The sequence below is a fragment of the Garra rufa genome, chromosome 6, assembly GCF_049309525.1.
Source record: "Garra rufa chromosome 6, GarRuf1.0, whole genome shotgun sequence".
Classification (NCBI taxonomy): domain Eukaryota; kingdom Metazoa; phylum Chordata; class Actinopteri; order Cypriniformes; family Cyprinidae; genus Garra; species Garra rufa.
Genome location: NC_133366.1, coordinates 46,581,935 through 46,654,023, shown reverse-complemented (window position 1 = coordinate 46,654,023; position 72,089 = coordinate 46,581,935). Strand labels below are relative to the sequence as shown.

At 35.7% G+C, this 72,089-nt stretch overlaps 2 protein-coding genes across 4 annotated transcripts; one reads left to right on the top strand and one right to left on the bottom strand.

The window, feature by feature from the left end:
• Positions 1-42,560: 42,560 nt before the first annotated feature.
• uncx4.1 (Unc4.1 homeobox (C. elegans)) lies at positions 42,561-46,742 on the bottom strand. The gene is made up of 3 exons (XM_073843150.1): positions 45,964-46,742; positions 45,112-45,287; positions 42,561-43,771 (listed from the first exon to the last, which is right to left on the bottom strand). The coding sequence occupies exons 1-3, from the start codon at positions 46,223-46,225 to the stop codon at positions 42,845-42,847; spliced, it is 1,365 nt and encodes a 454-aa protein (XP_073699251.1). The 5' UTR covers positions 46,226-46,742; the 3' UTR covers positions 42,561-42,844.
• An 8,475-nt stretch (positions 46,743-55,217) lies between these two features.
• ubn1 (ubinuclein 1) lies at positions 55,218-68,166 on the top strand. Of its 3 annotated transcripts, none has more exons than XM_073842801.1 (18): positions 55,218-55,605; positions 56,761-56,929; positions 57,834-57,935; positions 58,144-58,242; positions 59,122-59,262; positions 59,389-59,486; positions 59,603-60,026; positions 60,107-60,177; positions 60,283-60,412; positions 61,062-61,180; positions 61,292-61,405; positions 61,542-61,685; positions 62,055-62,105; positions 62,270-62,309; positions 62,428-62,856; positions 64,358-64,595; positions 66,518-66,616; positions 68,071-68,166. In XM_073842801.1, exons 1-18 carry the CDS (start codon positions 55,424-55,426, stop codon positions 68,121-68,123), a joined length of 2,703 nt encoding a protein of 900 aa, XP_073698902.1. In that variant the 5' UTR covers positions 55,218-55,423; the 3' UTR covers positions 68,124-68,166. The 3 variants fall into 3 exon arrangements, with proteins under 3 accessions (XP_073698902.1, XP_073698903.1, XP_073698904.1); XM_073842803.1 differs by having other exon boundaries at positions 55,470-55,605; positions 56,626-56,929; XM_073842802.1 differs by lacking the exon at positions 66,518-66,616.
• The last annotated feature ends 3,923 nt before the right edge of the window (positions 68,167-72,089 follow it).

Sequence of the window (72,089 nt, the reverse complement as noted above, 5' to 3'; positions counted from 1 at the left end):
GGTAAATTAATCTCTTATGCTCACCAAGGCTGTATATATTTGATCAGAAATACAGTAAAAAAAAAAAAATTAAAATGCAAAGCTGAATTTTTAGCATCAGTCTTCAGTCACATGATCCTCTAGAAATCATTCTAATATGCTGGTCAAGAAACTTATTTTGATAATCCTACTGATATATATATATACAACTTATTTTTTGTACGCTGTGTACATTTTGGGCTTTTTTTTTTAAAACAAAAAAGGTTCTACCTGTAGAAGTCTATGGTACCCAAAAACTTTGAAGCTTTAGGCCCCGATCACACCGAACGCGTTTTTGCAGTGAGAGGCGCCTTTTTTGAATGGTTTTCTGTTGGCAGTGAGCGTTCTGCGCGCTGCTTATGCGCCCCGGGCGCCTCGCGTTTTCGCTGCCTGCTGCACCTCGCGTTTTTGCAGAAGCGCTCTGAGCGCCTGAAGTTGAAAAAAAAAGCAACTCTGACGTCATTCGCGTTTTTTCCATTGTCCAATCGAATGAATGGAGAGGCGGGCCTTCTGTTGTGGTGACGAAAGTTTACCGTTGCTTAAAAAGTCCGGAGACTGCAAGAAATGGAGGAGAAACTTTTGGTGTCTGTCGTGGGTAAACCGGAGCTGTTTTTTTTGGGGGTTTCTGCTAATTTTACAGTTTAATTAACAGCAAAAACCAAAGATTTTAGAGCGCCCGCGCTATAATCCTTTGATTTGACTGACAGGACAGCTGTTTTGGTCGTTGCCTAGCAACATAAAAAACCGCAGCACACTGCTCTTTTTTAAAAGTCACCAAAAAAATAGGTAGTGCAATGCGCCTCGCGTTCGGTGTGATCGAGGCCTAATATATCATGATATATAATATATCATATACGTTTATTGATTACAGTGTTGATTATATTGGTTTGCCACTAGATGGCGACGAGTGACAGTTAAAAATGTATTGTCATTGAATCATTCATTCAAGAGATTAATCTAAAAATCCTGATTCATTCAGTAATGAAACAAGTGAAGTATTTATGAGTAAGTCATTGAATTATTCATTCAAACAATTCAAATTTTTTAACTTCAAAAGAGTTAAAAAAAATTCAGCAATTAATCTTTTAGTAGCCTAAATTACATGGTATTCGAAACTAAGTCATTCGCTATCTTCTAGTCTTTCTTACCTCTCTCTTGTCAGTCAGGTCGACTCACTCTCCTCACATGATAAATGTGTTTAAAACCTATAAAGCCATTTTTGTTTTATTTGTGTCTTTCTCTATTGTATTTATTTGTGCTGTTGCTTGTTAGTTAGATTTTTTTTTGTTCTTTTTTTTTTCTTTTTATTTGACAGTAGATTTAGAGTATATATGTGACCCTGGACCACAAAACCAGTCATAAGGTTAAATTTTACAAAACTGAGATGTATACATCACATGCAAGCTCAATAAATAAGCTTTCTATTGATATATGGTTTGTTAGGATAGAACAATATACTGAGAAAATCACCTTTAAAGTTGTCCAAATTAAGTTCTTAACAATGCATATTACTAATCAAAAATTACATTTTGATATATTTATAGTAGGAATTTTACAAAAAATCTTCATGGAACATGATCTTTACTTAATTTCCTAATGATTTTTGGCATAAAAGAAAAATCAATAATTTTGACCCATACCATGTATTTTTGGCTATTGTTACAAATGTACCCCAGCGACTTAAGACTGGTTTTGTGGTCCAGGGTCACATATATCACATAAATGAATGAATGTTAATTGTTAGTTTTCCCTTGTCAGAATTATTTACGCCTTTTATGATCACTGACTGTACTGGTTGTCTTTGTTAGGGTGATTGTTTTGAACATGCTTTAGCATGATCTCATGAGTATTTGCGTGTGTGCCAATATAAGAGATTATCGGTGTATGTGTTCATGTACATGCCAGTGCACTTTAAAGCCCAGCCAAGTTCCAGCATATGAGCAGAAAAATTAATTAGACAGCTTAAACACTTCTGATAATGCAGATATGCGCCTGTGTGTGTGTTCATGTCTGAGCTAGTGTGCATCCAAGCGGCTGTTTGTTAGTTTTCTCTGACCTCCACTTCAGGATTAATATTTAATTAGTTTGCTCAGGCTAGGGAGAGGCACTTATTAACCCAATATGTCAATCTGACAGAGGCAGTGAAGGGAGCCTGAGAGAGGAGAGGAGAATGAGAAGACGACTGTGCTGCTGGAATATCACAAGGTGTAGTTGTTTACATGATCCACATAAACACCTCGCAAATATCATTTAATCTTTCCACAAAGTGGAAGTATGTTTTCAAACCGGTTCCACGTGAAGTCTGCACTGTTTTGGCAGGTAGATTCTGGAGGAGTCTGAGAAGAAGTCTAAATAGCATTGTGTTCAGTGACTTTCATCCTAATAGCTTTGGAAGAATCTTGTTTTGCCACTCTTACAGGCTCATTATAGGTGATTTTGGAATAAGAAGAAGAAACAATTATGAAAATATTATCACTCAAGTCCCTCTTACCATAGTTCTTAGCTATGTATCTACTTTGTCTAATAAAAAATTGTCAGTTGTTGGCATATAGCACGAGCATAGAGACATAAAAAAAGTACAGTGCAGGTAATTTGGTTTTGGGAAAATATTGACTTCTGATTTTTTTTTTAATGCAGACTTATCTTGACATTTACTTAGCTCTTAGTCTCAGGACAATATTCTCAGAAATAGAGGTACACGAATAATCATTAAGAGATCAAAATCTAGATTCAGCGTTCTTATTCTTAGCGGCTAATAAACCGGAAGTCTCACCCTTACGCTTGAAGAATAAGGTGGATAGAATTTCAAATCAGTTTTCTTGCTGAGCAGTTATCATGTTTAGGTATAAAACAGCTTCACTTTTTTTTTTCAAACACACAGTATTTGTGTCTTACAATCATTCATTTTATACAAAAAATACTGGGATAAAAGTTTATAGTTAGGAGCAAATCATTTAATAGTAATTTTCTATTCAATTTGGCACTTCAAATAATGTTGATTACAATTTTGATTATATTGGTTTGCTACTAGGTGGCGACGAGTGACTGTTAAAAATATATTGCCATTGAATCATTCATTCAAGAGATTCATTCAAAAACGCTGATTCGTTCAGTAATGAAACAAGTGAAGTATTTATGAGTCACTGAATCATTAATTCAAACTATTTGTTTTAAAATAATTCATTTAAATGAATTAAAGTGGTCATCGGATGCAAAACATACATGTTGTTTGAACATTAACGTGTGTTGGCAGTTTGTGTACACAACCACCCTACAAAGAAAAAAATCTACCCAGTGGTATTTTTAATCTTTAAAAGTAATATCCCCTTTTTAAAATCAGGTCATTCTCAGCTTCTTGTCAGTGTGACGGCACACAGACAGAGGCCCCTCCCATGATAGTTGATTGACATGAGCGCCTTATCTTAGACCTGCCCTCACCGAGCTGAAACAGTCCAACTCCAATTGCCATTGTGTCGACAAGAATGTCTCTGACTGAGCGATTGAGGTGTTCTGTTGTTGGATGTAATAATGAACATAGCAGTCGTCATTTATTCCCATCATTTGAGCCACTGAAGACGCATAGGATTAACATTACTGTTGCTTATGAAAGGAAAGCGCCGATCATGATCTACATATGCGTCTATGTTCGTGCAAATCATTCGTGATGCAGCTTCACCCACAGCAGGAGTGAGTATACAGGATTTTAATGCATCTTTGCAAATGGCCTTTCTTAATAATGTGCTAATTAGCCAGTTTTGCAGCTAATTAGCAAGTTTTGCAGCTAAACTCGGCTAAAGTAAACATTACAGCTCGTCATCCCACGGCAGAGAGGGGCAGGGCGAGCAGAGCTCATTAGCATTTAAAGGAACATGCAACAGAATAGCTCGCTCTAAAAAGGGCTGATTTTGACAAGGTAAAAAGAGTGTTTTTTTACACCGCCATTGAAAATTTTTAACTAAAGTATTTTATAGACTTCTCATTAAAACCCTAAAGAATAATATCAACTTGTTGAAAATGGGCATCCGATGACCCCTTTAAACATTTTTTGCAGCATTTTAGTAGCCTAAATTACATGGTATTTTGCTTCAGAATTGTAGAAGAATCGTCATCTATTAAAAAAAATTTTGATTCTTCATTTATCCCAAATTTTGCAGCTCTACTGAGCAACGAGCAAAGTTAAATCTTCATTTGATCTCTATTTAATCACATTTCTTTCTAAGATAAACAACGTAGATGTAAAAGATATTTGAGAACTATTCAAAAGATTATGCCATTAATACTTGAAAGGTTTCAGATTTTACCATTTCATTCAAAGTGGTTACAGTCTAACCAAAAATGTATTCAGACACTTTGAACATAACTCACATTATCACAGTTTATTTGCTATAGTTTAGAAAATGGTAATAAAATATGACAGGAACTCAAGAGTTAAGTGTCAAAACTAATTTATCTTGATAATGTCAGATAACTTTGATAGAAAAGGTATGTAAAAAAAAAAACATGGTCAGGTCACAGTGTCAAATCAAATTTTTGGTCCCAATGTTTAATAAATTTTACAGGTAGTCCACTGTATGAAGAATCTTTGGGTATAATATGTCACAGTTTACTTTATTTTGCTTTCCTCACTTACATAAATAAACTATAGTGTCCTGTACCCACTAGTAAAAAAAATGTCAAAAATTAAATCTGGTGTCTGAATAATTTTTGATTTGACTCTATATTTCTGTATTTCTACTTTAAAATAAGTCATACATTATAATCGAAAAATAAAAAATAAAATTACAGCCCACTACGTTATAATGTCAAAACATCTTTTGTGACAAGTCACATTCTAAGATGGTCTTGGACAGAAATATTACAAGGTTGAATGTCAGATCTATTAGAACTGCTAATTTTAACTTTAATTAGCAAAAATCATTGCCCCCACACTTATTTACAGGTTTTTTTGATAGTGTCAAGAACAACATTTGGTGTCAAGAATATTTCCCCCATACCAGAGTTAAACAACCGTCTTGACAAGACCAGTGTAAGTGTTAATATTAAATACTATGGAATTAAATTAAATATAGCCCACCAACAAAGACAGCTAAATATAAATGAGCTAAATTAGCGAAATATATATCTGTTTGAACCATATATATTTTAAAAAGCTGATAAACTGGAAACATCCACTTATTTTTTTTTTTTGAAGTATAGGAAAATGCAACATGGTTGAACAGAACGGCAGAAGCTAAGACTCATTCTGCATTTTTCCTCACATCCAGAAATTCTTTGTGCATCTAATTTTGTACACCACAATATTTCTTTGAATATATGTGCTTTGTTGACAAGAAGTAGTCATTTCTACAAATATGTAAACACAACATGACCCACATTGGCCACATATCACTTACAGATACACAGATAAAGGTGTTTTATAGATCCCTGAGGGCAAATTCAGAAGCATCCTATCTGACATTCAGGAGTATCTGGTATCATAGTAAAACCATGTCTTTGTCCATGTGTGTGCATGCTTGTGTGTGCAGAGACTTATAATGGACTAAACAGATATGGCTGTATTAAAGCTGTTCAGTATATCCAGCATTCTGACATTGACATAATCTGACTTCTCATAATCTGTAACCGCCATCACACTGTTTCCAGATTTTTTGCTTTTACCATCCGCAAACATGTGCACTTGTGTGCTGCAACCGTTTCTAGGGTATAATTTAAGGATGTCACTCTTCTGTCATATTTGACAGTATAAGATGTCTAAATGTTTGACATCTGTAGTGAGATTTACATGCAAAATTCAGTCTGTGTGATCCTCACTTTGCAAAAAAATAGCACGTTAAGAAAACATCTCGAATGCTTACAGTCTTTACCACCTTATGTGACAAAGCTATTAAAAGTTTATTTAAAACATCTATCTTAAAGGCAATTATGCTAAAAAAATGCTTTCCATTTTTCTTCTAAGCTCACAGCATATGGTGATAGGTCTTGATGCTAATCTTGCTTTACGAGTACATTTCATTTTATGTTTTCTCTAGTGGAGAAAAGCTTGACCTTATGGGAAATGCAGTAAACAGTCAGATTTACTCAGAGGGCAAGATACAGTCATACAATTATAATTCATTAGTGGTGTTTACTAAAGCTTTTCTAAGTGATCAGGCTTTTTTATTGCTTTATGGACAATGAAAAAAAAAAAGTTTGCAATATGTAGGTCCTGAGCCAGTAGGCAACCACCTTAGCATAGTGGAAACAAGATTTGCATGGCGACTACCATTTATAATTTTCTTCAAAAATGTAAATATATAATTTACGCATGTTTTATTTCTTATAAAGTTAAATAATAGAGTGTTAATGGATATTTAAATAACATTAAATATGCATGGCATATTTTGGTGTGAGTTCATGTGCAGGGGTGCTTGAGTGTGTGTGTGTGTGTGTGTGTGTGTGTGTGTGAGTACACATCAGATAGCATTAGCTGATGATTACTCTCCGATGTTATGAGATTGATGACTGTTAATTATACACACAATTAGTCTCCTAATTAAACATTTATCACACAGTTCAGAGCGAGAGGGGGAGAGAGAGCTTGAGTTTATGATGGCTTTCATGCGACATCAAGTATGTATGTGTGTGTGTGTGTGTGTGTGTGTGTGTGTGTACATCTGTTTTTGTGTGTGTCTATGTGTGTTTGGGGTTAAATTGCTGCTCTATCCCCCCCGGTTGGATTTCTTTTTTCCTTCCTGCAGGTTTCCAGTTTTGCTTTTCTTCTGTGGTGTTTTTGTTTTTCAGGGATGAAACGACCCATCGGATGAATGCATGTCAGAGAAGTGTGACCCTCTCTCTTTCTTTCTCCTCTTTCCCTTTTTCTCACTCTCACTCGGTATCCGGAGTTTGCAGGCCTTTCTTTGTGATCCGTGGTGGATAATGGTCATTCCTGCTGCTCTAGCAAACAGTGGATCAGGAGAGCATTTCCAGGTGACCAGAAAGAGACCACGGGCGAGAGCCAGGGAGGGAAAGTGGTCGCTGTGGTGAAATTATGGAAATACATGGTAAACGTTTACTTTATTCAGTGCTCTCAGGATAATACTTTCCCCAACACAAGAAATTCAGTATTTTTTTGTGCTGATGAACAACTAATTATTATTTAAAGGGATAGTTCACTCAAAAAAGAAAATTCTGTCATTAATTACTCACCCTCATGTCATTCCAAACCGTAAGACCTTTGTTCATCTTTTGAACACAAACTAGGATATTTTTGATGAAGAAGCTTTCTGAGAGCTTTCTGGCCCTGGATAGACAGTAATGCAAATATCACATTCAAGGCCCAGAAAAGGTAGTAAGGACATCATTAAAATAGTCCATGTGACATCTGTGATTCAAAAGAATACTTTTTGTGTGCAAAGAAAACAAAAATAACAACTTTAATTGTGAGATATAAACACAGAATTCTAATTGTAGTTCTAGTTTATATCTCACAATTCTGACCTTTTTTCTCTCAATTTTTTTTCCACCACAGATTAAAAAAGTTAATTGTGACCCATATATCTCACAATTGTAAAAAAAAAAAAAAAAAAAAGTTGTTTTACCTTTTTATTTTTTTTATTACAATTGTATGTTTTGCAGGCATATTTGTAAGTATTTGAAGGGATAGGTCACCCAAAAATGAAAATTCTGTCATTAATTACTCACCCTTATGTCGTTCCAAACCCGTAAGACCTTTGTTTATCTTCAGAACACAAGTTAAGATATTTTTGATGAAATCCGAGAGCTTTCTGATCCTGCATAGACAGCAACGCAGCTACCACATTCAAGGCCCAGAAAGGTAGTAAGGACATCATTAATAATAAGGGGAGTGTTAAGCTGGTCATGTGATCTTAGGGCTGTGTCATGCGCAAGCGGCTGCAAAAGCCATGAGATGCAAACGCAGTGGTCGAAAACATTTGTCTATCGTGTTTACATAAATAACTATACCCTAAGCCTAACTCTATAGTGTTAACTGCTTAGTAAGTACACTGGAACAGGGACACCTTAAAATAAAGTGTAACCATTTTTAAATGGTTAAATCAAAATGTTGCACTTTGCTCTTGTGATATGCTGCTTGCGAGACCGCACTACAGTCCATTTTAAACCACATTCAGATCTGCCTCCTTTTCCAGTATGCAGCAGCTCTTATTTTTCACAGTCCAATCAACATCCGATGGATAAATTTAAGTCTCGCTCTATGCTTTTTTTCTTGTTCGATAGCCATTTTGTAACCTCGGTCACAGGTTCTGTTTCATGACGACTGAGTTAGCTGACTAAGTCTGGTGGATCATTTTCAGCCACCAGCTGTGTGCAGAAAATTCAGAGAATTCAAGTGTCTCTAAAAAATGTAGGTACCACCAGTTGTTATATCCTGTAAAATCCAACATCTGAACATTTACAGCTGTATCTGTTTACTAATTAAACATATTGCCAGTATGTACTGAAATCCTTTAAAAAATGAAGACGTTGCCTTTTAAATACTGACATGGACAAGGTTGAAGAACCATTTTAACGGAAATAAATTTAAATCTTTTGAATTAGACTATATTTTCTTGTTCCCACAAAAAGAGAGTGGTATCATGTATCCTTGGGTGGTATACAAAATATAGCTTCAGTCTCTCCAGCAGACCACCTTCTGCACCACCTGGCAGATTTAAAGTGTGAGAATAGAGAGATGGCCTTACAAAAAGTATTAATACCATTGCACTGTGCTGCTATATCCCTCCATATGTACATATGTGACCATGGACCACAAAACCAGTCTTAAGTAGCATGGGTATACTTGTAGCAATAACCAAAATACATTGTATGGGTCAAAATGATAAATTTTTCTTTTATGCCAAAAATCAGTAGGATGTTAAGTAACGGTCATGTTTCATGAAAATATTTTGTAAATTTCGTACTGTAAATATATCAAAACTTAATTTTTGATTAGTAATATGCATAAGAACTTCATTTGGACAACTTTAAAGGCGATTTTCTCAATATTTAGATTTTTTTTGCACCCTCAGATTCCAGATTTTCAAATAGTTGTATATCTGCCAAATATTGTCCAAATATTGTGCAATATTACGAGCTTTTCTTTGAAGCTTTGTATACTTTTCTAGTTGTCGTCAGCTGTTTTTATGAAAGTCTTGAAAGGAAAAGTGTGTTTACACCAGGAAAAGACAGGGTGAATGTATATGTGGTGTGTGTGTTCGTATCACTGACAGCCGAGCGAGGTTATGAAAACAGTCATTCTTCCCGTCATCGCTCCATAGCCGGTGATTTAGCGGCGAGCCGCCCCGGTGCAGCAGTAAAACGGCAGGCAGAGATTTACAGTGCACTCTGGGATATCACTCAGCCCAGGGGCCACCTTGCCACATCGTCCCAGCTCACCTGCTACTGTGTTTTACCAGCCAAGCCTGAACACCCCCTAAACCCCCCAGACCTCACACACCCCGAACCCACTAGTCTGCATTCAGAGGGGTTAAGCTTCTGATTCATCAGCAGAATCACCAATCAGACCTGATTAATAACTTATATATGAGAGTGTTTTCCCACAGCTGAAATGTTTTGAAACCATTTAAAAGTTAATTGTACTTCTTTAAACTGGCATTATATTCACCTAAATGCAGATACGAGTGGGAGTGAGGAAAGTTATGAGATGGAAAAACAATTTAAGTATGTTTTTATACACTTTTTTTAATACACATAGAAATTCAATCACAAAAAATAGCCAAAGAACTGTCATATGTGAGCATCTGTAATCTAGTTTATACTTAACAAAACTGCTGTTTTTATACAAAATTCAGGTTCGAATTTTAATGTGGTTTTCAGCTCTAATGAGGTTATCGCGGTCCATATGAATGTTGTGATTTATATTTCAACAATGCATAATCAACATTATTAATCTCTTGAAAACGACTGCTTTCATTTCAGTTTGATTCATCTGTCAGATTCTGGAGTCTATGTAATTTGTACATTCCCATTTGTTGCTGTCATGAACTGCTTATGTAAGTTGCATAGCGTGACTAAAGAATCGCTGCAAATGTCTCATGCATGACAAATATCATTCCTCGTGATCTTTTTTATATCTGCTATTTCTATGCTAACAATAATTGATTATGTCATGCCTCAATGCATTGTCTGTCACATTTTCTTCAGGGGCAGCATAATTGGTTTGGCATGCTCTCTCTCCTCATGGTCTGAATGCTTACTAGATGACATTACTGGTGTTACTTTATCCGCTGGTATCTCTGAATGTATTCTTTTGAGACGGCAGTTGCTTTTCATGTGTGCAATGAAAGGGTCCCGTAAAGATAACAGCACACGTATGAAAGCACAGCACAAAATTGATCTGTATGTTTGTAGATTTGCAGTCCAACATGTAGCCGATATAAGATCAGAAATTCTGCTGTAGACATTTTTGCATTTGGCAGACACTTTAATTCAATGTGTGAGGATTTGAATACACTGAAATTAATAGTTCAACTAAAAAAAATTGCTGAAAATGTATTTACCCTTGGGCCATCCAAGGTGTAAATGAGTTTGTTTGTTTTTCAGAACAGATTTGGAGAAATTTTGCATTACATCACTTGCTCACCAATGGATCCTCTGCAGTGAATGGGTGTCGTTGGAATGAGAGTCCAAACAGCTGATACAAACATCACAATAATCCACAAGTAATCCACATGACTCCAGTACATCAATTAACATCAGATGAAGAAACAAACTGATCTACATTTTGGATGGCCTTAAAGGGGTCATCGGATGCAAAACTCACTTTTACATGTTGTTTGAACATTAATGTTGGCTGTTTGTGTACACAACCATCCTACAATGATAAAAATCCACCCAGTGGTATTTTTTTAATCTTTAAAAGTAATATCTTTATTACTCCTGACATCTGAGCCGCTGAAGAGGCAGAGGATAATGTTACTTTCATTTTAAAAGGAAAGCGCCGATTCAGATCTACATATGCATCTATGTTCGTGTGAATCATTCCTGATGCAGCTTTACCCACAGCAGAAGTGAATATAAGGGTTTTTTATGCATCTTTGCAAATGGCCTTTCTTAATCATGTGCTTGTTGGCAAGTTTCGCTGATAAACGCAGCTAAATGCGGCTAAATGCGGCTAAAGTAAACATTACAGCTCGTAATCCCTCAGCAGAGACGGGCGGGGCGAGCAGAGCTCATTTGCATTTAAAGGGCCCATGCGATAAAATGAGCTGATATTTTGCAGAGTTGATTTTGACAACGTAAAAGGGTGTTTTTTTTACACTACTATTGAGAATTTTTAACCAAAGTTTATTAGAGACTTTTCATTAAGACCCTAAAGAATCATATGACAAGAATCATATATACTTGTGGAAAATGGGCATCCAATGTCTTCTTTAAGGTGAGTATATTTTCAGTATGTTTTCATTTTTGGGTGAACATTTTCTTTAATATTCTGTGTGATATACAGTCAAACCAAACTGTTAATATGGCAATGTTTACACAACTATCAATACATTGTTGACCAATTATCAAGCAATGCTTAATTTTGTATTGCTTAAATTCTGTAAAAACAAACTCAGAATAGGTGCACAAGTATTTAAAAACTGCATTTATAACATTTCATTATGCAGTTTTCAGAGGAATAACCATTTTTATATGTTGGAGTTTCAAAATTTGTGGACAAGTCATCAAATATCAAACATACCAAAAGTAATACATGCGTTTAGTCCTGAAATCAATCTCAAATAGTGCTCTGTATACTTTATTTGTGTTTCTGAAGGCAGTGGTGATGCTGATTTGCTGTGCTGTCCTGCTCTGACTGGCTGCAGTTGTTTTTTTATGGTTGTTGTTGGAAAGCGCATGTGTTTACTTTCGTCACCATGTGTTTACCTCAAACTACAGGCCCACTCGTAAATCTCAACATGAGGCATGGGAGAGAGAGAGAGAGAGAGAGAGAGAGAGAGAGAGTGTGTGTGTGTGTGTGTGTGTAAAAGTGATCCTCACTAGTAGGGTGTGAACAGGAGTGGAGACATAACCCTTGATACCACCTGTTTCCTGTTTTCAGGTGATCAGGGCTAGATTTGTTGGACAGGGCCGAAGATCAATTGGTCACAGATACCCCCTATCTTCCCTCAGTGTAGAGCGTGGGAAAGTCGGATTAGGTGAGTGGGCTTGTGCTACAACGCTGCTTTTCCATGCAGATAAACAGATGAAATGCATATAGTCTACCCTTAACAGGCCTTCTGTCAAGTGAATTATTATCATATGAATATTTATATTGTTTATGATTAGCACTGACCAAACGTGTGGAGAAACACCACACACTCTTTTCCCCGTCATTTTTTGTTCATCTCTCAAAGTCTTTAGTAATTAAAATAATGAAAGCTTTTTAAAAAATGAATAAAAAAATACTGTGTGTATATAATATTATAATGGTATATACAGTATAATATAATATAAAGGCCCATTAAATATATGTGACCCTAGACCACAAAACCAGTCATAAGGCTCCATTTTTTTACATTTTGAAGTAGAATAAATAAGCTTTCCATTGATGTATGATTTGTTATGATAGTATTTGTCAGATATATAATAGCTATTTAAAAATCTAGAATCTGAGGGTGCAAAATATCTAAATATTGAGAAAATCGCCTTTAAATTGTCCAAATTAAGTTCTTGGCAATGCATATTAATAATCAAAAATTAAGTTTTGCATATTAAAAAATATATTTATGATAGGAAATATACAAAATATCTTCATGGAACATAATCTTTACTTAACCTAATGATTTTTGGCATTAAAAAAAAAATCGATAATTTTGACCCATACAATGTATATTTAGCTATTGCTACAAATATACCCATGCTACTTAAGACTGGTTTTGTGGATCAGGGTCTCATATATTGTATTAAAAAGTATTCAGACCATTCAAATGTTTATGATCGGTCCAATTTTGTTGTTGTCTTTATTAGTAGTATGAAATATTATAATTTAAAGAAACCTTTCTTTTTAAATGTAAATGTTTCTGTGATTCAGATTAATATTAAGTTGAAAAGAAAAGCATTTATTTGAAATAGATTTTGGTAACCATGTTAAAATATTAACGTATCCTTGCTGATTTTAAGAAAATGCTACTTTCTACGAGAAAAAAGAAATCTTACCGATCCCAAACCTTTAACTGTTAGTGTGTATATGCATTTTGGCAAATCTTGAATATGAATATGTATGTATGTTGAATACATATCTGCCACTGTGCTGCCCTGCAACATAATTTGTAATGGTTTTATTGTAAAACTAGTTTTTATCACCATTGATCTGTGTTTGTGTGTATATATAGGTCTATAGTTGTCTAAATATAATGCAGTTTCTTTAGTCTTCACAGGTCAAGAACTCCTTGTCTTGTCCTTGTCCTACTTTTTATCTCTATTCCTAATATTTCTATTAATGTGACCCATTGCTACAAACCACATTTTCTGATAAAATAACTAATTTATTCTCTTTTTAGCTTTATAAAGAGACAATTATGTGGGATGTGTGCTCCTCATTCAAAGATGTTGTACCAATACAGAGACGTTAATGGAAGTTATGATGTCATGCATTTTAACCTGTAGAACATGCCCAGACTTGTTCATTTTGTCTTTTCTTCTCCTATAATTACCTTTGGTTCAACTCAATTTCAAGCTGAACACTCAATTTACTGAAGCCAAATTCATTAGTTTTGAAGAATACATGCAGCACTTCAAGAATGAAGTGCGTTTCTAATAATGTCTATATCTTAGTATAGATTATACTGCTCATAAATTGGACAAAATGATAGATGGATGGATCAAAGGATAAACCCTCTGGTCATAAGACAAGAACGGGTTTTCTTTTTGGTTTTAGGACAAATTCGATGAAAGCTTTTGATCCACTTCAAATGTTGACTATTGTATACTATTAATGGCTACAATATTTATATACCATAGTCCTCTAAGAATCCAAAAAACATTATCATGGTAATCATTATATATTCTAATACCATGACTTAAGAGAGATGTTATATCTGAGTACGTTGAGAAGCAGAAAGAAACTCTGAGAATGAGATCTTTAATAAATTACATTACTGAAAACACTACGTGTCAGTTTGGCAGCTGAGATTTAGTTTAAGTCGAGTGAATTGTCAGTATTTTGAGATGAATTTCTTATATTCCACACCAAACACACACACACCCAGCAGGGTGACCATTTCTCTCGGGTCAAGGAGGTACATGGGAATTATCTCTTTTGGAGACTCTCACCTGTTTTCTTTGTGACCATACAAATCTCTGTGTCCCACGTCCAGCATGTGAAACTGCTGTCTATGTGTGGACTCAGACATATGTCTTTCAGATGGTGTCTGTCACAGTGATTTAATGTTCAGGAGTGTGTGAATCCACTGAACGAATATATCAGGATTTCAGACCGCAACTGAGATTGGAAAATGTATTTGTTGTTGGACAGCTCAGTATCATGGTTATAAAGGTCATCATCAGTACATTACTTCTAATATCTGAATATTCATAAAGTTGTTAAAAGATTAGTTCACTTCCAGAATAAAAATGTCCGATAATTTACTCACCCCATGTCATCCAAGATGTTCATGTCTGTCTTTCTTCAGTCTAAAAGAAATGTTTTTGAGGTAAACATTCCAAGATTTTTCTCCAAATAGTGGACTTCAATGGGTATCAATGGGTTGAAGGTTCAATTTGCGGTTTCAATGCAGCTTCAAAGGGCTCTACATGATCCCAGCCAAGGAATGAGGATCTTATAGCAAAACGATTAGTCATTTTCTAAAAAAATTTTTTAATTTATATACTTTTTAACCACAAATGCTTGTCTTGCACTAGCTCAACTTCATGCATTACGTAATCACTTTGGAAAGGTCACGCTGTAGGCAGAAGGACCAACCCAGTGTTCACAAAGCGAACATGCAAAGAAAGTCAAACGCCATTTTTACAAAAAAAAGGTAAAACCACAATGTCTGACAATTGTAAAGTTGGAAATGAGTTGAGAGTTTTTCACCCTAGCCTACCTTTTTGAAAGCACACAGATGAACTAACTGTACGTTACCTTTCCAACGTGATTACATTTTTTTTTTTTTTTTGTTTTTTTTTTAGAAAATGACCAATCCTTTCGCTGGATAAGACCCTTCTTCTTCGGCTGGGATTGTGTAGAGCCCTTTGAAACTGCATTGAAACTGCAATTTGGAGCTTCAACCCATTGATCTCCACTGAACTCCACTATATGGAGAAAAATCCTGGAATTTTTTTCTCAAAAACCTTAATTTCTTTTAACTGAAGAAAGAATGACATGAACATCTTGGATAACATGTGAATGAGTAAATTATCAGGAAATTTTTATTCTGGAAATTAATTAATCCTCTAAAGAGAATGTTCTAAATTACATGATATTTGTTATAAATCCTGTTGTCTTCGGTAGCTGTTTAATGATTGAGCAACATTGACAGTTATTGAATGGAATTGAGTTCTCTTTAGAACTGTTTTATAGCTCAATAGATGTTTTGTAATTGATGACACTGCCATTGAACTGAATCGAATTCATAAACTGACTTGACCTAGATAATATTTTTGAAATTGAAATTATTTTATACTACTATTTTTCATGTTTAATTCTGCAAAACTGCTTTGAAACTATCTGTATTATATAAAGCACTATATAAATTAAGGTGACTTGAGATAAAGTAAACATATGATTAGATTGCCTTGGTTCACAGCATGCTCTCATCTCACACCTATTTCCAACATACTGTGATGCAACAGATGGGAAGTTATCATTAGAGAGCATTAATTTCTTTTGCATTATCGTCTATAATTATATATGACAAAGAAAACAGCACAAAGTCATTCAGTTGCTCAGTAGAGCATGCGATTACTGCATATCTGAAGAGGTTTCTCTTCCTCATCTGTTCAATGAATTTTTGTTTGGGTTTTTTACACTGTCAATCCCTTTTTAGTTGTAAAATTTGGCCTTTTGTACCATCCTGCCTTATCCATTGTGAAGTGCCAAAATCCTTATATCTAATAATGTGTTCCCATCATCTTAAAAATTGCTTGTAAGGCTCTCATTATGCAATATCACCAAATCTTAGATTCAATCTTTTAATCAACTTTTTTTCACACAGGTTTTGTATTTCTTTCTGAGCTAATGCACCTCAGTCTTTGAGTGAACATTGCCACAATTATCATTTTTCATTCAAAAACTGAATCCAGTATTTGGTAATAATATAACATAAGAAATTTATAAGCAATTTAATAAGGCTGGTAATTTTTGACCAGGGAAAATCAAGTGTAAGTGTAACTTTTTTGGGAAAGTTGTTATACCCTGTGTGAGCAAAGTTGGTAAGTTTTAATTCAATCCAATAACATAAACTAGCAATTTTGGGGAAAAGAAAATCCTCTCTGGGTCAAAATGACTGGAGATTTAAGTTTTTTTTTTTTTTTTTTTTTTTTTTTCAAATTGAGGGTTTCTCAAATCTTTTGATACAGGGATTTAATGCCTGAGTGTTCTTTATATTATAAACAAAAAAATGAGAATTTGGATATTCTGTATATTGGCAATGACTGGGTACAGTCAATTTTTATTTTTTAATTAATTATTATTAATTAATTATTATATATATTATATATTATTTTATATATATATATATATATATATATATATATATAATTATTAATTAATTATATATATAAAGATCTATGCAATGTAATTAATAGTAAAAATCCATCAAATTTAATTGAACAATCCTTATGTATTTTAATTGAATTATTGAACAATCTTTAATTATTCAGTTAAAATATGTAAGAGGTATTCAATTTGATTGAATTTTACTATTAATTAAATTGTGTAAATCTTAAAAAAGGCTTTTTTCCGAGTGTATTTTGACTGATTGTTTTAGCTTCAGAATGAAAAACTGAAAGTTAAGAGGACCAGGCAGAAGTGGGGTGAATTAATTGCACTATTGATTAATTATTTGCTTATTTGCATGCACTATTTTATAACCAAAATTATACAAATTAGAAAATGATGGAAATGTAGGAAAATTTCATTTTGCACAGTGCAATTCCTGATCTTGCATATCACTTCTGAGCACTTCCATTCTGCAAAAAGCAGGCGGTAAAACCATAACGTTAATTGCAATCTATAATGAGCCCAATTTGCATAAAAAGGAGGGCGTGTTTGCACATTTACCGCCTGGTTAAACTGGAATGCGGGTGGTTAGCGAATAAAACAAAGGTTTCAGCGTTGAAATAAACCATGCAACCACTCACCGAATTCCCCACTTTATGTCTTACCATTCCTTTTTTATCTCTTTATTTACTCACCCTCTCTTTTTTATATAAATGTCAGTTGTACATTGTGCGAGTAATGATCTAAAAGCTTATAGAGAGAGAAAGGTCAGTCGTGATGGTTAATTGATTTTATAGCAACATTGGAGGAGAGTGGAAGGAAATTGCTGTCTCTTATGAGTCCCATTTTACCCAGGGCTAACATGACACTGTGACAGTATTATTTGGCTCAGCAGTCAGGGAAAGGCGGCTATCATATTGCTATTATATCGCCCATCCACAATCATTTAGATTACACACACAATTCTCTCACATCAATTACGTTATTATACCCAAAGACATTCACAGACAAACTGAGAATTGTAATGCAAAGCATATAGCAGGAGCGACACACGCTCGCACTAACATATCCACTGTTTAGGGGGAGATTGGGGTTTTATTGGCCGAGCCGCTGGAGCGGGACTGCAGGATAATGGGTAGTTATCCAGGCCGCCGTTTCGGCTTGCCAGCGCGCCGAGTCTTTGCGAATAAAACGCAAGAATCGCTGTAATCGGAAGCTAAACAGGAATTTTTCCGAGGGCGCAGGGGTGTTTAGCCCCCTGCTGATTGACCTGGATACCAGGGGCCCTGGCAATCTCTTTCCACTTTACAGAGAGAGAGCACTGTCAAGGTCAGCTGAATGTAAAGTCAGATGGAAAGGGAGATTGCAGGGAGATGCTGTTAGATTCACTATATCTTTCTGTTCTCTTTCCATTACAGTGACTCATATTCAGTCTGACACTAGACTTTAAACCCGGGGACGGCGGATAACGCGGGAACGGGGAAAGCTCACAGCTGTCACTCATCATGATGGATTGGCAGGGGCAAGTATGATGGATCACTAGAGCTCATTTGATCTGAAGCGTCCCAGTTGTGTGTTTATGAGTGCGTGTTTGTGCATAAATCAATACAAAGGAAATTGCTTTAGACATTATACACAAAAAAGATTTTACATTTTAAACATTTAACATTTCCTAGTAATTAATTGTGAAATTTTCTTGCAATTTCTGAGAATTGTATCATACTTTAGACAAGATACCCAAAAATGTTTAAATAGTAATGAGTTCATGTTAAAAGAATATAAAGTCGATTACCTTTATGTTTATATGTTAATAAATATGATTCCGTGCAAAAGTGTATCTTTAAACAAAGATAAGGAAGCCTCGTAACCGGCTAGCAATATCTGCAGTATTGTTATATCTGATCTTAAATGTGTTTTATGATTGAGATCACAATGAGTTCACCTCCTGAGCTCTGAAATCAATAGCTGCCACTGTCTATCAGTACAAGATATATGAGCTACTCAAAGCCACACACACAACCACATTTAATCACATGCAATGGCATTGCAGATTTCACAAAGCAAAATGAGAATGTTAATTAAATTCAAGCCCTAATAGTTTATGTATGCTACCAGTCAAAAGTTTATTTGATCCAAAATACAGCAAAATCAGTAATATTGTGAAATGCTTTTACTATAATTAAAAATAATGGATTTCTATTTGAATATATTTTAAAATGTAATTTATTTCTGTGATCAAGCTTCACTTTCAGCATTATTACTCCAGCTCTATATATATATTTTTTGAAAGAAATTATAGAAATGAATACTTTAATTTAGCAAGGATACTTTAAATTGATACTTTAAATTTATAATGTTACAAAAGATTTCTATTTCAAAGAAAAAATTCTACTCAACATAATTTTAAATTCAACATTATAATAAATGTTTAAGAACAGCAAATATTAGAACATTTCTGAAGGATTATCTGACTGGAGTAATGATGTTACAATTCAGCTTTGAAATCCGAGGAATAAATGACATTTTAAAATATAATAAAATAGAAAACTATTTTCTAACCTAAATAGTAAAAATATTTTAAAATTGTACTGTTTTTGCTATACTTTAGATCGAATAAATGTAGGCTTGGTGAGCAGAAGAGACTTCTTTAAAAATCATTAAAAACCTTACTGTCCAAAAACTTTTGACTGGTAGTGTATGTACATTAATGCATATTGTTAGGTTTGAAAATAATATAAAATTGTCATAAAATTCAAAGACTAATAAAATGTAATATAATATGGTACATTACCTTTTCTTTAATTAATAAAAAACATTTATTTAGCAAGGGTTCAACTTTTTTCAAACAAAACATTTTTCATGTAAAAATTCAGCTTTGCCATTTAGGGGAAAAAACTATTTGAAAAAAGATTGCAATAAAGATCAGTTATTTACATTACTAATATATAATTTACATTCATTTAACAATATTAGTAGTATTAGTAGTATATAAATGTGTGTATGTGGAAAAATATAAAAAAAAAATATATTTTGATCTATGCTCAGATCTTGCATGCATTAAATTACATTAATGACATTTTTTAAATGTCTTAGTTGTCATTACTTTCTACATTTCCACTGCAAAGATGACTGTTTTCATTGTTAAAAGCAATGATTAACAAAAATGCATATTTTAATGCCATTAAGGCATCACGACAACTCTAATATATGTTATGCATCAAGATCCCAAATGATAATTGCGATACCTCAAATGGCAGTAAATTTGAGGCATTTGCATTTTAAACACCATTAGTCTATCCAATTTGTTCTTGAAAGAGATAGGAGGTCTGTTATGTTAATGGATATACCATTTAGTATTATTGCAACTGTATGTAATTGACCTAATATGTGTTTCAGGATCTGTTTAATTTATCAGCAATGGGCACAATGAAGGATTTTGAATCAAATCAGGGCAGCATCCAGTCAATGGTGAGTAGACTATGCCAAAACAATAATAACTGTTTTGAATGCACTTTTAAATCATTGCTATAGCAACATAATTTATCTCACAATATAGAGGAAACTGGTGACCGAAACAATCCAACTTGAATTACACTAAATGAAGGCTGCAATGCTTATCTCCGCCTTTGTTCTTCATTTCTGACCAATGCCAATTTAGCCGGAGTTTGCATTTGGATTTCAGATACAAGGCAGTCGAATTAAAGCTTGTTGGAAAGCCAAGTACCTACTTTGATTCTGAGGGAATTAACATTACCAAATGTGTTTCATAAATTAAACGGCGGATTAATTGATTCATTGATAAACGTAATGACGTTCTTTTCAGCAGCGACATCTCTGTGGCGGAGTCTGCGTAGTCTATTCATCTACAGGGATGCGAGAACTGACAGTAATTACTGCAGATGAGGCGACTGACAAGCTTATCAAACGGGATTCAAAAACCAGCAGCTACATCAAAGAGGTGCAATTTATACACATCAAAAAACAGCTTTAGCCCCCAGTGCTTCACTTACACACTTACAGCGCATCAAACAACTTAAGTGCCTGTGCTTCATTCTAACAATGCTGTCTCTCTCTCTCATGGCCATCACTCGAAGTAACAAAAATACCTTGTGGGATATATATCAAATAGTTGTTTTTAGAAAAAACTGTCAAACCATAACATGAACCATGCTGGTACACATTTTATAAAGTGGTATGTGATTTTTAACTTTAGCAGCATACAGTTGAAGTTTGCATACAGCTTGCAGACTCTGAAAAATGTTAATTATTTTACCAAAATAAAAAGGGTCATAAAAAATGTTTTTCAGCATTTTTTTTTTTTTTTTTGTATTTTAACCCTTTCTAACAATGACTGTATGAGATCCATCTTTTCACACTGAGGACAACTGAGGGACTCATATGCAACTATTACAGAAGGTTCAAATGCTCACTGATGCTCCAGAAGAAAACACAATACTTTAAGGGAGGGAAAACTTTTAGAATTTGAAGATCAGGGTAAATATAACTTATTTTGTCTTCTGGGAAACATGTGAGTATCTCATGCGATATTTAAAATATGATATTTAAGCAAAATAAGAAAAAATTACACATCTTCATTCTGTTCAAAAATTTTCACCCCACGGCTTATTGCGTCATGTTTCCTTCTGAAGCATCAGTGAGCATTTGAACCTTCTGTAATAGTGGCATATGAGTCCCTCAGTTGTCCTCAGTGTGAAAAGATGGACCTCAAAATCATACAGTCATTGTTGGAAAGGGTTCAAATACACATAAATGCTGAAAAACCAAAGAATTTGTAGGATCTAGAGGATTTTTCTAAAGAACAGCAGGCGGTTTAACTGTTCATGACAAACAAGGGACTCATGAACAACTTTTACTGTGGATCATTCAAGTAGCAACTCAGTATTAAGAATCAAGTGTATGTAAACTTTTGAACAGGGTCATTTTTTTATAAATTCAACTATTATTTTCTTTTGTGGACTATATGTAAATGTATTTTATGTGGAATATCTTATTCAGGTCAGTAATAAATAAAAAATAATATGCATTTTGTTTGATCCCTCTTATTTTGGTAAAATAATGAACATGCAGATTCTACAAGGTGTATGTAAACTTTAGACTTCAACTGTATTTAGAATTTTAGTAACAAATCAATAATCAATAAGGTGTGGCAGATTTTAATTATTATCGAGCTTCCAGTTAATACTAAGTTAACACGCAATCAGATTATAAATGACTAAAACCACTGTTTTGATTTGCTCAGTGGTTTAAATATGGGTAGATTGGACATTTTTTTACCTAATTAACATTTTTAATGAGACAGATGTAGCTTTGAATTGGCTTTAGTTTAAGGGACCCCACTGAAACTATCTATGTGCAGTTGCATCTCTGTCCAAGACAGTATATTGTATATATAGATGACCTTTTTTAAGGTTAGTTTAACATTGTCACCACCCAGAAATGAACCATTCCTTTAGGAAATTTAGTGTCGGGCATATATATACTGCTTTTTTAAATGTTTTTGAAAGAAGTCTCTCATGCACACCAAGGCTGCATTTAATTAAATAAAAAATACAATAATTGGTAATATTGTGAAATATTATTACAGTTTAAAATAACAGTTTTCTATTTTAATCTACAATAATCAACATTTGAAGTGGATCAAAAAAGTCCTAAGTCCTAAGACAAGAATGGGTATTGTTTTGGTTTTAGAACAACTTTGATGATAGGTTTTGATCCACTTCAAATGTTGAATTACTCGTCTTTGTTTTGTTTTTTAGTTTTTTTGTATTTTTGATCAAATAAATGCAGCATTAGACACTTCTTTCAAAAACATTAAAATATTCTTCATTTCAAACCTTTGGTTGCCAATGCAACTTTTAAGTTCATCTTGTTTTAATTTTTAAACATACTGAAGCTTTATAACAATTAGTCTGCGATACAGTAAATGAACATGAACGTACTTATTGCTCTTTTCTCTTTCAGCTCCTGCTTTGATTCTTCCTCTGCTTCAGTCTTTCTTTTCTTCTCTCACACTCATGTGGAGTTAAGAGCAGATTTAGAGTAATCTAATCTGGCAGTCTGTTTCAGTGGACAATAACAAGTAAGAGCGAAAGAAAGGCAGCTCTAATGTCTCAATCATTTACTGCTCATTGGATTCTACCTGATCTACTCATGGGGCCACCGCTTAATGGAGGAAATGCATGAGTGTAACCATCCGGATCAACTCATTCATGCATTTGAACACACACACGTGCACGTACATGATTGACATTGTAAGTCTTCTTTTAATTTTACGCCAAGCCGATTTCCTTTGCGCTACCCAGGAACCATATCTACACACGGCTGTCTTTTGAGAGACTAGTTGCGTCCAAATTTACATACTATCCAGCTATGTGCCAGATGAGAATTAGCGCATCCCGAATCATATGAAAATCAAATGCGTGTTTAAATAGCATGCCTATAAAAGTGCATAGATTGCATGACCTACAATTTCTGATGGATTTTTAAAGCGTGTATCCATACTCTTAAAAAGGATGTGTTAAAAACAACACACCTTTGTGTCTAGTTAAGGACAACACATTTTGTGTTAGTTTTAACTCAACCAGCTAACACAGAAAATGTGTTGTTTTTTTCTACACACTATTGTGTTATAAATACACAATTTGTGTCAAGTATGTGTTATTTTTTAACAAATTTTGTATGCAATAAAGACACTGCAAACTAATGTATAGTTTAAGCACAATTTATTAAACCTGCTACTAACAATTACATAAAAAGGTTCAAAAAAGAGAGGTAAACAATCAAAATACAGTCATTTCAACATTTTAATTGTTCCTTGAGTGAAAAGTTGTTAATGGTTTATAAAGTTTGTACTTCAAATTTTTTAAAAAAAATGTGGTATTTGACAACCTCTTAAGTATTAATCGTTTTATTTACATATTTTCATCAGCATACAAGTGATGTGAGGGTCGGTGAGATGAAGTCTCTCGTTTGTCTCCTGTCTCGTCAGTAACTGCCACAAGTGCTTCGTGAGTGTCTTCCATTCAAAGCTGCAAGAGTAAAATAAAGACACTTTTGTTATTTATAGGCTACACATAGCGAATATTGTAAAATAGCGATAGCTAAAAAGGCAAGAAAAGCTTAACCATCAGAGATTATGTTAGGGTTAGGGCAATTAGCACAATACATGGCACCACGAAGCTGTTCATTTTCAAAGAGAAAGACGCGACGAACGAATGCATTTCCTCATGTGAAGCACTACAACGTGTCAATGATTAATTAAAAGCGATTCTTTTCACAATTATTCTAACAAAAGAAACTATAGCTTGTTAAAATAAGCTCCCACCGTCGAGATGTGCAGCAGGCTCGGGCGCAGCTCGCATCGCCATTCGTGAGGCAGTTTTCCGGCTACCATGTATATGTGCCAAATGCCCCAAAGGCCGTCTCCAAACAATCACAAAAGACATTTTAAAAACGTATAATGGCAAATACAATCATTTCTTATCCTTCACACATCAAAGTTATGTCCTGACGATGAAAACTTGAAGCACAAGGAAATTTGCTTGTCTCAGTAGAATAACAGCTCATGAAATGAGGCAAGCAGCAATGTGATTGGCTGATATTTAACACTTATTGTGTTGGACACACTGTGTTGGATATTTTCCTTTTTCTTTTTCGTTTTTAACACACATTTAACACAAAGTAACACAAAATGTGCTAAAATAGACATAACACAAACAATGTGTTAAAAATTAACACATCCTTTTTCTCACAGCACCCAGCACAAAAGAAGGATTTATGATGTTTTTGAGTAAGAAATAGCAAGGAATGTGACCTCAGTGTGTCACAGTGTATTTTTATTTGTAAACTATTGAAGTTTACCCAAAAATTAAATTCTGTCATTAATTACTCACCCTAATGTAATTCCAAACCTGTAAGACCTTCATCTTTGGAACACAAATTAAGATATTTGTTTGATGAAATCCAAAAGCTTTCTGTTTCTGCATAGACAGGAACACAACTACAAAAACAAAAAGTCTCTTCCGTGCCAGTCTTTACTGTTACTTAAAGACCAAAACAGATTCATTTGGTAGGGAGAACAGTATATGCAAACAAAACTTTTGTATATCCTGGTTATTCAAAAGTGACTTAAAGGAGTAGTTCACTTTCAGAACAGAAATTTACAGATAGTGTACTCACCCCCTTGTCATCCAAGATGTTCATGTCTTTCTTTCTTCAGTCGTAATGAAATGATGTTTTTTGTGGAAAACATTTCAGGATTTCTCTCCATATAATGGACTTCTATGGTGCCCCCGAGTTTGAACTTCCAAAATGCAGCTTCAAAAGGCTCTAAACGATCACAGCAGAGGAAAAAGGGTCTTATCTAAAAAAAAAAAGATCGGTTATTTTCTATTTATATACTTATATGCTTTTTAATCTCTACACAGAGTCCACACAGAGCTAGACAAGACAAGTATTTGAGGTTAAAAAGTACATAAATTGAATTTTTTTTAGAAAATAACTGATCGTTTTGCTAGATAAGACCCTTCTTTCCTCGGCTGTGATCGTTTAGAGCCCTTTGAAGCTGCATTTTGGAAGTTCAAACTCGGGGGCACCATAGAAGTCCATTATATGGAGAGAAATCCTAAAATGTTTTCCTCAAAAAACATAATTTCCTTACGACTGAAGAAAGAAAGACATGAATATCTTGGATGACAAGGTGAGTACATTATTTGTGCATTTTTGTTCTGAAAGTGAACTGCTCCTTTAAATATCACCTCGCATTCAACTATAGTTTCAATGTAATCTAGTTTCTGAAAGTGACCAACTACAAGACACAGAGAGCACTTCTTTTCAGCCCCCCTCTTTCTATGTTTTGTGTCCATCTCACCCTCTTTTCTTTTTTCACTCTCTGATAGCTGTTAGGTGGTAGATAAAGAGATTGGAGTGTTTTATTGATCTGAGCGTCCAGACTACAGCAAGACCAATGACCTCCAATCAACACCTGCCAAGACAGTTTAGAGCTCATGTTCTGAGAACGCTCACGAGAGCACACACCTATACGTAAACGCCCCCATCAGTTGCTTTCCGCATCGACAAGCGCTCAGTGAGCTAATCAGGGTTAACGAGGAAGTATGTACATTCAGAAATGAATCTGAAGCGCCAATTGAAATTGAATACAGCATTACCACTGGTTGCACTACTGAAACATACTGTCCTACATTACGCTCCTCTCGGTTTCATCCCCTCCTCCCTCTTTACACATTAGTTAGCCAATTACTGAGTGAGACTGGGGAAGAGGTCATATTCTCCAGAGGAGAGGGAAGTGTCAGACACCGCTAGACTTATATGCGCACACACACCTTAGAGTATATGTGCCTATACATACATTACAAGTGCATATTTATATATAGCATATTCATTACATTTTAGACTCTGTCTTACCTAAATAATACCATACATAATATACATGTAGTATATTTATATTATATTTAATAATACAATATAAGATAATAATTACCAGTGTATATTATACTATATATTGTAATGATGCATACTAAAATAGGCTAGAAAAACACCACAGAATTTGTTGTACAGAAAAGTACCATAAAACATACACTACCATTAAAAAGTTTTTGAACATAACATCTTTGAAATATGTTTACTATTTAGAATAACTGTTTTCTATTTAAATATATTTTTAAAATATAATTTATTCCTGTGATTTCAAAGCTGAATTTTTTGCATCAATACTTCAGTCATGATCCTTTACAAATCATTGTAATATTCTGATTTGCTGCTCAGAAGATTATTATTATGTTGAAAAAAGCTGAGTAGAATTTTTTTTCAGGTTTCTTTGATGAATAGAAAGTTCAGAAGAACAGCATTTATCTGAAATAGAAATCTTTTGTAACATTATGTAACATCTTTATCATCACTTTTGATCAAAAGTATTGATTTCAAAAGCTTGTTAAAAATTGTTACAAAAGATTTTATTTCAGATAAATACTGATCTTTGGATCTTTCTATTCTTAAAAGAATCCTGAAAAATAAAATTAAATATTGGTAATAAAAAATAATAAAAAATGTTTCTTAATAAACAAACCAGAGTGATTATTAAAGGTTTATGTGACACTGAAGACTGGAGTAATGCTAAAAATTTAGCTTTGATCACAGAAATAAATTACATTTTTAAAAATATATTCAAATAGAAAGCAATTATTTCAAATAATGTTTAACAATTAAACTCCTTTTGCTGTATTTTGGATCAAAAAATGCAGGCTTGGTGAGCAGAAGAATAAAAAAAAAACATTAAAAATCTTGCTGTTTAAAACCTTTATATTATATTTATTATATAATATAATATAAGAAACATACCCTGGTAATTACTATTATATTGTATTATAATATATTATATTAAAATGTTGCATGCTTACATAGGCTCTAAACATAATAAAACATATATAAAAATAAAATATATAATATAATAGCTGATAGTAGCTGATTATTATATTATATTATATTATATTATATTATATTATATTATATTATATTATATTATATTATATTATATTACGTTATATTATGTTGTTCAGGTAAGAAAAAAATGCCTAAAAAGTAATAAATGTACAAAACAAAATATGCACTCAATATATGTACAGGCACATGTCTATCTGAAATTATAAGTTGCTTTTCTATTCCTCAGTCACAGCTCTTCTCACATAAAATAAACTCATTTTATATTCATATTTACAGCATATATTTGTAGCCTTGCAATAAGGTAATGCTCATTATAATGTAGAGTTGATAATGTCCAGTCAGTTTATTATTTTCACAAAGTAAATATATTTTATAAATATATTTTATGCTACTTCATGTTGTTTACAATAACAACACAACAAATTTTGTGGTGTTTAATGCCTATTTTAGCATGCAACATTATAATATAATATAATATAATCAGCCACCTACCCTTGTAATTATATTATATTACATTATATTTATTATATAATACTATATTAAACTTCTCTGTTGATGTTTATGATGATAATCAACTGACTGTAAATTATCTACTTTTACATTAGACTACTTGCAATAGATACATACTATAAATATGAACGTGAAGTGAGGAGTTTATTTTAATTATGTGAGAAGAGAACTGTGGAGTAAAACTAGAAACTAAAAACTGTATAACGAACTTATAGAAAACAATGCTTCGATTGACCAATGAAAATTAAACATTTCAGAATAAATATACCTAAATATAACAGTGTATCTTTGTGTACAGATAGTTAGCTTAGTTATGTACATTTATCATTTTTTCTCTGTTACTATGTGTCACTTTTGAAAAAACGTTTCCTCTTCTTTCTATTTTACAATGCTTATTTTGCTCAGCTCCAAAATGCTAATTGTTCCATCAGGCCAGAGTTGGTCTTTTCTTGTATGTTGTAGTATTGTGTGTGTGTGTGTGTGTGTGTGTGTGTGTGTGTGTGTGTGTGTGTGTGTGTGTGTGTGTGTGTGTGTGTGTGTGTGTGTGTGTGTGTGTGTGTGTGTGTGTGTGTGTGTGTGTGTGTGTGTGTGTGTGTGTGTGTGTGTGTGTGTGTGTGTGTGTGTGTGTGTGTGTCTTATTAGACAATCAGTTTCTCTGCCTTGCCAGTCCACTACCCACAATTCCAGTGCTGCACTGGGACTTTCCTGATGAAAGAATGTGAGTATGTGGTTGTCTATTAAGATATGTAAATTTCTAATCTCTCAAAGCCCGCTTTCACACCATCCTCTCCCTCTTTCTCTCTCCCACACTTCCCTCGCTTCTTTTTCTCTGCCTCTCATGTCAACAGCAGTATTATAGTGATTTGTGTAGTGTATTTCAGAACTGTCTTTTGAGAGCACAGCTCATTGCTAATTAGAATCATAGAGGATGAACAAAGCTGGATGTCAGACTTTAATTAGTACACGCACAAACGTATATTTCAGCGCACACGCTCTCTAGGCAGGTATTCGCAAACACTTTATGCACATCAACACTTAAAACGCAATTATACTTCTGCCAATCACACCTCGCTGTCGTCACCGTCTGCAATAGCTGCACCGGTGACACTGTAATAGCCGTTCCTGCCCCTTCCTTCTGCTGAACGTTCATGGCGTCTGACTGGACATCACAGAGTCTGTGAGCCCAGAACGTTCCCTAAGGCACATCCTCTCACAGATAGTTCTGGGAAAAATTAAATAAGATCTAAGGGAAGACAAATGAGATTAAAAGGACATCATCAAAAATCAATGATGAATGTAAGCCAAATATAGGGTTTACGTTATGTCAGAAAGTGATGTAAATTCATTGATTTTAATGCAGATGGTGCTTTGCAAGGGTGTAGATGGAATATATATGTGACCCTGGACCACAAAACCAGTCTTATGTAGCACGGGTATATTTGTAGCAATAGCCAAAAATACATTGTATGGGTCAAAATGATAAATTTTTATTTTATGCCAAAAATCATTAGGATATTAAGTAAAGATAATGTTCCATGAAGATATTTTGTAAATTGCCTACTGTAAATATATCAAAACTTAATTTTTGATTAGTAATATGCATTGCTAAGAACTTCATTTGGACACATTTAAGACGATTTTCTCAATATTTAGATTTTATTGCACCCTCAGATTCCAGATTTTCAAACAGTTTTATCTCGGCCAAATATTGTCCTAACCATCTATTTAGCTTTCAGATAATGTATAAATCTCAATTTAAAAAAAAAAAATGACCCTGAATTTGTGGTCCAGGGTCACGTTCTTAAATGTTTTTAAAAGTCTTTTTTATTCACCAAAGCTGTATTTATTTGATCAAAAATACAGTAAAAAAATTGTGAAATATTATTATGATTTAAAATAAATCTTTGTTTTATTATTTTAAAATGCAAAACTGAATTTTCAGCATCATTACTCCACTCTTTAGTGTCACATGATTTTCAGAAATCATTCTTATATGCTGATTTGCTTCTCATAAAACATTTTACAGTATATTATTATTATTTATATTCATCACAATTGAAAACGGCAGTGCTGCGTAATATTTTTATAGAAACCTTATGCATTTTTAGGATTCTGTGAAGAATACAAAGTTCTAAAGAACAGCATTTATTTGAAATAGAAACCTTTTGTAACATTATCAGTCTTTACTTTCACTTTTGATCAATTTATTGCATATGTGCTGAATTAAACTATTTATTTGTTTCAAAAATAAAATCTTACTGACTAAAGTCAGACTTTTGAATGGTGGTTTATATATAACTTGCTTGTTAATAGAATATCAACCAATTAAAAACCTTTGACAGATATATTGGTCTATTAGGGAATGACAAAGTTCTACTATTATAATGCAACACTCAGACAATAAAAGATAATGTAGCTAATAAAACTGGGGAGAAGAAAATGTAACTCAGTGTGTAGAGCATTTTAACCAGATAAAGAGTTTGATCCAATATACGGATAATGTACAAGCTGCTCAGGGAGACATAATGCAAAATTCGATGATGTAACTTGTTCAATAAAACGACATTGTAATCCAAGGCTGTGAAAACAGAATGGTAGAGGAGACCGGGGCTAGTTGTCACACTCGGGGAATTGTCACAAGGCTTATATTTCAGTAACTCATGAGGATTTGGAGGCCAGTTGTTCAAAATATGTGACCCTGGACCACAAAACCAGTCTTTAGTAACACAGGTATAATGGTAGCATAGCCAAAAATACATTGTGGGGCAAAATTATGGATTTTTCTTTTATGCCAAAAATCTTTGGATTTTAAATAAAGATTATGTTGCATGAAGATAACAAACCATAACAAACCATGGTCCTAACAAACCATACATCAATAGTGGAAAGCTTATTTATTTAAAAAAAAATGACACTTATGGCTCGTTTTGTGGTCCAGGGTCACATATTTCAGTAACTTATAAGGTTTTGAATGGCAATTACTCAAAATGTGTTTTTTCCAGCACTGGTTTGCTCTTGGTTTCAAAACTTTCTTGAATTACATTTTGTGATTTTTGTGTGTGTAAATTGTTGTTTTATTGTCATTTTAAGTTTTTTATAACTTGTTTTATGTTTAGAATCTATATGTAAACATTTAAATTTATATTAATTTATGTAAAAAATGACTTTCAAAAATAAACCCACCATATTCACTAGAGCAAAAAGTGTAACAACTAGCCTAGGTCTACCCTATATGTAAAAAAAAGTATTATTACTAAATGAAAACACCTTTCTATATATTTTTCATAAATATATTTGATACATTTTTTCTCATTAACCATTAACATTTTATTGCAATTTTGAAGCCATATCAAATCTCCATTTCTCTTCCATTTTTTCGCTCTCTCATGCTCTGCCTCAGGTCTTATAGGTGCTAGACGGGGAGACATTTAATCGGCCGAATCGAGCTTTCATATCTATTACAAAAATCAAATAATGCACCATGATTTACTCCCCCTAGCAACCAAGGCGCAGAGCCATAGCAACTGGCATAGCCCGAGGTGCTAGGTTTAATCAGGTTGAAAATATTTCAATTATTGTGTTGGTTTTGAGTGTGTGCGTGCCTGCGCATGTGTGTGTGTGTGTGACCTAACTCGGGATCATTTTGATTTTAACAGGTAGGAGAAATAGTGCGGTAAGAGGAAATGGAATCACAAGCATTTTACCTTCAATATCTGTTTTGTGTTGGAGTGTGTGTGTGTGTTGGATCGGTGACATTTGATTCTTGACTTTCCTGACAGAATCTGTGGACAAAACTGATTTTAAATGAGGCTCCTCACTCTCTTTGTCTCTCCTTCTCTCACTCGCTCTGCTGTTTAGTGTTAAATATTCACGCAGCTCGTTCACAGTCCCTGGAAGATGCATCAGCTCCCATTTAGCACTCGGGTGTTTAGGGAAATACCATCCGAAACCTGGAAACCTTTAGGGACTAAATACAACTGGCAAAGATAACGCATATGAAATGTGTGAGTGCACGTGTCTGTGTATGCGAAGAAGTGTAACTGTGTGCGCTAACTCGATGTCCTTGGTAGGTTGCGCACTAAATGAGCTATGGCTGTTATTACTGTGTCTGCTCACCCTAGCGGCCTGAGCAGAGTTCAACCTGACATTAGTCACGCCTAATACTGCGAACCGCTGGAGTGCTTTGCCTAGTAGTCCAAAAGTACTGCTGCTGTTATATAGCTATTAGCATACAGGATGGGTGATAATTAAAGGTAAAAAAATGAAACGTTCCAAGACAATAACCATGTAAACATTGTTTAGATAGCTGTTAAAATGACAAGGAGGCGTTATTAGGTGCCTAGTCTGCCGAGTGCTTTTTTTTTTTTGTAGCTGATTAATGCGCACAATCCTATTGGTTGATCAGTGCGTCTGTCACAGCAGATGACCAATAACTGTGTCAGTTCACAACATTATTATCTCAACTGCTTAGTGAGTGACTGTTTAGTGATAGTTGTTCATGATTCCTTTGTTTGTCCTGAACCGCTGTTCTTCAGAAACATCCTTCAGGTCTCACAGATTCTTTGGTTTTTCAGCATTTTTGTTTATTTGAGCCCTTTCCAACAATGACTATGATTTTGAGATTTATCTTTTCACACTGAGGACAACTGAGAGACTCATATGGAACCATTACAGAAGGTTCAAGCACTCACTGATGCTCTAGAAGAACAATTCATTAAGAGCTGGGGGGTGAAACTTTTGAATGGAATGAGGATGTGTGCATTTTTCTTATTTTGCCTCAATATCATATTTTTTCATTTAGTACTGCCCTTTAGAAGCTATAGAAGATACTTACGTGTTCCCCAGAAGACAAAATAAGTTAAATTTACCCTGATCTTCAAATTCAAAAAGTTTTCACCCCCAGCTTATAATGCATTGTGTTTTCTTCTGGAGCATCAGTGAGTATTTGAACCTTTTGTAATAGTTGCATATGAGTCCCTCAGTGTCCTCAGTTTGAAAAGATTGATCTCAAAATCATACAGTCATTGTTGGAAAGGGTTCAAATACACAAAAATGCTGAAAAACCAAAGAATTTGTGGGACCTAAAGAATTTTTCTGAAGAACAGCAGGCAGTTTAACTGTTCAGGACAAACAAGGAGCTCAAGAACACCTATCACTAAACAAAAAAACAGCTGTGGATCATTCAGGTAACAACACAGTATTAAGAAGCAAGTGTATGTAAACTTTTGAATGAGGTCATTTTTATAAATTAAACTATTATTTTCTCTTGTGGACTATATGTAAACATCTTTTATGTGAAATATCTTATTCAGGTCAGTACTAAATATAGAATAACCTGCATTTTGTATGATCCCTCTTATTTTGGTAAAATAATTAACATTTTGCAAGATGTATGTAAACCTTTGATTTTAACTGTATGTGTGTGTGTGTGTGTGTGTGTGTGTGTGTAATGAATCATTTACATATTTTTTATTAACCACATAGTTTGCTTATAGGTTAATTATTTTTGCTTAGCTGATTAATAGCAGTGACTTAATTATAATAGTAGTCTGTATTTAATACAGTAGATCATTATTTTTTAATGTACTTAGTATGATTTAAACAGCAGTCTGTGAACCCATCTTATGTCTTCCTTATTTGTTTTCCCAAGAATACAGGAATACCCCTCATGCATTTGGGAGCCAATTGTCATTTACTCAGAGCGATGCCATTTTTAGCAGATGCAACAATTGAATCTGTGTATCACAGTTCATCATAACTCCAAACAATCACTGCTTGTAAACAGCATTATTGAAATCGAGCTTAACTGTTTTTCTTTTCTGGCTCTTATAAGTTTAAGAGAGAGGGAATAAGGGGTAGGAGGGAATGAGAGAGAGAGAGAGAGAGAGAGAGAGAGAGAGAGAGAGAGAGAGAGAGAGAGAGCTCACATCAAACCCTTTTTAATTGCAGGAAGACTATGCCCACTGGCCCGCACCAAAGCAAATGGAAACTGAAATAAGATTTGTCAAATGAAACATTGGAAACAATGGACACTATTTAATTTAGCATATGAGTTATGCCAGCTTAAAACCCATTATATCTCATGGACTTGAGCCAAAGTGTGCATGCATGTGTGTGTGTGTGTGTGTGTGTGTGTGTGTGTGTGTGTGTGTGTGTTTGTCTGTTCTTTTTATATTTTTTGCTTAAATGGATTACAAGAAATATAATTGTTTACAAATGCAATACCAGTGAATGTTTGCTTCATTTTTCCCTTCAAAAGAATTTTATATTACTTATTATATTATATTTACTTATTATATTATATTAGTTTGAGAAAATTTCTCTCAACATCACAAATTTTTGGTATATAGCAAGTAAAAAATGATGAGCAATTTGAGCAATAAACTAATCATTCAGATGCTGTCAGAATAAATTCTTTGTTGCATTTAAATCTAGATTACTAATAATTAATTATATGCACTCATAAAAAAATAAAAAACATATTTTTTGGCATTGATGGTTTGATTAGAAACCTTTAACATCATTTGAAACATTCCATTGCACAAAACGTTCTTTATAGTGAAAAACAGTTCTTCACAACTATGCAACTATTACAACAGGTTTAAACGCTCACTGATGCTCCAAAAGGAAACACAATTCATTAAGAGCTGGGGGGTGAAAACTTTTGAACGGAATTAGAATGTGTGCATTTTTCTTATTTTGCCTAAATATCATATTATTTCCATTTAGTACTGCCCTTCAGAAGCTATAGAAGATACTTACATGTTCCCCAGAAGACAAAATAAGTTAAATTTACCCTAATCTTCAATTTAAAAAGTTTTCACCCCCGGCTTATGACGCATTGTTTTTCTTTCAGTGAGAATTTGAACCTCTTGTAATAGTGGCATATGAGTCCTTCAGTTGTCCTCAGTGTGAAAAGATTGATCTCGAAATCATACAGTCATTGTTGAAAAGGGTTCAATTACACAAAAATGCAAAAAAAAATGTTTGTGGGACCTGAAGGATTTTTCTGAAGAACGGTTTAACTGTTCAGAACAAACAAGGAACTCATGAAGAACTATCACTAAAAAAAAACAGCTGTGGATCATTCAGGTAACAACACAGTATGAATGTTCTTTAAACTACAAAAAAAAGACTAGTTTACTGAAAGGTAAAATGGCTATTCTATGGCATCGCAGCATTGCATCGATATCACTCCATCTTTATTTCTTTTCTGAAGGAAAACTATTTGAAGGCTGTGAAATAGTTTGTTTTCCATGTTCAACTTTTGCAACTTCTTTAGCATTCAGGATTGAATATGATCATGTTAACACCATACTACTGGTGTAGGTTCACTTCAGATTGTTTTCTTGTATCTGCAGACTTTGAAAGTCTAAAACCTATTGGCCTGTAATTCTCTTGGAAGTTTAAAGCGCATCCCTGAGTTTATTTCCATTACTCTCCGACTTCTTTGTCCTCATCCAATCACACACACTTGTGGGTCTGATATCTCTCTTGCTAAAGCGAACGGCAGACTGAATCTCTCTCTCTCTCTCTCTTTTTCTCAGCAGATGCTTGACTCGTCTCTCCCTGCTGGTCCTGGCAGGCTTTGGTGTGGCCAGGGGGTCAGTGTAGTCCAACCCAAAGTAAATAATTAGTGATACTGGCTGGAGCTCTTTGTCTCAGTGCATGTGTGTGTATGTGTGAGCGTGTGTGTCTTAATTTGGCTAAAGCTTGCGGCCGTGAAGAGAGATGTCATTATTTACGCCAGATTATGGTTGCCGGGTGCCACCAAGGGAGTCTGTTGCCCATTCCACCGGAAAGCAGGCTTAAGCTGTTTATTTACCATTCCTTGCGAGTGTATGTGTGTGTGAGCGGAGGTTGGCGTTTTTAATACGCCTCATCCTCCATTTAACAAGCACTTCAGTGCATTTAGAATGAAATTAAAACTAATTAATTGGGTCTAATGTGATTTTTTTTAATCATTGTTGTTTTTGCTGTATTGGGAATGCCCATTTAACAAGCAGACCTGCCAGTGCTAATTAAAAAATTCTATGATCAAATTAATAACACCTTTTATATGTTGTGCATATATATATATATATATATATATATATATATATATATATATATATATATATATATATTTAGCACTTTTTGACTTTGCTATCTTCCTAAAGTACTTTCCTATAATATCATATAAGGTGTTTAATTTCACCCTATTTTTTAATTCAGAATGACAATGAAATATTGTTTGATGATAACGTTGTAGAATCAGATGCTGTTCCAAAACTATTTTAACTATTTTAGAAAGACCCTTTTTTCATGTTTTTCAGTTTATATATATATATATATATATATATATATATGACATGTATATATATGTGTATATATATATATATATATATATATATATGTGTGTGTATATATGTATATATATATGTGTGTGTGTGTGTGTGTGTGTGTGTGTGTGTGTGTGTGTGTGTGTGTGTATATATATATATATACACATATATATATGTATATGTATGTATATATACATATATATATATATATATATATACATACATATATATATATATATATATATATATATATATATATATATATATATATATACATACATATATATATATATATATATATATACATATTTTTGATCAAATAAATGCTACCTTGTATAATGGTAAGGGTTATAATGGGAAGGGTTTTTTAGAAAATGTTTTTATTGTAGATTTATAATGTTCTATTTATACATACATACTACCAGTCAAAAGTTTTTGCTAAGTTTTTTTGTAAGATTTTTAATGTTTTTTAAAAGAAGTCTCTTCTGCTCACCAAGCCTGCATTTATTTGATCCAAAGTACAGCAAAAATAGTAAAATTTTGAAATATTTTTACTTTTTAGAATAGCTGATTTCTATTTGAATATATTTTAAAATGTAATGTATTCCTGTTATTTCAAAGCTGATTTATAATCATTTTTAGCATTATTAATCCAGTCACATGATCCTTCAGAAATCATTCCAATATTCTGAATTGCTGCTCAAAAAAAAAACATTTGTTATTATTATTATTGTTGTTGAAAACAGCTCAGTAGATTTTTGTTCAGCTTTCAGCAGTTCAGAAGAACATCATTTATCTGAAATAAAAGTCTTTAAATATTATAAATGTCTTTATCATCACTTTTGTATTTATTTATAAATTTCCTTAAAAAAATGTTTGAATGGTATAGTGTATACTATTACAACAGCTTTTTATTTCAGATAAATGCTGATCTTTGGATATTTCTGTTCATCAAAGAATCCTGAAAAATGTACTCAGCTGCTTTAAATATTGATAATAATAATAATAATAAATGTTTCTTGAACAGCAAATCAGCATATTAGAATGATTTCTGAAGAATAATGTATAGCTGAAGACTTGGAGTAATGAAGCTGAAAATTTAGCTTTGATCACAAGAATAAATTAAATTTTAAAATATATTCAAATAGAAAGCAGTTATTTTAAATAGTAAAAATATTTCACAATATTACTGCTTTTGCTGTATTTCGGATCCAATAAATGCAGGCATGATGAGCAGAAGAGAATTCTTTAAAAAACACAAAAATCATACTGTTCAAAAACTTTTGACTGGTAGTCTATATTGTTCTATATAATTTTGCTATTCATTTTTATATACCCATTTTTTTTTATCAGGGGATCATTCTTCCCTTTGTCCTTTTCTGTTTTCATTATCTCTCTTGACCCCCTTCCTTGCATTGAATTCCCCAGTTTCATCCTTGGGTCAGTAGATCATGGTTTCCTGGTGATAGATGCCAGGCCAGGGGTATAGTGGGCATGTGTGTGTAAGACTGGGCCCAACTGCTCTGCTCTGCCCTGCCCTGGCACTCCCCTGGCACCAAATAAAGATAGCCCAGCCTCAGTGTGTGCCAATCTGCTACTTCTCCCCATGCCTTCTGTGCCAACACCTCAACAACTTTACAGATGACTGGTTCACTATCTTCCTTGACATGTTAAATCCATGTTTTGGATTCCATTGGTCACTTCACCTATAGATAGATTACATTTCTTTAAGAGAGAGAGAAAGTGTGTGTGGTGCATACAGGGTTAACCATGTGTGACCATCTCTCAGAGAGTAATTCTTAAAATTGGAGAAGCTTTAATGAAACACATTTGGTCAGGTGATAATAACGGAATAAGGCTGGAGAATCAGAATCGTGGGTGTGAGATCGTTACCAACACCAACATGCCCCACACAAAGGCAGGGGGGTCCATTTAAAGAAGTATAGCTCTGTAGTCTAAATAACGACTTGCGTTTTTAAACATTTTAAATATGATACGTACTGGTTTGATTCAAGTTATTGAATGGGATTAACTTGTTCTGGGTGCATAGAATTTAGGATAATATCGCAACGAAAGACACATGGAATTGATTTTAAACAAAACTAGACCACACCAGTCGTTTAAATTTATGCAAACCTGTAATAGTGTTTGCCATGCATCACATTAATTCATTTTTTTTACGATTTAACAGTTATGGCTTTTCCATTTGCCTTATAGTCAATACACAAAAAGTATCTCTTCCCTGGCGTTCATCAAATAAATAAACGAACATAATATGGAAATATTAAATAGGCATACTGTAATCTGTTTTTAAGAAATTTCTGAATAATTTATCTGGTCTTCCTGACTGAATCTGTCGAATTTCGTCTCAGTTACAATAGAGACTACTACTGTTTTTGCCACTCTGTTCTTTACACTATCAGGGTTTTTACATAATGTTTTTGTTTTATTTGTGTAAATATGTAGTATGTAACGTGTGTCTGTGTTACTGTGTAACGTTCGATACTGGAAGTGCGGTGTTCTGTTGCTACGGTTACCACTTTTCGTTTGAACGCCAGCGCCTTGAACTTTTCGTTCGAACACAAAGGTAAAAACTGATAGCCTACTTGTAGTTATAGACAATTCTAAGAATATATATATATATTTTATCTTGTAATAGAGTGGTTTAATGTAAAACTTGTTCTACATTTTATTTATTTTTTAGTTTTTGTTAAATAACCAGCTATATTTCCGCTCTTTGGGCATTATTTGTTTGTATTGTTTATTTCATTTTTATTTATTTCATTTATTTACTTGTTTTTATCTCGGAACAATAATTTCAAACCCGTAGCCGATATCTTGAACAGAAAAAAACTTAGTTTCTCTGACGCACCTCTTCCAGCTCTTAATGTTAATTCATGGAGCACGTTCAAAGCCTAGGCCTTTAGGCTACCTCAAAATATTAAGTGAAACATTCTTCTGTTGCCGCATTGAGCGGCAGGCTATAGATGAATTGTGACAATTTAATATGATAGCCTACCTGTGCTTTAGGTCCAATTAAACAATGAGGAGTTATCCGTGCGCAAATGTATGTGTGTATTTGCACAGTGATGTTGAATCGATTTGACACCTCGGGATGAGGTAGATCTTATTTTTCACGCTCGTTTCAGGCTGTTGAAATAATCTGGTCTCATTAGTCGACCGCCGAACTGGTCTGATTTATCCAGACTGTCAGTGACCCTGTAGTACCGCGGGTCCCGAATCAATCACCGAGCTTGAACGACTATACCTGAGACCAAAACGTGCTTGATTTATCTACCAAATTACCGAGGCCTAAAGACACGACCGAGGAAATTGTGCGATACTCCCTCAAGCCGTGTAGCATCGCAGGCCCACCCCCACTCAAAAGATCTAAAAACAAATCGTTGGGGGTCTTACAAAGTACACTAAACAGGTAACTGTTACATAATGAATGTTTCAGATCCATTACCAAAAAAGTTTCAAAGTTACCAAAAACAGAATTTTCACCTGATGCTAAACAGACCGAAGTGAAACTGCATTAGTAACCATAGTAACAGTACATCGCTCAAGCACTTTTAGTAATGATCAGTATCGAAGGGTGGATCGGTAAGTACAGACATTATTTATCAATTGTGACCCTGGACCCTTAAGTAGCACGGGTATTTGTAGCAATATCCACAAATACATTGTGTTGGTAGAAATGATCAGTTTTTCTTTTATGCCAAAAATCATTAGGATATTAAGTATCATGTTATATGAAGATATTTTGTACATTTCCTACCGTAAATATATCAAAACTTCATTTGGACTTCATTTGGACAACTTTAAAGTCGTTTTCTCAATATTTAGATTTTTTCCCCCCTCAGATTTCAGATTTTCAAAGTTGTATCAAATATTTCAAATAAACCATACATCAATAAAAAGCTTATTGATTCAGCTTTAATATGATGTATACATAGCCAAAAATACCATTATGACTGGTTGTCCATGGTCACAATGTATTACAAATTTGCCAGCCTTTTAAAAGTTGAATCTCTTGTGGCTTGGCTTTTGTATAGCCGGGATGCAAAATTAATTCCTAAAGTTTGTAGTTGTTATTCGTATAATTATAGTTTCATATTTCTATAACTTCATATTTTCATCGTTTCCATTTTCATGATTCCATGTTTTAAATGTTACTCTTCATAACGTTCTTTCTTGCATCTGTGCGTCATCAAAAGTCTGTTTTAGTGCACTTTTAGAATAATTGACATCAAATAATTTCGGGGGGTTGACATTCTGTGAAATGTTTATACTTTATGTATACTTAATAAGTGTGAAACTGCAGGACTAAAATGAACTCTTGAAGGTAAATAGCCTTTGAAAAACTGACCAGACATATACACTCTCTAGAATGTTCTCTTAAACATTAACATAAATATTATGAAAATTAATTAGATACAGCTTATTTGCCGCCTTTGCCATGTAAACACTGCATAGTCTGCCCAAAGAAAGTGAGAGCAAGAATTGACTTTGACAATTGACTGTGCAAAGGTTTTTGTTTTAAATAAAATTGTGACATGCAATTAAATGTGAAACTCAACCAGCATTAATGAAACTTGATACCCTCGTTTCAAAACACAATGTTTCGGGCCATCATCCACGTTAAGGTTTTAATGGGTGTATTTGAAAAAGACAACCCCGTTGTCCGTTGTCTGTACAGCCGGCTCTAGGGTGGCTATCCCTCCCGGGAGAAAAGAGGAAATGAGATACGGAGATAGAAGGCTACGGGAGGTGGTAAATTAGCTGCCTGATCCGCACTCATTGGCGCATACACTTCCCCCATTAACTCGCCCTGACAGCCACACTTCTCTCCACCACCCCCCTCTCGCTGCTGTTTCTCCACTCGGTACCCGGGGCATGCGGCCTTGTAGATTTATCATGCGAAGAAATGAATGTATGATGATCAGTTAAATTGAAAATCAGCAGCCGGCTGTCGATGAGAAGCAACACCTTCGTAATTAGCAAGAGAAATTGCGGCTTACGGACAGATAATAGCGTAAAAACAATTTACACTCCTCCCTTCTCCGCTTATAATGAGTCTCAGGGCTCAAAGTGAAAACTTTTTACAGCCTGAATCTATAAACCAAGTTCATAACATGTACAAGACTAGATTACAGCGCTGGGGGCAGGACCAGACCTGAAGAGACCCCGTGGTATCATCAATTCATTTAGTAGAAATCAATTCATTGTTTGTCTTAATAAATTATCCCTACTAGGGCCCGCTGGATTCCCAGTGAGTGGCTGTGCATTGTAATGAGGGATTGTCTTTCACAATCAAGTCATATAAAATAAGCTATGCCATTGTAAAATATAGCTAGCGTTTCGTCCTACACTTATAACTACACTAAAACATTTATGTTTCTCCTCGCTGAAGTAGCACATACCCCCAGAGATGATCCCTTCTCTCATTATTTTTCCTATAAGCTAGGTCTCATGCTTTGCAAATAGCAGTAACCCGAAATAAGAAATTATGTAAATGTTATTAAGGCTGGAAAATGTCATTCATAGGGTAAAGCTCGAGTCCCTCCGTTTACTTTTCATTTATTTGCAAATACAGGGGCTCAATGAAGATGACCGGAGAGGTGGCGGTTTTACATTTGTATAATACTGCCCACTTGTACAGAGTGTGTTGAGAAAATCTTTTAGGAAATGTGATAATTAAGGTTTTGCAGTTAAAAATCCATGCTGGGACCGTCTTTCCATCTTGACACAGGCATCCCTCCTTCATTTATTAATTCACTCATGGCCCACTAATATTTTCCAGCGCAGATGCTTTAGTGTGCCACGAGTTTTTGACCCTGTAGGTAACATTATTAGACTAAATTGGTCTGTGTGTGTGTGAGGGAGAGAGAGAGTTGTGTGTGTGTGTGTGTGAGAGAGAGAGAGAGAGAGAGAGAGAGGAGGGCTGTTCTTTTATAGAGCGACAAATGATCAATAGGCCGATAAGGCAGGAACATCAATGTACGCGACAGAACAATGAGGGATATCATCGAACATCTATCTTAATATTGCCGCCTACGCGTGCCCTGACAGGCCCGCGCATCTCATGAAAATTCCACCCAGCGAATCACCCAGGCGCGCACACGCACGCACACACACACATCCTCACACGTACGCTCGCAGCTGCCTGGGCTATTATTTCCCTATTTCAATCTGACTCGCCAGCCTTTCATGCTAATTCTATTATTGTTGGAAGTTTATGTGATTTCATATCGCAGGAATCGGTAATGTATAATAACCCTTCAGGCTAACAGAGAAAAAAAAACGTATCCTCCCAGCCGCCACCGGGAAAATAATTACTTTCATATCAAAACTCCACAGGAGCTGACCGGGTCCTACCGCCCGCGGCGTGAGACCTCATTTTAACTGGAGGTTTTGAATGAATGAATTTGTTAAAGCAATAAACACGAGCCTGCTGTACAGCAGCCTCTCAAAGCGATAAACAAAATAGACATGCTAACTGTAAGCACTGAGGTGGCAAAGCAAGGTCTTTTCTTTTACAATATTTTATTCTTCTTATTATTATTACTTATCAAAATGTTACATATATAAATATTCTCGATACTTTATCATTTATACAACGTTTGAGGATGTTGCTGTTCATAAGCAAACTTGTTCCTTCAAGTTGAATTGGAACAGACATTTTAAGCCAAAACCCGACAGTTCACCTGAATAAAGAATAGGCCTATCCGTTTTCGAAAAGTATAAAAAATGAATTCAAACAGTCTTGTATACAAAAAACGTATGGTTATCAGCTTTGGGATTGTGACAAGTCACTTGGCGCCACTGCTTCTGGCCTATTTATATTTCAGTCCATGTCAACATCCTCTCCATCTGTATTTGTGTCAGCGGAGCTGCGGGTTTTCGTGTCTGAATATTCAGACAGGTTAGGAGAGATGCTTTCTTTCTGGCTAGAGTTCGTGGACTCAGAGTCGTTTTCAAACTCCTTCTGTGTCGAATGAGATTCTGCATAACATTTCTCTGAGCTTGTGTTTGTAGTTTGTATGGAAGAGTTCTTGCTTTCTCTTTGCAGCTCGTCGTTTGTGGCCGCGTTCGCACCGGTGCACAAGTGATTGATATTTTTCTGGTTTGAGGTGTCTGTCGAACAGTTGTGCCCCGAGTTTCCTGAATCCTGTTTCATCGCTGTCTGTGGCACAATGAAACCCAGCGGCTGGGTAATGGGATACAGAAGGAAATGGCCTTTACCGACCAGTGGTCGCTGCGGCGGTAACTGAGAGAAATCCAGGATAGTTTTTCTCCTGGGACTTGAGTCGGCTAGTAAACTCTCCACACTAAACGGGTTGAGTTTCTGGAGCGTGGAGGCACGTGTGATGCCGTTCGCGGGGTCCATGGGTTCCGCTGTCTCGTTGACTGCTCTTTGGTGGCGTGGATGTGGGTCACATAAAAGTTCTCTTGGCTGTCGATGCGCGCTAGGCGGAGGCCCGGTGTGCGGAGTCGACTCGCCATCGGTGCTCTGCGATACTCCACTGTCGCTGTCAGATCCCGGTGTGTGGAAGAGCTCACCTGCTAAGAGCTTGTTCTGAGATTTCAGCAGCTTGCGTTCCTGTTTTCGCTTCTTCTTCTCCAAGCGCTCCAACTCCCGTCGTGCGATCTCCTCGGGGTCCATTGGTTCGCCGCTGCAGGTAGTGGGGTGAGAGTTGTGAGCCGGTCGACCGGGCCCTTTCTTCGTGTTCTCCTTTTTGCGCCATTTAGCTCGCCGGTTTTGAAACCACACCTAAAAATAAAAGGTTGTGAATTCTTTAGTTTCATAAGCATGTAGACATATATCAGATTCACTCATGACAAATTCAAATGTGCATTCTTTATCGTAATATTATAATGTATGTTTTTTTATTTATTTAATTCTATGCATTTGTTCAATTAAATAAAACAGCAATAGCCTATTTCTCATATTAAAAAAATCAATAGGTTTCTGAAACGTGTCTTGTGTTTCCATTTGATACACATCCAAGGTTCATCAATAATATGCCACGACTTGGACAGGGAAAATGTTTTCATCCAAGCATATTTTCTAGCATAAAGCCCACAGCCACAGATGCGCTCGTCTTAATTGTCCGTTGATTCAATGTAATGGCTCACTCTCAATCTTTCAATTAAGCCTGGTTCTTGCGTGGCTAATTTGGGCCTGTTCCCCTAAAGTTCATTTAGGCGCGTATAAGCGCTAGGACAGATTTGGCCCAGAAGAGGCAGAGAGCAGCAGGCTCGCACCTCACACCCAGGCCCCTCACATGGCGACTGCCGTCTGTTCAGCGCTGATAACACGAGAGTTAGCATCCACCAGCAGGCTAAGACGCATACTAACATAGAGACATCGAGGCTATACATGACAATAGCTGTGTATACACATAAAATGTTAATGTCGTTAAAATCTGTGAGCACACAAGCCGAACGATAACGCAGGCTAATCTTCCTTAAGAAATAAGAATAATACAAAGCTAAGCTTTTAACTCCCTAAACAAGACTGCTTCTCATCCAGCATCGAAAAGAGAAAATGCAGACAAAGGCTGCACGTCTAACGCTTACTTTAGTTAGGGCATCATTTACAACCCATTGACCTATATTTAATTTAGTAAAGAAATGGTAAAAGTGATCCCATGCAATTAAACGAACTAAAATGTGAATAATTGTTTTAATATATCAGTCAATAAAACGGGACATTTGTATCGTTTTAAAAAAGATTTTAAAACGATTTTTAAATTGTTTATAATAATATGTTTCAGAATTGCATGCATTTACTACTCAACTAGTAATCAGTCAACAAGAATACATTGTTATGCAAATGTTATATGATCGATTATATTGGTTGTAAACCTTACTATTATTTTAAAATGTCTAATCTGTTGTCATGCATTTGCAAAAATAACTATTCTAATTTTGAACATTTAAAAGCTTACATTTTCAAATGCACTAAGCTAGCACTGTAAAAACAAATGCATATATAGTTACATAAAGCGTGGCTATAGCTAACACTGTGTCTGATTAATAATAAACAGGCCATTAGAATAAAGGTCAATGAAAGATTTTGTTATGACACAAAAACAAACCATCATTTACCTGAACACGTGACTCAACAAGGTCTAGACGTAGAGCGAGAGCCTCGCGCATGAACACGTCCGGATAATGGCTTTCGTTGAACGCTTTTTCTAGTTCCTCCAGCTGCCAGCCAGTAAAATTTGTACGCGTTCGCCTCCGTTTACAACCAGGGCTTTCCTTGTCGGGGTCTCCGGCATCTAGGACCACAGAGTCTGTCAGAACACTCGCATGCAAACATGAACACTCCAGCAGTTCCACTTGGAACTTTCTATTTAAAATTTTGTTGACATAAATTATTTAAAACATTACAATTTTACAACAACCCAATGGTTGTCAAATAAAATACTACAATAAAATATTTCACTCAAGTGCAGTGCTTGACGTACTAGCATGCACTTTTAAAAATATAGGTCACAATATCTTTGTGATTGCTAAGAAATATGATTCTTAAAATACAGCCTACACAAATAAAATCTATGGCAATGAATTGTTTAATGTATTTCATTTCACAGTATTTTGACACGTTTAAATAGTATTTTATAATTCTTACATGCTTATTTAAAAATCTAGAGTTTGACATAAATTAAACGGATTTAAACACACGAAAAATAAAATGTTATCTTAAGAAGAATATTGACGTTACATTATTATCAATGTATTATCAGTCCGAGTAAAACCGGCCTACTTTTCAGTTTACATGAACTTATAAGAATAAAGCTAAGCTTCTATTTCTTAACTATGCAATTTAGGGGGAAAAAAGTATTTCATATTCTTTTGATGAGAGGCCTCATGTAAATATATGCCTAAAACGATTGACAAGATAGCCTACTATATTTTGCATGGAATAGATGAAGTGGATAACCATTCACTTACCGCTGAGTTTATACTGACTATCCCCGTTTACACCGCAACCAGATCCGAGCAATGGGTTGGAGTTTGCAACAGACGCCGAGCATGATCCGTTTAGTAATCCGTCTATAGAAAAAGGTACCGCGGCCGCCGATTGTAGCTGGTGTCCGGAGATATCGTAAACGTGATGGTGACCGAGGTGGTAGGGAAAACCCATTCCAACCATGCCTCCCAAAGAGCCTCCAAACTGGGCATGAGGATGCTCGAGGATCCGGCTATCCATCATTGCATCTCCGGAATCAGGGAAGCGTTCGTCTGGGCAAAACAAGCTCCAACTCTTCCCTCAGAGCGCATGCAGCAGCAGCAGTGAAGGGACGTGCGGCGTTGACATGCTTTGCGCTCCCGAATTAGGAATAAGGAGACCGAGGCAGGCGTGCTGGGTTTTCGCTCTCTCCTACTTTGTCAACATCAACTCTCCCCTTGTCCAAATAACTAGCTCTCGCGCTGGGGAATTCGCGACCAATAAGGAACGCTAATCGCCGGTGACGTCAGAGCCACGACACAAACGTTTTCCATATCGATTGCTAATTATACCTGACATCCACCTCAATAAACAATACCAGCGCTGTCACAACACGACATGAGACATCACAACTAGGCGAGAGGAAAGAGAAAGGGGAGGAGGCGAAACCGGCAAATTGATTGATTCCCGACTAAATTCTAAACAGCCGCTACATAAACACACAATGCTTCTGTTCCAATAGCTAATTGTTCTGCTCTGAACGGCACATTTGTTCTATAAAAACAAAATAACACATACTAACAACCGAAAACGTCAAGTAGCCCGTATCTGATACTTTTCAAGGAACGTCTGGCGCTCTCTGAATGCGTAAAATGATGTTCTCCTATTACGCGGAGGCATCGTGCCCTGAATAGAGTGATCCTTGAACGGACCAAGCATCACCCACCCTGTTGAGAGCTGTCAAGATTAATTTAAAACTACAAGCACCTCAGCCTTTCTAATATCCACACGCCAGCGCGCTTCGCTTCGTTTCAACTCATTTCCACAGTTCTGATTACTGTGGCCATGATCTTGGCAGGTGTTATAAAAAAATATCTAAATGTGGAAACAAAAGTGAGTCTGACAGATTATCTGTTAGGGGGGGAAGCTATATGAAAACATACGTGTTTCATATTTCAGTATAGGGATTTTAGATTATTGGCCCACTGATTAAAAAAAAAAACTCAAGTTCATTCCATTTCGTGCAAATAATCAATTATGCTTTTATTCCACTGATCTGGAACACAAAACCAGTCATAAGGATACCTTTTTTAAATTTTTTAATTTATACATCATCTGAAAGCTGTAAGCTCTGAAAAATGGTTTGTTAGGATATGACAATATTTGGCTACAAAGCTACAAGATACAACTATTTGAAAATCTGGAATCAGATGCAAACAAATCTAACTATTGAGAAAATCGCATTTGAAGTTCTTAGCAATGCATAATATTAACCAATAAGTTTATATATATTTACGGTAGGAAATTTACTAAATATATTCATGGAACATTTATGTAATATCCGAATGATTTTTTGGTATAAAAGAAAAATCGATAATTTTGACCCATACACTATTACTACAAACATACCTGTGCTACTTATGACTGGTTTTGTGGTCCAGGGTCACATATTTCATGTAAGAAAGAATGTATGTGAATTATTGCGCACAGAGGTTTGTTTACAGAACAATATAAAACATGTAAACTAAAAGAAATATCTTCTTTTTATCCGACTGTGATTTTGTAATGATTGTAAATATTTAGGTTTTTATGTGCAGTGGAGGTCCATTGCCTCCATAAATGTTAAATGTAAAAGCTGCCCTGCACATGTCCAGTTTTTTTTTTTTTTTTTTTTGGAAAGTGTGTGAGCGAGAGAAAGAGAGGAGAGAGAGAGATGGTTCTGAATACAGGATGGTAATCAATCCTGTTCATGTATAAAGTAAGTACACGGGTCTTTCCCTCTCCCTGCTCTCCTCCTCCATTACCGAGAATTAATTCCACTTTATTTATCCAATTTCTCCAGCTGCCAGAATGTTAATTTGAGTTGAAATTTCTCACCACTCGCTCGCCTGCGCTGACCCTCGGTAGCACCCGGATGGCGTGTAGTAATAACCTAAATCTTTCAACAGAGAGGCACGATAATTGTTACCTTATTAGCATGCAAATTGTTTAATTAATATTATTAAGAAGAAGCATATAATCCGTTCGTCACTTGACCCCGCAGTCTGTTGGCTGGCCGCCTCTCTGCATTTCAATGTGTTCATTTCAAACCAGCACTTCCAAAAAAAAAAAAGAGGCCTCTCTACTAGCGCTATAGTCGCTTTCAAAGCACACATTCCCTGCGTGAGCGCGCGTTTGACGCGACTTGGTTTGTATCTCTCTCCTTCACTCTTTATCCCCAAACATTTCATCACTTGGCATACAGGAATTATGGAAATCGTTTCATTCTGCCCCTCCCCCGACATCTAAGTTCAATAATTGGCTTCTTGTCGTTTGCTTTTTGAAAACCGCTTCTTGAAAGGGCACCCCTCCAGTTCTGAGCAAGCGGTATCCGCTAGACGCATGCGGCTCCTGGGTAGACAACCCTTGACATGCGGCCCCTGCGAAGCGTTGCAAGGCGCCCGTTGTTTTTAATCCGGCAGAGTGAGTGTGTCAGACGTGCGGGCTTTAATTAACTTGATAATAATACGTACTCAAGCCTCATAAGGGCTAGGGTTCAGTGCGTTTCCACTTTTATCACACTTTCACTACTTTCAATCTGTATATCTGAGGGCGATATTATAAAAAAAAAAAAAAAACTATCAACTTGTCAAAATTCAACGCATCACATAATCAATTTATTACGTTTGAATCCGGTATGGAAACACACTTGAACTGAGTAAAAAATACACGTATTTACACGTATAAATCAAACCAATTTAAAGAAGTTAAACAGGTCTGATATGTTTATACAGCTATTGACTTCCATACAAAGTTCAGCCAGAAAAAAGGAAATGGCTTGTGCTCTTTATAAACTCTCTTCACCCTGAAGCTTGAAACAAGGTATTTTTAAACGATAATCATAAATAACCATTAGGCTCGAATAAAACATTTTAATTAAAAATCACTATACTACTTTTGAAGGTCTTAATTACTAAATTAACTTAATGTGAATTCATTTGTAGCTATCAAAACTGAGCTGCACATTAGTCGATGTACAGATAATTAGAGTGTGAAACGTAAATTAATTGTTGAAAGTCATTTGATCCACAAACGGAACCAATTAAAGTGTAAAACGATTTTCCTTTCTGTGTTTGTGTTTCACTCAGGCGCAGAGTTTGGTGTTTTAGTAGGAAACTAGGCTATCCCACCAGGCAAATTTGCTTCTAATCCCGCTCAGCTAATCATGCAATTAAAACTTTCCCGCGTACTAATTATCTGCAATTGTTGGGCTGACTGCAGAGAAAGCAGAAAGTAAAAGCGATTGATTCCGAGTTTTAATTCACTTCATTTCTGATTGAGAAAGAAAGAGAGAGGAGAAAAAAAAGAACGTAATTCTCCTTCAAATTACCTTATTCAGCCTTGACAACCTACAATGCCCTTCAGAAATCTTACCTTGGTCTGCATTTATGAGGTAGGGCAAAATGGAATCCTTTTAATAACAATAACTCAAACTTCTATTAGAGTAATAATTTCATTTCAATTAAAACTGACTTATCACCTTTTGCTAAAACGTGCTTAATATGCCAAAATTATCAATGCTTGACGGACCCCGAGCAGGGATTGTCTAATTGTAATCAGCGAATCGAAGGTGCTTGTCGCTTCCCGTTGCCTCGCACTGGTATGCACGGAAATAGAACTAATTTACTTGCCTCCCCAGGGAAATCCACCGAACAGATTAACATTTTCAAAATATAGTAATGATATCATTCGAGCAACGGCGATGACGCCAATTTTTTCCGAGCCTTTGTCAGAGTAATTTACATATTTTTGCAGTCCACTATTTTCTCCCTTTAATCACTTTGAAACTGAAGGACACATTAATGTAGTAGCACTTGCACGTGGGAGTGCGCGCTCCCGTGTCTTTGTGCTTTGTGCTAAAAGCATATTGATTCTATCCATCATCTGAAAAGTGAGGAAAATGAGCAGAAAAGACCTGTGACACGACTTCATTGATGATCAGGCAGGTACCACAGCTGTCAAAAACTTCAACTGTCATGTGGAAAAAGAAACCATTCCTTTATCGCCACCTAGCGTCGTGTCGTTTTAAATGGCTTAATGTACTGTAAGGTGCAAAGGTGTCAAAAAGTACGCGCTTTAACTTTATCTGAAAGCTGAATAAATAAGATTTCCATTAATGTATGGTTTGTTAGGACAGGAACATATTTGGCCGAGATACAACTATTTGAAAATCTGAGGGTGCAAAATCAAAACATTGAGAAAATCGTCCAATTTAAGTTCTTAGCAATGCCCAAGATAACAAAAAGGAGCATTATTTATATTATATATAATAATAAACAATACATTTGAAAACACGTGGTCAGTTCATAGAACTCTACTTTTTGGGCCCATATTGGTTTCATACATTTATTACAAAAAAAAGTTGATTTATTCACTTTAAACACGTCAAGTGATGTAAAATATTTTTATTACAACCTAATAATTTTCAAAAAGTTTCAAACAAATTTTAAATGAAAGCACCGCCATGGGGCTCTAAAAAAGTACTCTCTAGTCACCATGACAACAATGTCTTTTTTAAAAACTTACAAAAACTTCTTTTCAAAGCGTACGTACATAAATAAATAGAAAAATACTGAAAATGAAATAAATAAATGATTTAAAGAGTTAAATGATGAACTTCCCTCTCATATTTTTTTTTATTTGTCAGTGAAGGCATATTGATGACAAGAAGTGCTTACTCCCTCCCTCTCTCTAAATAAACAAATCTCTTCTACACTGCATGTGACTCGTGTCATCCGCCTTGATATCAATCAGGTTCTTGATGTGCACTGACCGCGGTCTTTCGTGAGGGCCCTGAATAGTTAATATCTCTTTGTTATCCACGCTGTTCTAATCCCCCGGTGGCTCGCGGGCTCACGGTTGTTCGGATCGGGTACAATGAAGCATGGGAGGAGGAGCGTCAACTATTATTTTCGGCCGGCGCGGCCATCTGCTGCGAGCAGGAAACCCAACACCCCAGAGACGCCCCAGTATCCACACTGTAAACTAGCGAAGATGTTTTAATTAAGGCGAGGCAGGTTAACTCCGCTGCTTAATGAATTGCCTTCACTGGCCTCCCCTTGTCTTCCAGAAGTGCTTCTTGTCTCGGCCTCCTCCAAAAACAATGTAGAACATTGCTTCTAATCCTGAACCATGAGTACTGCACATTTGGGTTTCTCCTTTATTATATAGTCATCATAGCAACAACTAAACCTGATGTGTCAGTTCCAAAAGGCACCCAAAATAATGTGTAAATCTTATCCACCTTTTTCTTTAACACGAACGTTAGCCTATAAGTGAGACTTCCGGTTCTTTAGCCGTGAAATAAGGAGAAGAATAACAACCTGCAGTAAATGTTGTGCTCATAATTAGGGTAATGCATTAAAATAATATGGTAAGACACCAGTTTTCAATATCAAACAGCAAAACAAGTTTTGTACAGCTTAAAATAGCTGGATGCTGGAAGCCAGACCCATAAAATTTACAAATGGCCACACCCAATCTTACGGGAAGAAAAAGGAGGATAAGATTTATTAATTTTCTTTAGACTACATGGTGGGGAAAATGCCAGTAGGCCTAAATTTCACTAATAATTACAAAGAAACGACAGGTAACACATTTCATTAAACGTGAAACTTTTAAGTAGAAAGACTTTTTTTGTTAAAACATACTCTTATAATCATTTTTTACACCTTTGAAAATAAATCTTTTTTTTTTTTTTAGTTTTTAATCAGCCTCGCTAGGTTAAATGAACAATTATGCAAAAGCATATTTTCAGTAAACTTGTCTAAATATTATAACAATAAAAAAAAAAATCTATAATTTGTTCTCCAGTACCAAAAGATGTTTCTCAGTGATGTTATGCAGTTAAGCAAAGTAAAGGAGGTGTAAATTGTGTGCCAAAATAATTAGACTATCAATTAAATACATAATTGTGTTTATGGTACCCAAGCCTAATTAAATGTACTTAATTTTTTGCTTAATTAGGCTACTCACAGCGCTTCCTAGTGGCGATCTGAGTCCTCGCGTCCTCCATAAACTTTATTTCGTCTTATACAGTAGACTATAATGATATCGTTCATAGACTTTATAGCAATAATACCATATGATTACACTGCACACATCCGCACTAATAAAAGTACCAGCTGTGGGAGTAAGTATCTTGGCCAAAAGTAAGTATCGTAAGTCAAACTTGTTTTACATGCAGCTTTTTCTTGAACCACCCACTGATGGATGCATTTGGCCGTCGTGCTCGGATCTAACTGGTTAATTAAAAACAGCTCATGTTTGCTCAAGTTAATAAAAGGACTAAATTATTCACTTTGGGGACCCGAGTCCCAGAGCGCCTTAAATCATCCCGGGACAATATTGTAACTCTCTCTGCGCTCTGATGAAACGCTGAGGGGTCCTGTCACTGGTCGGAACCCCCTCCTCACTTTCCATCTGTCCCTCTTTGTCCTCCCTATAAAGCGTGTGTATTTTAGCTCATTGTCTTTCACACATTTATTGACACCTTTTTTAATTCGGCGCTTCTGTCGGCCTTCTCAAGCCGCGGGGCGCCAATCTCTTCCGCTCCATTAGCTCATTGAAACAGGAGTCTGGTTAAACAAAAGAGATGCAATCTGATCCACTGTCCTCTTCTCCCTCTCTCTCTCGCTCTCTGAGGCCATACATGTCTCTCTCGCACACCACGGGTTTTCGCGCCCTGTTTGTCAGTGAGACTGGCCTGTTCGTTCGCAAGCCAGCGGGGAGGGGGATCTTATTAGCATTAAAAGCCTACACCGTGAAATTCATTTATAATTGCTAGAGAGAGAGAGATAGCGAAAGCATATGCGTCCCGAATTACGTTTGAATAAGTTTGTGATATGTTAACATGGAATGGAATGCGACAGACTGCAATTATGACGCCTTTGTGACTGTCAAATTCGATTCATAAGAGGCTCGTTCCACGGTGAGCGCCCGTAGAGAAGAAGGTGAGGTGAATCTTAATGCAGCTAAAGAGAAGGCTTAGACACTTCCACTGGAGGAAACGAAATGCAGACCGAACAACAATATTAAAAAGTCGCTAAAATGACCTGCCCTTATTGCCAGTGTTTCCTGATGCTTGTGCAATCTGTGTGAAATTGCCAGGGTACCTTTTAAAACGATCTTGTCTATCATTCATATCATGTAGTACTAGAGAGACAGACACTGGTTGGTGGTGATGATGAACCAGGTGTGCTACCATCTGGCAGATTCAGTCCTATATACTCTCTCTCTTTCTCTATCAACGAAAGTGTCTCCCCTCTACAAAAAGAGTTTGAGATGTGCAAAATGTGCAATGCTGAACCAGGATTGCCTATATTAGGCAAAAGACAAGTGGCAATGGTTAGTAGTGTAACGTGAAGGCCAAGACACATGAACTCCTTATTAAGATCTCCACAGTTTTCTGTCATATCTGTTGCAAAGCATTTAAGACTGCTCTAAGACTGAAAGACAAATTAACAATATACAAATAATTTAAAAACAATTATGTCCATTGGACATAAATCCAGAATAAGAATCACATTACATTTTTGAGAATGACATGATCTAAAATATTAAATTACCTGTCAATATGTCAGTTTCTCTTTAGTCATTGTTTTTAATTATCCTATATAAGTACCTAATTTACTCGGTAATGATCAAGACCTAAAATGCAAGTTATTCATTAATTTGACTGACAGTTTCACAGACTTAGACTGACTGTATGTATTCTGACACTCACATCCCAAATTAGCAGTTTGAAAATCACTTATTCCCTTCAGTTTTAAGAAATCTGCTGCCATCTACTGGTCACCTTCACAACCAAACAGCTGAGGCTTGAAACCTTCATTAATATACAGTTTAAGTCAAAAGTTTACATACACCTTGCAGTGTCTGCAAAATGTTATCTAAAGAGGGATCATACAAAATGCATGTCATTTTTTATTTAGTATTGACCTGAATAAGTTATTTTACATAAGAGACGTTTACATATATCCACAAGAGAAAATAAGTTGAATTTATAAAAAATAACCCTGTTCAAAAGTTTACAAAATAATACTGTGTTGTTACCTGAATAATCCAGCCATAGTTGTTCACGAGTCCCTTGTTTTTTTCTGAACAGTTAAACTGCCTGCTGTTCTTCAGAAAAATCCTTCCAGAAAAATCCTCAGTGTGAAAAGACGGATCTCAAAATCATACAGTCATTGTTGGAAAGGGTTCAAATATGCACAAATGCTAAAAGACCAAAGAATTTGTGGGACCTGAAGGATTTTTCTGAAGAACAGCGTTCAAGACAAACAAGGGACTCATGAACAACTATCCCTTAACAAAAAACATATCTGTGGATCATTCAGGTAACAAGACAGTATTGAGAATCAAGTGTATGAAAACTTTTTCTGGGTCATTTTTATAAATTCTATTATTTTCTCTTTTTGACTACATGTAAACCGTCTTTTATGTTGGACATCTTATTCAGGCAAGTACTAAATAAAAAAAAAAAAATAAATAACATGCATTTTGTATGACAGGATGACCCTTCTTTGGACTGGATTGAAATCGGAACAAGTTGCAGTACATGTATTTGACAGACTCGTCTGTAAGTATTTAGTAGTAAATGTCTGTCAGCTTCAGTATATGAACTGACAGTATCTATTCAGCACCATGGACAGCGCCACCGTGTTGCTTTTGCACGATAGCAGTGTGTGGACATTACATAAATCCAAGTAGCCTACAATTCAGCTTCAGATATTATGCCTAGTTGGTTACGAGGTTTATAATAAAGTTATAGCAAATGAGAAAAGGAGGATTTCATAAATTCAAGCGTTGCAGTAAGTCTATTACTGTTCTCCACCCTTACCTGTTAGTATATAAACATCAACGCGATTAGTGTAACAGTAAAATAATGTTCCTTTCCTAATGATAAAGTCAGGCGCAGGATGATGACGACTACACTGACTAGGCAGTGGTCCGTCCAATGAAAGCAGTTAACTGTGATTTTGGAAATAGTAGTGGGTGTCCATATCAGTGATGACATTTCTCTAGTAAAAACGTATCGCTACCAGCGTTATTGATCGTCAATACTAGAAACGAACAGAAAGGCTTGTGATCGCCAAGGTGAACCATCGACCAATCCATATTTGGAGATAAAGACCGTCTGTCTCCTATTTGCGCTCTGCATGCGAAAACGACAATTCTCCACTGCCATGATAACTCAAGCGAATGCTTTATGGAGAGTATTCGACTATCGGCGTGAGAACGGCTGCGCGATTCACCGAGGGCCGCGGAGATAGAATGAAACGAACGCTTTCGAAGAGATTGGCTGATGGAGACTTCTTCAGAACATGTCATACAAGACAGGATATCGACGATTCACCATTACATGACATGGATGAACATCCGTGGTATGTTTTATTTCTAGATTTTTGTCCAGTGTCTATCAGTAGTTCTCAAACAGGAGACATTTTGTAAAACACACAGATATATAATCGCTAGCGCCACAGCAAGGATAACTACGCTCTAAATAATGTACTCAAAGTGGTTAATATTTTGTACTAACGTTTTTTTTTTATCGCACAGTCGATATGATAGACAGAAAATATATATTTTTACGCCTCAATTGCGTCACTGCGTGACATCGAGACGTTTTAAGAGCCTCACTACCACTTTCAATCTGGTATTACATAAATTGTTATAAAATGTTTTGCCACAGGCCTACGCATTTAAAAGTAAAGAGTTTATCAAATAAACAGGGGTAGAGATAGAAACATCAAACAAGACTTTGGTTTTGTCTATTTATAGGTTATATTTATCTTAATTAAAGCGCAGTTTTAAAGTTAAAGGCCTACTTATAGCCTACAAAAACATATACTAGCGCCTTTTTAAGGCTTCTAACATGTATTCAAGACTAGTTAGCATTTATTTTCATATTCGATTTAATTTGTAGAAGCTGTTGAAAATTCCTAATGAGATAACAAAAAAAGTGTCTTTCTTAAGTTTTAATCAATTTACCTAACATTTTTGGTAGTTGGTAAATAATCCGGTGTTGGCACAAATGATCAAAAGTTTAAAAGAAAACAAAAACATTGTAATGTAGCTAACGTGTAACGTGTAATGTAGCTACGTTTATATTTTCACTACGCTTTTTAATCATCGTTTTTAATCATCGTTTGGTCTGGCTTCGTTTCAAAAGACGTTATTAATACTTTCCATCAATTAAAAAAAAAATCTGCTCTGCAAAAATAACAGCAAATGCGGTTGTCAAATGCTTCCCTTCGTCGTTACTCCAAACCTAAAAATGTTTCGTCAGCTGAAACATGCAAATTGTCTCGAGTAGGCCTCCAGGAGCATGGTTGGTAAGCGCTGCTCGCCTCAAAGACCCTTTTAAGGACGAAAAGTGACTCTTACTTCAATTGGCTTCACAGGTTCATAATTAATCAAGCAAACTCGCACCTGTTCGGGAAGAATCGTGGAGTGTTGCTATCGGTCTGAGCAATGGCCGCTCCAAGAAGAATTCAGCTCACCGCACTCTCAAGCAATGCATACTTTCCTCTTCCCAGCATCCCCAATGCCAGCGACCAGCCTGACAAACAGGGTTTACCTGCGGCGACGCCAGCGGTTGGATCGCCGCCACCTCTGCTTGCTGCAACAAGAGTGGAATTGAAACTCTTCGAGTCGGATGAACAACGCTGCCCGGAGTTTAGCTACCCGGATTTGATAAGCGCAAAAGTAAACATTGACATTGAATTTCATGTTTGTTATTGAAATCATGATTTTTAAGCATTTTAAGCTTAATTTTTACACTGTTTGCAAGTATGCAAGAACAAACAGTATGACAATATCTATGCTTTGAGTGTGCATGTAATAGTTTTCAATCAAAACATTTTTGGAGTTTGCACTTATGTCATGGTTTGATCAGTTACCCTGATGCGTGGACATATTGGCGATATTCGGATGTAAACAGCTTTGATTGCATGGTTAATGTACTACTGAATATGGTTTGCTGCTAATTTATGCTGTATAAACCACAGAAAAAATGTGTGGAAGCTACTAAATCATATAGAGAAGAACTTAAGCAGGAAAGGGCGCAATATTTTGACAAACAAAAGTTAATAGGTGGTAAAGATACGCACAAGCAGTATTAATTAAGATATTGGCCTAATATGTCACCTACCTGACTGGAAATAATTAGAACAAACACAAATGTTGTCAAGATTCTTGCCCTGGAAATCCTGGTTCAGTTTGGCCAACCACAAACGCCTTTTGTTCCACATTTTTTGAACTCTTCTCTTTGATTTGTTGTATCTTTTGTCAGTCTGTAGTACCTCAGTTGTTTTTCCTTGACTGACCGATTAGTACAGCTCAAAACATGACAATAATTGACCATTTTCAGCAGCAATAATAAGCTAAATATGCGTTTCGTTCGGTTCAGTTGCATTGTTTACATTCAGTGCTGCCAATATGGCCGATTGATGACGCTTTGTGAAAACGCTCTACTGATATGTGTATTTTTCTGGTATTTAGTTAAAATGGGTTTTAATTGCTTTTTCAAGTTTTTAGTCAATTTGCCTACAAGTCCTTGATGATTACACCAGTTCTGGGTGGGAGAATCAGTCCTTTTTTCTCATTTAAGGAAACCACTGAGAAAAAGAAACCACAAACATTAGATGTGGTGGTGGAGGACAAGGAGAGAGATGAACTGGAGGCACTTGCAAAAAAGTTTGAAGCAAAATATGTGAGTATGAATTCTGCCAAGATAATATTTCTAGCTTTATCACAATGCTGTTAGTGCTGTGGAGACAAAGTACATTTCAAAAGTTGAAAAAGTCTTAGTTACACTGCACTTGTATATGGTATGATTCAACAGGATTAGGTAAATATGTACAATTTAGTGATTTGTGTGTTTAAAGCTATATATTAATATCCATTATTTTCTTGTTTAGGCTGTAGCTGGCAATAGGAAAAAAGACAGAATACAGGACCTGGTGGATATGGGCTTTGGTTACGATGAATCTGATTCATTCATTGACAACTCTGAGGCTGTAAGTTTAGGCCAGATGATAAAACTTTACTACCAGTCAAAAGTTTTTGAACAGTAAGGTTCAGTAATGCATTTTTAAGAAGTCTCTTCTGCTCACCAAGCCTGCATTTATTTGTCCAAAGTACAGCAAAAACATTTTGAAATATTTTTACTATTTAAAATAACTGTTTTCTATTAGAATATATTTTAAAATATAATTTATTTCTGTGATTTCAATGCTGAATGTTTAGCATCATTACTCCAGTTCCATGATCCTTCAGAAATCATTCAGATATTCTGATTTACTGCTCAAAAAACATGTATTATTATGTTGAAAACCACAGAGTATTTTTTAGGTTTCTTTGATGAATAGAAAGTTTAAATGAACAGCATTTATCTGAGATAGAAATCTTTTAACATTATAAATATCTTTGTCATCCTTTTTGATAAATTATACTGACTCTAAGCTTTTGAAAGGTACAGTGTATGTTACAAACGATTTTTATTTCAGATAAATGCTGATATTTGGAAAAAAAAACTTACTCCACAGTTTTAAATATAGATAATAACAATAGTAAAAAATGTTTCATGAACAGCAAATCAGCATATTAGAATGATTTCTGAAGGATTATGTGACACTGATGTCTGGAGTAATGTTGCTGAAAATGTAGCTTTGATCACAGGAATAAATTACATTTTAAAATCTATTCAAATAGAAAACTGTTATTTAAAATGTTTACTCTTTTTGCTGTACTTTGGATAAGTGCAGGCTCGGTGCGCAAAAGAGACTTCTCTATAAAACATAAAAATCTTAGACTGGTAGTATACCTTTATCAGATTACTCCCTTTATAGAACACATGAATGTTTTCCTCAAGTCTTCTTTTTCTCTGCATGCCACAGTACGATGAGCTCGTTCCAGCTTGTCTCACCACCAGATATGGAGGCTTCTACATCAACTCTGGAACTCTGCAGTTCCGGCCAGCCTCTGATGAGGGAGCAGAGAATGAAAATGATTTTGAGGACAGTGGTTTTAAACCTAAGGTTTGCAAACACACTTAAAGTCTTTTCTTGCAAAAATGGCAATGCCAGTTTGTTGATTACAGTTTTTCAAACATTCATTTGTCACCATAAATTACTAAGTTTTACTTGGTCTGATTCCTTTCTCAGAAACGTAAGCTTAAGCAAGGAAAAGACAAGAAAATAGGGAAGAAAAAGAAAGAGGAAGACAGGCTTGATAAGATGGAAGAGGAGGAAGTCAGAAAGAGGTTTTTGCTGCTGCATGGATTACGGCGTTTACTCTTACAAAAACATTACATTTTCACTAATTCTTTCTTAAATCTCCTCATTGTTTGCTTCTTCCTCCTTCTGGTTTCTAATTCAGCACCCCACCAGACAAATCATCTGCAAAGAAGAAGAAAAACAAGAAGCCACTAAGCATCGATAAGATGCTGAAGAAGTTCCACAAGGAAAAGCTTCAGCAGCTGCAGATTTTCAACTCTAGAGAGAGAGATTCACATGCTCTCAATGACAGCGTGCAAGCTGAGGTTCAAGAACCACCCATATCAGCTGACGCTCTTCTCACGCTCATTGGTTCTGCCAGTGCAGATGACCTCCTTCAGGCAGTCAAAGCAGCAGAGCAAGATTTTGACTTAGATGGACTCTTGGCAGAGCCACAGAGCGTCGGTTCTCCAAGCCTGGAAGAAAACGGAGAGGCTCTGATAGTGACCGTCACTGAGAAACCCCCCACGTTACTTCCAGATGGTCTGCCACCTACACTAGAGCAACACATTAAGGAACTTTCCCAGGTATTGTTTGTTCTTACGGCTTTAAAGACGATTGGACAAGAGTTTGCTAAAATATATAACTTGCTTATTTTGTTCTTTAGGCTGTCAAGAAAATTGAAGGACAAAACAAGATGGAGATTTTGTCTTCAGAGCTCAACAGTGTTCTGCTAGAGTAAGTTACATTGCATTTGTTATATAAAATTTCAAATGTCGATTGCATTTTAAGCCAATGTATTGTCTCATGTTGATTCTTTCACCTTGTGTCTCTTATGTTCAGTGTGGAGGTGAACTCTAAACAGCTTAGTGGGAAAGTACGCTCCAGAATCTTCTCATACTTGGCATCACAGCTGTCCTGCAGCAAAGGCACTCTGGTTAAAAGAGCCAAAAAACTCCACAATCTACAGCAGGTCTGTGAATTTACGAAACCGCGTGGCACTTTAGCATAGCAAACATCACAAACCCATCTAAAACCACTTGAAACTAATTAGTAAAGAATTTACAACATGCTGTTCTTCAAAATTCTTCAGATCCCACAAATTCTTTGGTTTTTCAGCACTTTTGTGTATTTGAACCCTTTCCAGCAATGACTGTATGATTTTGAGATCCATCTTTTTTACACTGAGGTCAACTGAGGAACTCATATGCAACTATTACAAAGGTTTCAAATGCTTACTGATGCTTCAGAAGGAAACATGATGCATTTAGAGCCAGGGTTGTAAACATTTGAACAGAATGAGGATGTGTACATTCTTATTTTGCCTAAATATCTTTTTTTTTCATTTAGTACTAGAATTTGAAGATCAGTATAAATTTAACTTATTTTACCTTTTGTGAAGCATGTAAGGGCTGTACTAAATAGATAAAAAAAGATTTTTAGGCAAAATAAGAATGTACACATCTTCATTCTGTTCAAAAGTTTTCACCCCTGGCTCTTAATGCATCGTGTTTTCTTCTGAAGCATCAGTGAGCATTTGAACCTTCTGTAGTAGTTTATTATAATAATTTTATTCTGGATGTAAACTAATCCTTTAATGTGCTGGTCATGTATGTTAACAGGATGAACAGCTGCGGGAACTGCTGAAGAAGCTGGAGAATGCAGTTGCCAGGTCTATGCCAGAACAGATCACCCGGTTCCAGAATCACTGCCAAGCTCACTTTGAAGCCAGAGCTGCCAAGTAATCAGACATTTTTAATGTGTAAAACCTCCATCTTTTTCACTGTAGTTTTATTAACTCTATTAGAATGTAACTTCAGGTTTGATTTGTATGTTCTTATTGTGTTTCAAGACTTGAGGCTGAGAAAGAGAAGGTGATTGACGGCTCCGATGAAGAAGAAGAGGAGAGGACTGGAAAACGAGTGTTTGGGCCTCGCAAGAGGTTCAGATGGAATGAAGAGATCAGGTCAGGTCTCCCGTGTGTGTGCATGATAATTAAAAGCTTTAATGAATACCAGATCTTGTAATAAAATTGAGTATCATTCAGTTATGCAAGCACTGGTCATCGGTATAAACAAATATCACTGTATGGACTTTTACAGGGAGTTGCTCTTTGAGATTGTCAATATGAAGATGATTATTTATGATTCAGAGTCGTCCGCATGCTCTAGTTTGGAAGAGTATCTGAAAGCTTTCCTAGAGGCTGATGTTAAACCACTTTGGCCTAAAGGATGGATGCAATCCAGGTACGCAAAGCAAATCATTGATCCTGAAATTTTGGAGTCCTGTTAAGTTGTTCATAATTTACAATAAACATTTACAAGTAATTTATCACAGCGTCTCTTTGTTCTGTGGATGTTTGTTGCTCTTGATGAGTTTTCAGCATCATTAGGCCTACTCCAGTCTTCAGTATTACATTTTGTCTAATGTCTTTACTGTCACTTTTGATTAATGCATACATACAAGTATACATTTCTTATAAAAACAAATCTGATTAACAAATAAAAAAACAAACAATAGTGTTCATGCCTTATTATATATAAAACATCATGCATATACAAAAAAGTATAATTGTCATTAATAATTTCCTGAATTTGTCATGGGATTTTTATTAGGATTCTGCTTATAGAAACCCGAAAAGCACATGGCCACATCACTGGTGTTGTGTAAGTATGATTCTACACTATTACACTTCCTAGATATTTAGCCAACCCTTCTGAAGAAAATGGTTCATTATTTTTCTAACTCTTTTATGAAAAAGAAAAATCAACAAGTGGATCCTTTAACCAAAGTTCATACAAATAAATTACCCTTTCTGTTCATTTTACAGGGCAAGGAAGAAGCCAATAGGTACAACAAAACTAAAAAAGGTACATCAGAAAAAAATGCATATTCCTTTCTTAGAGTACATTGACTATTTCATACTTTAGGAAAATATACTTGCATGTTTTTTTCCAAACCTTGATCTTTCCCATGTTGAATGCACAGGTCAGCGCTGCCCCTGAGGACAGTAGGAATAACCCAGAAATTCAGGGCCCACCAGCAATGAAACGCAAGCGTCTGAGCGTGCCTGTGAGCATGCAACCTGAAGCCACTCTGAGCACCACTGCCAAAACACCATCAAACACACAAACATCTGCCACCTTCTCTGCACATTCATCTAATCAGAACCATCATACCAGCACTCAGAGAAGTCCGGTGACTGCAGAGGGCGCTGGATCAGTCCAGATGATGTGGACCAAGTCTGCAATGGATTCAGAGTCAAAGCGACTCCAGGTTGGAGAGAGGGCGACTCCAAAACTGACGCTGGTGGCTCCGCCAGATAGTGCAGAGGGTGACTGTCCATCGGTGATGCAGGGAGTTGCCAGACTGCTCACTACAACCTCAGTGGGCGACACCCCGGTTTCTATGGCAGCTGTAAGTTGTTTAAAAGAAAATGCAAGAAATATTAGATGTAATAATTTATGTTTATACAACGGTTCTTTCTTGTCCCTAATCTGATTGGCTGAGTGTGATATTCGACTGATATTGGAACTCCAACCGTTTCATCTTTTGTATCACTCCGCTTGCATTTTTTCTTGCCTAGCTTGTCATGGCGGACAACTAAATCCACTATAATTTTAAAAATATTACAGTTTTTAAGGAATGTAGCTTTAAGAGTTTTTATTTAGAGAATGTACTTGTTTATTAATAAAGATAACATCTATTTGAAAATTGACTTTGTTTTCGGAGATGTGAGCTCCAGGGCATCTGCACTCATGAACCCACTGAAAACAGCCTTACCTCTGCCAGATCTCCTGGAATTTGCAGCTGACTTTATCTATAGTGGTTAAACATTTGGGGTAACTCTAACAGGCATTTTTTGATCTCCTTAATCTATTGTTTGTTTCAGAGCAAATAGTTTTGGCTGAGAAAAAAAAAACTCATGTTATGAGTTGTGTAATTTCAATGCTGTATAACAGAGCACTGCCTTTGTACTTTTGACTGAATTGTTGTTTATTAAATATTTTATATAAATAATATTTAGTATTGGGGAAAATGGTGTGGGTGCATTAATGATGGTGATTTTAGTTATATTATTCCGCCAATAGATGGTAACGAGACTGTTTTATAAGTGATTCATGAAGTAAAGACTTTTATATTGAAGGAGACAGGGTTATAAACAAGTTATTTATTTTTACTGAAAAACATTTTGTAAGATGCAGCTAATGAATGCACTGAGCAGCAGTCAGAAAATCGCCAGAAATCACTCTTAACAGATAAAAGGATAGTACGTTGAAGATATGGCTTTCCTCAGTGGACATTCAAACTAATGTTTTTTTGTGAATATGAGATTAAACTGAAGAATGAATGCCGTATTAAATGCAGGTAATCACACTCACTCAGTCCATCTCTCTCTCTCTCTCTCTCTCATAATACTCTACATAATACAGTGAGCTTTTTGAAGTTTTTGAATTGGTAAAAGAGGCTTGGGCTCAGCTGTTAAACCGTAAACTTTAGATTTGAATCCATGGCGGAAGTAGTTCCATCAAAAGATGGTTTTTAAAGACACTGTGTTCCTGTTCCTTATGTATTTACACACTTGTGCCTTCGAACTGTTGTATAATCACACTATCACACTCGTAGGCATGCGATTATGGTTGTATATACAGGCATATCGCACTGCTACTTGTGTGATATTGCTCATAGAAAGTTTGAAATTGTACCATTTGTACAATTGTAAACATTATAGATGTGTTTACTGTCTCATTTGATCAATTTAATGCATATATTTTATATATAACACTCTTCTAAAAAGTTCAGCCTATTACTTTGGAGTCCGAAAGGGAAGGGATTTGTCTGAGGCACTAAGGTTTTTAAAGGTTTTGTTTGTAGTTGGACTGAATAATACTTACATTTTTCTTTGCTTGTTTTTCAGGCAGCTGGTGAGATCTCCTGTGGAAACCCAGCGCTTCCCACTCCTTCTCTGTCGCTCCTTCCATCCTCCTACCCCACCACAATACAGCCGAGTGTTTTACCGAGCTTTGCCCCCCTGCATGCTCTCCCGTTCCCTGGGCTCAGCCCTGGGACCAAACTCCCTGGACAGCCTCAGGCCTGCAAAGGAGCTGTTTTTCCTGGCCCAGCACCTGGAACTTTCCAGCACGGTCTCGCACACGGTGAGCAGATATTGATCCTGAAAATAACCTAGAAATTAGTAAGCTTCATCTCTTTGTTTAAAGGTGGAGTGTGTTATTTATGCTCCAATTGCTGTACAAAACGGAACTGATTCCAAAGAGGTTTTCTCTTTCAGAATGCATTTCAAAATGATACACTTCACCTTTAACTACATACAGGGAATTAATAAATTCATAATCTCTGTCCCATATACAGTCGTGGCCAAAAGTTTTGAGAATGACACAAATATTAGTTTTCACAAAGTTTGCTGCTAAACTGCTTTTAGATCTTAGTTTCAGTTGTTTCTGTGATGTACTGAAATATAATTACAAGCACTTCATACGTTTCAAAGGCTTTTATCGACAATTACATGACATTTATGCAAAGAGTCAGTATTTGCAGTGTTGGCCCTTCTTTTTCAGGACCTCTGCAATTCGACTGGCCATGCTCTCAATCAACTTCTGGGCCAAATCCTGACTGATAGCAACCCATTCTTTCATAATCACTTCTTGGAGTTTGTCAGAATTAGTGGGTTTTTGTTTGTCCACCCGCCTCTTGAGGATTGACCACAAGTTCTCAATGGGATTAAGATCTGGGGAGTTTCCAGGCCATGGACCCAAAATTTCAATGTTTTGTCCCCGAGCCACTTAGTTATCACTTTTGCCTTATGGCACGGTGCTCCATCGTGCTGGAAAATGCATTGTTCTTCACCAAACTGTTGTTGGATTGTTGGAAGAAGTTGCTGTTGGAGGGTGTTTTGGTACCATTCTTTATTCATGGCTGTGTTTTTGGGCAAAATTGTGAGTGAGCCCACTCCCTTGGATGAGAAGCAACCCCACACATGAATGGTCTCAGGATGCTTTACTGTTGGCATGACACAAGACTGATGGTAGCGCTCACCTTTTCTTCTCCAGACAAGCCTTTTTCCAGATGCCCCAAACAATTGGAAAGAGGCTTCATCGGAGGATATGACTTTGCCCCAGTCCTCAGCAGTCCATTCGCCATACTTTTTGCAGAAGATCAATCTGTTGCTGATGTTTTTTTTGGAGAGAAGTGGCTTCTTTGCTGCCCTTCTTGACACCAGGCCATCTTCCAAAAGTCTTGGTCTCACTGTGCGTACAGATGCGCTCACACCTGCCTGCTGCCGCCATTCCTGAGCAAGCTCTGCACTGGTGGCACTCCGATCCCGCAGCTGAATCCTCTTTAGGAGACCATCCTGGCGCTTGCTGGACTTTCTTGGATGCCCTGAAGCCTTCTTAACAAGAATTGAACCTCTTTCCTTGAAGTTCTTGATGATCCTATAAATTGTTGATTTAGGTGCAATCTTAGTAGCCACAATATCCTTGCCTGTGAAGCCATTTTTATGCAACGCAATGATGGCTGCACGTGTTTCTTTGCAGGTTAACAATGGAAGAACAATGATTTCAAGCATCACCCTCCTTTTAACATGTCAAGTCTGCCATTCTAGCCCAATCAGCCTGACATAATGATCTCCAGCCTTGTGCTCGTCAACATTCTCAGCTGAGTTAACAAGACGATTACTGAAATAATCTCAGCAGGTCCTTTAATGACAGCAATGAAATGCAGTGGAAAGTTTTTTTTGGGATTAAGTTAATTTTCATGGCAAATAAGGACTATGCAATTCATCTGATCACTCTTCATAACATTCTGGAGTATATGCAAATTGCTATTATAAAAACTTAAACAGAAACTTTTCCAGTTTCCAATATTTATGTAATTCTCAAAACTTTTGGCCACGACTGTACACCAGAGTTTTTGTATTCTTGTTCTTGTGTGCAATGGATAGAATGAATGTACTGAAGCATAACTCTGTTTAAAGCTCTTTGCTCCATCGCTGTAATGTTGCATTTGTCATCCTGGTGTTTTCTTCTTCTTCTTCCTCCTCCTCTCTTTCCTATTTCAGGTAACTCCATGCTGTGCTCTAGCACACTTCATCTTCTGTCTGTCCCTGTTTCTTCTCCTGCTCCTCTTCATTCTTTAACACCATGGCTCTTTGGTTTAGGTAAATTTACACACCTTTTGGGAAAGAGGGACAGTTGAAACGCTCACATTGTTCATTGTGTTCATCTTAATTAGAGCTGCACAATATGTTAAAATAAATTCCATGGGAAAAAAAAAAAGTAAAACATTTTTTTTTTTTTTTTTTACTATTCTTATATTTTAAATATATGTTACAGTATTATTATTACAACACACACTACCAGTCAAAAGTTTTTGAATAGTATGATTTTTCATGTTTTTTAAATAAGTCTCTTCTGCTCTTCAAGCCTGAATTAATGTCATCCAAAATACAGCAAAAGCAGTAAAATTTTGAATAATTTTTACTATTTAAAATAAGTCTTTTACATTTGAATATATTTTAAAATGTATTTTTTCCCTGTGATTTCAATGCTGAATGCTGAAAAATTCCTGGGAAAAAAATTGTACCCAACTGTTATTATTATTGGTTTCTGAAAGATCATAAATAAATTACATTTTAAAATGTATTCAAATAGAAAGTTGTTTTAAATAGTAACTTGGTGAGCAGAAGAGAGTGCTTTAAAAAAACATTTAAAATCTTACTTTTGACTGGTAGTGTATTTACTATATTAATATTTTATCTAATATAGCAATCTCAATAAATAATACATAATCAATAATCACAATAAAATCGTAATTTCATATAAATAAAAAAACATATACAACAATTAGTTTCTAAGCAAAAAGCAGATGCACTCTCATCACCCCACAAACTCTAGACTGATTAATTTTTAAATCTAAATATTAAAAATATTAATTTTCTAATCTATTCAAGTCATCTGGTGAAATTTTTTTTTTTTCATATATTATAAAATATAAAACAACTTCAAATATATCACAGAAAAAAATATTGGAATTTCAGTTTTTCCAATATTGTGCAGCTCTTGTTTTAATGTTTGCTTGCATTATGCATCTTTCTTTAGTCCTGCTTTTTCTTTAGCTGACTGTTTTGAGTTTATCTTATGAACTTTCTTTAAAGTTTTACCAGTAATGCATGCCTAGCTTGTTTTTTAGTTTTCTGGTAGTCTGAGTTTTAGTTTGCCTGATCATCTCTAGTATTTCATATAGTAATACAATTATTTTTTTTATGTTATAGTTTACATAAATATAGAAACGTACACAATTTAACTTAATACATCTTTTTTTTTTTTGACATCATAAAGCAGACTATACGATGTCAGTGTTTAAGTTGTAGTGTTTTAAAAAGCAACATGACTCCAAATGGACTCCAAATCGATAAATTCATTGAATTAATTTAAGCCTTGTCATATTTTAAATCATCAAATATTCTTTTATATGAAGGAATTGCCAAAATATGGAAGTAAAATGGGTCATGAGTGTTTCATGTTGATTGGTTAAATTAAGCCTGCATTACATTGAACAATCCCATCAGTGTTATTTTGAGAGATAAAATAACATTTTGTTTTTATGACACAGATGGAAGCCAGATCCACACAGATGGTCTAAACGCTCGGAGAAAACTACATTAATGGCCATAAATAAAATAAAAGACGGCTGTTACTTAAAAATTTGCTACTTTTCCTAAGATCATGAAGATGGATTAAAGATGGACTTGAATTCCAGTTGAAAGAGCAGATGATGAGGCATTTCATTTGTATATTTCAGAATCAAAACTTTTTCAAAATGAATGTTTATTTGTGGGAAAAAAAGCACTGAACAAGAACGGACATAAGAACTATAATGTGAGTCTTTTTGTTTTTCACAGTATTGAGATTATAATTATAATTTGAATGATATGACCAGCCATGTGACCTCAGTGCAGTGATATGCGCTTGTTGTAATGCACTTACTTTAAACTTTAGGGCAGATACTTGAGTGAATTCTTCTGTATTCATACCTTATCAATTGCCATTTCTCTCTCAGAGGTGATCTGCCAGTGAAGATCCACAATCCTAACCTATTTATGAAATGAACAATAGTCAATTCCAAGTGGTGTGGTTTCCACGCTACAGTATTTTTTTTTTTTTCAAATACACATTTGCAATGAAAATGTAAAAGAACTCAGAATCTGTTGAACTAGTCAAAGATTGCACTTTTTCTTGTTTTGTTGTTGTTGTTGGACTGGGTAATGAAAATGATGCCAGTGTAATGATCTCAGGGCTGTTTAAGTACAGTAGCCGAGTTATTGAGAAATGCTGCAAAATATGTAGAGAACATGCACTTGCTTTTGTTTTTGAACATACTGAAAAATGACTTTGAAAAAAATATTTGAAGGTATAATGTGGAAAATAAATAAAGTTTCCTAAAATATTTTATAGTTGTCATTGTATTGTCTAGGGCAGGGTTCCTCAAATCTTACCCTGGAGGTCCAATGCGCTGCAGAGTTTAGCTCCAACCCTGATGAAACTCACCTACCTGTGATTCTCTAATGATCCTGAAGACCTTGATTAGCATTCTCAGGTGTGTTTGATTAGGGTTAGAGCTAAACTCTGCAGTGCATTGGACCTCCAAGGTAAGATTTGAGGATCCCTGGTCTAGGGGATCAGAGTTTTTAATCTACCATAAATTGTTTCATAAGCTATTTGTATTATATTTTTGTACATATTAAAGGGGTCTTATTATGCTCTTTTACAAAGTCTGTATTTTGTTTTGGGGGTGTACTTGAACATGCTGTCATGCTTGGTGGTTCGAAAAACGCATTATTTTTTACATAATTTACATTATTACAATAGCTTTCTCCCCAGGCTGGCACAAACGGCTCGATTAGTTCCGGTTTCCGCCTTCCGAAAAACCAAATGTGTTGTGATTGGTCAGAAGTCCCACTGCGTTGCGATTGGCAAACAGCATAGACCGCAGTCGCCCTGCTGCACTCCTTCCCAAAGCAGCAAACTAGGTTAAAGTGATCCTTACGTTTTAAATATGGATATTTTTCTTACAAAAACACATCAGATCGTTAAAGGAGGCTTTTACCGACCGCCCCGGAGCCATATGTGAGGCACTTTTTTTTTTATTATGGATCGACTTGTTTTGGACTGATGGAGAGAAACACTCGACTATACTGTTCAGTTCTAAAGCTTGAGAGAGCTAGAATTATTTTTAATGTAACTCCGATTGCATTCGTCTGAAAGAAGGAAGTCATATACACCTAGGATGCATGAAAGGTGTGTCAATAAAATGCTACAGTATTGTTGGTCCTATCGTCAGCCTGCGAGATCGCGGATACATGATATTATGATTATTGTGCTAATGTATTTATTATTTTCATGCCCGAAACCATAAGGCTAGTGGAGCTATCTACACTGTATGATGAATAAATGTCTTACCACACACTGCAAGTCTACGGCGCGACTTCAACGCGTGCACGGATCATCATTAGTCAATGTTTGTGTTTACATCAGCCGCGGATCTGCGTGTGTTTGAAACCTCTAAACCGCACATCAATGGCGCGGCCGGAATAGTTCGCGGACTCTTTAGTTAAAGCTGAGACGACCTGCGGATCGCTGAAGCATGCCAGAAGCAGCTGTCCATTATACATGCTAAAGTTAGGTGAATCCCCAACCCGCTAACGAATTGAATGTGACATCATTGCATGCGGAAAACAAACGCTGTAGTCCAAATGAGCCGTTCATTGTAGTTCTTAAAGGGACTTTTTAAAAACTAAATATCTCCCTTTGGAGTGGACTTTGAGATTTGTAACTTTGTAGATGCTTTTTATGCCCAAACTTACACACCACACACTGGCTAAAGTTCAAAAAGTGAAAAAGCATAATAGCACCCCTTTAATTATTGTCAGAGTGAACACTGTCTTGTCAAGCCTCATTTCATGTCTAAGTAAAGTTGGAAAAAAGTTTAGCAAAACTGATAGTGCTGTTGTTGAATTAGCTCTATAGTCTTTATATACAGTATGTGACCTCTGCTGAAGAAATTATGTGAGGTACAGAAAAACTTTATTTTATCTTATACAGTATATCTTAACATTAAAAGATGTTCTGTAAATCTATATTTAAAATAGCAAGCCATTTATTTGCAAATACAGGTAATTTACCATTGAAATATTATGTTTTGTAACATTTATGACTGTTATAGCACCAGCTCTGGTCCGATCTCCAAAACTTTGTTTGTTTAGAATCACCTGTGGCAATGTGCTCACCAGGTTTTATGATGTTTTGAGTTTTTCTTTAGGCCTTATAGGATATTGGGAAAGTTATACATGCCCCTTTTCTAAACAACCCCATTGTAGTTTCCTTAAGGGTAAATTTCAACTTTTTTTTTTTTTTATAATTACTGACCTAGAGAGTCCAGAGAATTGCAGTGTTTTTTTCCAGATTAAGAGAAAAACCTAGGACTAGTTTGCAAAAGTAAGTTTTTTACACCACCTCAATCTTTTACCAAACAGCAGAGGCAAAGTTGTTAGGAATGAGGAGTTATGTTAGATATGAATATCGCGTATATGTACAAAAAACCATGCCATGTTCATTGGTTTACTTTTGAAAAACACGATATTGCACCAAGTGGCCGATTTCATTCAAATTTCTCACAGACCTTTGGGGCCCACAGAATTTCATTTCGATCTGCCTCTGTTAAACTTGTCTAACAGGTCCACTTATGGCTCTATGTCAAGACCGTGCATATCGATTTTCATGTTGATAGGACAAATGGTTGCACAATAGCCATTTTTGTGTTTTTTCCCCCCTCTTATAGCACCACGAAGTGCTAGCTCCGCGATTTCCTACAACCTCAGATTGAGCTCTTATATAAGTGTTCTGAGTTTGGCAATATATCTCATTCTACTCAGGAGTTATAGGCATTTTACCAAAAGTGGCCCGGCCCCTTTCAAACGCTTTGGCATCACTTTGCGACGGAGAGTCGAAAGTTCAACATTTTTTTTTCTTTTTTTTGATAATTTTTGATATTTGCTCTACAGAGAATCTTTCTGCACTGGTTTGGTTCCGATCAAGCGAAAAACCCAGGAATAATTCGCAAAAGTTGGTTTAGCAAAAAATCCAAAGTATCTGAAAATTTCACTCAAGATCGAATCTGATTCCAATGACTTAAAGGATAACTATTGCCAAAATACCTTGGCTGTTTTTTTTTACTGTAAACGAGACAAATATATATCTAAAAGCATAATTACGACAAACGAGCCGTTTTTGAGAATGACCGTGATTTCGTTTTGTGGTCAATGGCCGGTGAATGGGAATACTAGGGGCATAAATTTGAGCGCATCAAAATCGATATTTTTACAACACTAACGCCGGTTTCACACTGCACGCGTAAGCAGAGCGTAAGCAGGGCGTGCGCAGCACGTAAGCCCCGTTCACACTACACGCGACTTCTGTCGCTGCATGTCGCCAGAGGCTGGCGATGAGGTCGCTAGTGGGCGTTCTCATTACTGGTTGCTTAGTAACGTCATTTAACAGACGTTTTTATCCAAAGCAACTTTAGAAACAAAGACAAGCAGGTTACAATTCATTTTAATGCAGTTAATATTGTTT

What these genes read in the sequence shown, in the direction of transcription:
- ubn1 (XM_073842801.1), top strand. Translation starts at nt 55,424, where the DNA reads ATGCTTTATGGAGAGTATTCGACTATCGGCGTGAGAACGGCTGCGCGA. An exon ending in ACATTAAGGAACTTTCCCAG is followed by an intron (nt 60,027 to 60,106) that starts GTATTGTTTGTT and finishes TTTGTTCTTTAG; the next exon opens with GCTGTCAAGAAAATTGAAGG. An exon ending in ACCATGGCTCTTTGGTTTAG is followed by an intron (nt 66,617 to 68,070) that starts GTAAATTTACAC and finishes TTTATGACACAG; the next exon opens with ATGGAAGCCAGATCCACACA.
- uncx4.1 (XM_073843150.1), bottom strand. Translation starts at nt 46,225, where the DNA reads ATGATGGATAGCCGGATCCTCGAGCATCCTCATGCCCAGTTTGGAGGC. An exon ending in TAGTCAGTATAAACTCAGCG is followed by an intron (nt 45,288 to 45,963) that starts GTAAGTGAATGG and finishes CTGTGGTCCTAG; the next exon opens with ATGCCGGAGACCCCGACAAG. An exon ending in TTGTTGAGTCACGTGTTCAG is followed by an intron (nt 43,772 to 45,111) that starts GTAAATGATGGT and finishes TTTTATTTTTAG; the next exon opens with GTGTGGTTTCAAAACCGGCG.